Raw genomic sequence first — 72,089 nt, 5'->3', positions numbered from 1 at the left:
GCGTTTATGAGTAAATCCAGCTCGACCCCAGCCAGGGGCTCTGCCCCTTGGATCCTGCTAGGGGCAGCCGCCCCTAGAACCCCGCTGCCAGGGGCGCTGCCCCCGGATCCACGTTCGTTGTGGGTTATATAAAGATAGAAATGTGATAGGAGTAGTAATAGTTAATTGACACATGTAAATATTATACAGTTAGCCGAGCTCACTTAAGGAAAGATTATCGGAGGAAGACGCAGAGTTCAGGTGAGTTTCTAGCCCCACTTCCTTGTTATGTTTTTCGGGGCTGTGTGCATACTCGATGTGATTAGTTAATACACTTACCTTAACTGGTAAGTGTATGCTATATATGATATATGTGATAGATATGAATGATTGCTTGTCAATACGTGAACGATCTTCGGATATTGCGCGTACTGTCAGGTTATAAATAAGGATATAAATATTATAAATGGATGATGTATGATCGTTATGAATGAATGCTTGTCAGGGCGTGAACGATCTTCGGATATTGCATGTACCCACAAGGAGTATGATTGTTAAACGAAATATGTGAAGAACGCTTAGAGTGTTCTTATGCTATGATGTATTTATTGTATACGAAGTAAGAGTGTGCAGGTACAAGAATGGTATGTGAGTTTTACGTCTGACGTTGTAAGTTAGGATGGTAAATCCCTCTAACTTTCGTTGGACGTAGACTTGGCATGTGATGGCGTAGTTAAGGACTGCGGGCCTTATACGTGTTATAGATGATAGATGAGAACGTAGTTAAGGACTCTGAACCTTATACGTGCTGTAATTGCTTGGTGGTAGCATAGGGGAGGACTGTGGACCTCGTACGTTCTATGAATTAGGTTGAAACATAGGGAAGGACTGCGGACCTCGTACGTGTTGTAAATGTAGGATGGTACAGGGAAGGACTACGTAACAAGTAACAAGTAAACGATAAATCGGTTAATTCGTAGTGCTTAAACGAGTAACCGACCGATACTAATTATGACCCGTATATATACCGAGGGGTCATATACGAGTTATATATATATTATAGAGGCTAACATATTGATATTTAGGCCCCAGTACGTTTAAAACTCTTTAAACGAAAAAGGTTTCGTTTATCGATACGCTATAAGCTTAAACTAACTCGTTAATATCAAAACGAGCATTGTAGCATCCGTTAAGCCGAAAAAGATTTATAAAACACTTATATGACATGTTCTAAGCAATTCGTGAAAATATTTTGGAATTTTACAACGAGTCAGTACGTTTTTCTTATTTTACAAAACTAGGCTGAAAAACACTCGTTTTCGCGCTGGTTTTCGCACTCGAACTAGTTTTCTTGCGAAACACCGTACCCGACCTAAATTTTGGACTGACTTTTACGCGTGGCATGAAAACGGAGGCACCATTGGGCCAAAAAGAGGCCCAATGGGCCCTTATATCCTTGCGGCCGCAAAAGGGGACAGCCCACCCCCTTCTAGTATCTTTTATATAAAAAATATATTTGGAGATATTTTGTACCAAACTTTCCAGAGAATACACCTTTGCTGTTCTTCTTCATCAAGCTTCATCAAAACCCTAAGGTAAATGGTGATTTTCCTTGATTTTTAACCATGATTAACATAGTTTAACCATGAAAAATTAATCCTTGATTAGTTTTAAACATGTTTAACCATCCAAAAATCATAAAAATCAAGTAAAATCATGTTTTTATGTTAAACATGTTTACAAACCGGGAACATATACTTTTTTGGTCAAAAACGCGGATTAAAACATGAATACAACGTTTTTACAGTTTGAAAGTTCGGTTTGAACCCAAAACCGATACCCTAATTATCAAGGTTGTCACATGGATGATTTATGCTTGGTTTGATGTTATATGATATGTAGATACACTGAGTTTGCAACCCGAGACCCGGAGAGTCGTTTAAGCTAGCAAAACTCATCGAAAACCGACAAGGTAAACCCGTAACACTCGTTTAGGGGCTGTTTAGTATTAGGTTGTGACGTGCTTGTTGTTAGCTTATGAAAATTTTCAGGGACATTAGGGATCATATAAATGATTCCCTGTTAAAATTTGGTAATTTTTCGATAAACGGAGAATATTTGGTGAATTTATTTCCGTTTATGAGCGTTTATTTGGAAAAAATAGCTAAACATATTGAAAAATTCTGAAATTTGGTTTTGGAGATTAATATGTGATGGTAAGATCACTGGTAAAGTTTGGGGATCATTGGAAATGCCTAAGTATGGTTTGTGCAATTATGATTTAACCGAATCTTAACAGCCGAAAAACGCACAAAAAGGCATTTTTTCAAAAGAGTTAGGTTCTGGAGATTTTTCAGGGGATATGTAATAACATTTAGGCCATTTGTAAAAATTATCGGATTATTGGAGGTCGTTTGATATAAACAGGACATTTATTAAATGAATTTTTATAAATAAGTAATTAATCATAAAATTTCTGAAAATATTTTTATAAATTTTCTCCATATTTTAATGTATTTTTACAAAAATTTACATAATTTATATATAAGTACATATTTAGTTATGATTAATCAAAGATTTAAATTATAATTATTTTAACGAAACCGGCAGTTTTGTGTTTAATGGACTGACTGGTATGTCAAAATGTCAAAAGTGGTCAAATATCATATTTTTGAATGAAATTGATAAAAACGAAATTTTTACGAGAATTCCGGACAATTCGGGTTTGGTTGTACGCGTTTAATATAATCAAATCCGTGTGAAAACGGAAACGAACCCTGCGATCAATCCAGATACCTAAACCTTAAAATTCTTTTATAAATTAAATCATTTTATCAATCAATATGTTTACTTAAGTTTTTATGATCTTACCTATTCCCGAAACGCGTAAACGATCAACTTGGCTAGGCTCGGAAAACGGTGAAACAGAGCCAAATCTGATTTTAATCATTTCATAGTATACAACGTCACAATCTAAGACTATGGTCATGTTTTGGGCCTAAAAGCTATAACCAAACTAGTTATACAGCCCGATTTGGTTTAAACACTGTACTAGTATTAACAGTACGATACGGTTTTTAGGAATCAGGCTATAAGCGAGACACCTGACCTATTGATACATAATTTCTGTGCGAACTACGATAAGGTGAGTTTCACGACCCCCACTTTCTAAACTGTGTTACGAACTTTTGGGGTGGAAAGCATGTTTACATATACTTGAAAACGTGTGATGATATGGATTATCTAAGTACTAACACTTGAAAGTCCTCACTAACACAAGTGATTAACTTCGTGCCGGTGACGTGTGGATAGTACTATCGGTTTGACAAACCCAACTGACAGAGCCGGTGGGGTATGCCGGAACATGTTAACCCAGTTGCACATTGTCATTTAAACTTGTTACATACTGCTATGTGGTGTTAGACATAGTACATACTTGGGGCAAAGTGGCTGTTAAATGCCAAAGGGAGTGCATGGGCAGGGGTGGCCATGTGTTTTAGCTCGTTTCGGTTTCACTTGTGTCTTAGTATAATACATCATACACATACATGTATACATACACACTGTAAACTTTACAAACTCGTATACTGATTTCGTTGATACTCGTGAAACTTGAAACTCACCAACTAGACGTAGTTGACCCGTTTTAACATGCTTTTCAGGTAAAGCAAAGGTGGAATGATTTGCTTACGTTCTTGGTGTTAGGAATGAAGTTGAATAGCTGTGAATAGACGCAGATATATATAATATTGAATAAGAAGCTCGTAAACCGGTTATGTGATTCTCATCTAGTTTGTAAACATAGTACCTACCAATGTAATATGATGTAAATTAGTTGTTGAATTTCTTTATAAACAATGTGGTTGATACCAGTGTTATCTGTTACAATCCCGTTTTACGTGTTCACGACCTTGAGTACAGGTATAGACGGTGGACTATGAACATACTCTCGGTGTACTGAGGTAAGTGAAAGTATGTATGTATGTATGTATGATAGAAAGGTTACTGGTTAAGTATGGATGATATGTGTATGTATTGTATGTCGCCTGATTAACTAGAACTCACTCAGCGTAGCTGACTTTTAGTATGCTCGCATGTGAATATGTTTAATGAGATAGCAAGAGGAGGGCACGTGGCATGGATTGAACGGCTGACATTTGAAGATGGAAGAAATGATGCTTAAAATATAATGTCTTATGTTATGGTTTTACAGAAAAGATTAATGTTTCGTAACGAATGAATTAAAGTTAACATTTCCATGAATGTTTTAATTAACTCCGATATTTAGAAATTTGTTTATGAGTAAATCCAGCTCGACCCCAGCCAGGGGCTCTGCCCCTTGGACCCCGCTATGGGCTGCCACCCCTAGAACCCTGCTGCCAGGGGCGCTGCCCCCGGACCCCCGTTCGTTGTGGGTTATATAAAGATAGAAAAGTGATAGGAGTAGTAATAGTTAATTAACACATGTAAATATTATACAGTTAGCCGAGCTCACTTAAGGAAAGATTATCGGAGGAAGACGCAGAGTTCATGTGTTTTTCGGGGCTGTGTGCATACTCGATGTGATTAGTTAATACACTTGCCTTAAGTGGTAAGTGTATGTTATATATGATATATGTGATAGATATGAATGATTTCTTGTCAGTACGTGAACGATTTTTTGATATTGCGCGTACTGTCAGGTTCTAAATATTATAAATGGATGATGTATGATCGTTATGAATGAATGCTTGTCGGGGCGTGAACGATCTTCGGATATTGCATATACCGACAAGAAGTATGATTGTTAAACGAATGATGTGAAGAACGCTTAGAGTGTTCTTATGCTATGATGTATTTATTGTATACGAAGTAAGAGTATGCAGGTAAAAGAATGGTATGTGAGTTTTACGTCTGACGTTGTAAGTTAGTATGGAAAATCCCTCTAACTTTCGTTGGACATAGACTTGGCGTGTGATGGCGTAGTTAAGGACTGCGGGCCTTATACGTGTTATAGATGATAGATGAGAACGTAGTTAAGGACTCTGGACCTTATACGTGCTGTAATTGCTTGGTGGTAGCATAGGGGAGGACTGTGGACCTCGTACGTGCTATGAATTAGGTTGAAACATAGGGAAGGGCTGCGGACCTTGCACGTTCCATAAATGGTAAACATAGGCAAGGACTGCGAATCTTTTACGTGTTCACGAACTTGTGTATAGGTATATACGGTGGACTATGAACATACTCTCGGTGTACTGAGGTAAGTGATAGTATGTATGTATGTATGTATGTATGTATGATAGAAAGGTAACTGGTTAGGTATGGATAAGTATATTCAGATATGTACGTATGGATGATATGTGTATGTATTGTATGTCGTCTGATTAACTAGAACTCACTCAGCATAGTTACCTTTTAGTATGCACCCAGGTGAATATGTTTAATGAGCTAGCATCATGGGGGCATGTGGCGTGGATTGAACGGTTGACATTTGAAGATGGAAGAAATGATGCTTAAAATATAATGTCTTATGTTATGGTTTTACAGAAAAGATTAATATTTCGTAACGAATGAATTAAAGTTAACATTTCCGCCAATGTTTTAATTAACTCCGATATTTAGAACTACGTTTATGAGTAAATACAGCTCGACCCCAGACAGGGGCTCTGCCCCTTGGACCCTGCTAGTGGCTGCCGCCCCTAGAACCCTGCTGCCAGGGGCGCTGCCCCCGGACACCCGTTCGTTGTGGGTTATATAAAGATAGAAAAATGATAGGAGTAGTAATAGTTAATTAACACATGTAAATATTATACAGTTAGCCGAGCTCACTTACGGAAAGATTATCGGAGGAAGACGCAAAGTTCAGGTGAGTTTCTAGCCCAACTTCCTTGTTATGTTTTTCAGGGCAGTGTGCATACTCTATGTGATTAGTTAATACACTTGCATTAAGTGGTAAGTGTATGCTATATATGATATATGTGATAGATATGAATGATTGCTTGTCAGTACGTGAACGATCTTTTGATATTGCGCGTACTGTCAGGTTATAAATATTATAAATGGATGATGTATGATCGTTATGAATGAATGCTTGTGGGGGCGTGAACGATCTTCGGATATTGCACGTACCGACAAGGAGTATGGTTGTTAAACGAATGATGTGAAGAACGCTTAGAGTGTTCTTATGCTATGATGTATTTATTGTATATACGAAATAAGAGTATGCAGGTACAAGAATGGTATGTGAGTTTTACGTCTGACGTTGTAAGTTAGGTTGGCAAATCCCTCTAACTTTCGTTGGACATAGACATGGCATGTGATGGCGTAGTTAAGGACTGCGGGCCTTATACGTGTTATAGATAATAGATGAGAACGTAGTTAAGGACTCTGGACCTTATACGTGCTGTAATTGCTTGGTGGTAGCATAGGGGAGGACTGTGAACCTCGTACGTGCTATGAATTAGGTTGAAACATAGGGAAGGACTGCGGACGTCGTACGTGTTGTAAATGTAGGATGGTATAGGGAAGGACTGCGGACCTTGAACGTTCCATAAATGGTAAACATAGGCAAGGAATGCGGACCTTTTACGTGTTAACGACCTTGAGTATAGGTATATACGGTGGACTATGAACATACTCTCAGTGTACTGATGTAAGTGATAGTATGTATGTATGTATGATAGAAAGGTAACTGGTTAGGTATGGATAAGTATATTCAGATATGTACGTATGGATGATGTGTATGTATTGTATGTCGCCTGATTAACTAGAACTCACTCAGCATAGCTACCTTTTAGTATGCACCCAGGTGAATATGTTTAATGAGCTAGCATCATGGGGGCACGTGGCGGGGATTTAAAGGCTGGCATTTGAAGATGGAAGAAATGATACTTAAAATATAATGTCTTATGTTATGGTTTTAAAGATAAGATTAACGTTTCGTAACGAATGAATTAAAGTTAACATTTACGCGAATGTTTTAATTAACTATGATATTAAGAACTGTGTTTATGAGTAAATCCAGCTCGACCCCAGACAGGGGCTCTGCCCCTTGGACCCTGCTAGGTGCTGCCGCCCCTAGAACCGGCTGCCAGGGGCGCTGCCCCCGGACCCCCGTTCGTTGTGGGTTATATAAAGATAAAAAAGTGATAGGAGTAGTAATAGTTAATTAACACATGTAAATATTATACAGTTAGCCGAGCTCACTTAAGGAAAGATTATCGAAGTAAGACGCAGAGTTCAGGTGAGTTTCTAGCCCAACTTCCTTGTTATGTTTTTCGGGGCTGTGTGCATACTCGATGTGATTAGTTAATACACTTGCCTTAAGTGGTAAGTGTATGATATATATGATATATGTGATAGATATGAATGATTGCTTTTCTGTACGTGAACGATCTTTTGATATTGCGCGTACTGTCAGGTTATAAATATTATTAATGGATGATGTATGATCGTTATGAATGAATGCTTGTGGGGGCGTGAACGATCTTCGGATATTGCACGTACCAACAAGGAGTATGCTTGTTAAACGAATGATGTGAAGAACGCTTAGAGTGTTCTTATGCTATGATGTATTTATTGTATATACGAAATAAGAGTATGCAGGTACAAGAATGGTATGTGAGTTTTACGTCTGACGTTGTAAGTTAGGATGGCATATCCCTCTAACTTTCGTTGGACATAGACTTGGCATGTGATGGCGTAGTTAAGGACTGCGGGCCTTATGCGTGTTATAGATGATAGATGAGAACGTAGTTAAGGACTGTGGACCTTATACGTGCTGTAATCGCTTGGTTGTAGCATAGGGGTGGACTGTGGACCTCGTACGTGCTATGAATTTGGTTGCAACATAGGGAAGGACTGCGGACCTCGTACGTGCTGTTAATGTAGGATGGTATAGGGAAGGACTACGGACCTTGCACGTACCATAAATGGTGAACATAGGCAAGGAGTGCGGACCTTTTACGTGTTCTTGACCTTGATTATAGATATAGATGGTGGACTATGAACATACTCTTGGTGTACTGAGGTAAGTGATAGTATGTATGTATGTATGTATGTATGTATGTATGTATGTATGAAAGGTAACTGGTTAGGTATGGATAAGTATATTCAGATAGGTACGTATGGATGATATGTGTATGTATTGTATGTCGTCTGATTAACTAGAACTCACTCAGCATAGCTACCTTTTAGTATGCACCCATGTGAATATGTTTAATGAGCTAGCATCATGTGGGCACGTGGCGTGGATTTAATGGCTGGCATTTGAAGATGGAAGAAATGATGCTTAAAATATAATGTCTTATGTAATGGTTTTAAAGATAAGATTAATGTTTCGTAACGAATGAATTAAAGTTAACATTTCCGCAAATGTTTTAATTAACCATGATATTTAGAACTGCTCTTTATGAGTAAATCCAACTCGACCCCAGACAGGGGCTCTGCCCCTTGGACCCTGCTAGGGGCTGCCGCCCCTAGAACCCTGCTGCCAGGGGAGCTGCCCCCGGACCCCCGTTCGTTGTGGGTTATATAAAGATAGAAAAGTAATAGGAGTAGTAATAGTTAATTAACACATGTAAATATTATACAGTTAGCCGAGCTCACTTAAGGAAAGATTATCGGAGGAAGACGCAGAGTTCAATTGAGTTTCTAGCCCAACTTCCTTGTTATGTTTTTCGGGGCTGTGTGCATACTCGATGTGATTAGTTAATACACTTGCCTTAAGTGGTAAGTGTATGCTATATATTATATATGTGATGGATATGAATGATTGCATGTCAGTACGTGAACGATCTTTTGATATTGCTTGTACTGTCAGGTTATAAATATTATAAATGGATGATGTATGATCGTTATGAATGAATGCTTGTCGGGGCGTGAACGATCTTCGGATATTGCACGTACCGACAAGGAGTATGATTGTTAAACGAATGATGTGAAGAACGCTTAGAGTGTTCTTATGCTATGATGTATTTATTGTATATACGAAATAAGAGTATGCAGGTACAAGAATGGTATGTGAGTTTTACGTCTAACGTTGTAAGTTAGGATGGCATATCCCTCTAACTTTCGTTGGACATAGACTTGGCATGTGATGGCGTAGTTAAGGACTGCGGGCTTTATACGTGTTATAGATGATAGATGAGAACGTAGTTAAGGACTCTGGACCTTATACGTGCTGTAATTGCTTGGTGGTAGCATAGGGGAGGACTGTGAACCTCGTACGTGCTATGAATTAGGTTGCAACATAGGGAAGGACTGCGGACCTTTCATGTACCATAAATGGTGAACATAGGTAAGGTGTGCGGACCTTTTACGTGTTCACGACCTTGATTATAGGTATAGACGGTGGACTATGAACATACTCTCGGTGTACTGAGGTAAGTGATAGTATATATGTATGTAGGATAGAAAGGTAACTGGTTAAGTATGGATGATATGTGTATGTATTGTATGTTCCTGATTAACTAGAACTCACTCTGCGCAGATGACTTTTAGTATGCACGCAGGTGAATATGTTTAATGAGCTAGCATGAGGAGGGCACGTGGCATGGATTGAACGGCTTACATTTGAAGAAGGAAGAAATGATGCTTAAAATATAATGTCTTATGTTATGGTCATACAGAAAAGATTAATGTTTCGTAACGAATGAATTAAAGTTAACATTTCCGCGAATGTTTTAATTAACTCCGATATTTAGAACTTTGTTTATTAGTAAATTCCAGCTCGATCCCAGCCAGGGGCTCTGCCCCTTAGACCCCGCTATGGGCTGCCACCCCTAGAACCCGGCTGCCAGGGGCGCTGCCCCCGGACCCCTGTTCATTGTGGGTTATATAAAGATAGAAAAGTGATAGGAGTAGTAATAGTTAATTGACACATGTAAATATTATACAGTTAGCCGAGCTCACTTAAGGAAAGATTATCGGAGGAAGACGCAGAGTTCAGGTGAGTTTCTAGCCCAACTTCCTTGTTATGTTTTTCGGGGCTATGTGCATACTCGATGTGATTAGTTAATACACTTTCCTTAAGTGGTAAGTGTATGCTATATATTATATATGTGATAGATATGAATGATTGCATGTCAGTACGTGAACGATCTTTTGATATTGCTTGTACTGTCAGGTTATAAATATTATAAATGGATGATGTATGATCGCTATGAATGAATGCTTGTCGGGGCGTGAACGATCTTCGGATATTGCACGTACCGACAAGGAGTATGATTGTTAAACGAATGATGTGAAGAACGCTTAGATTTTTTTATGCTATGATGTATTTATTGTATATACGAAATAAGAGTATGCAGGTACAAGAATGGTATGTGAGTTTTACGTCTGACGTTGTAAGTTAGGATGGCATATCCCTCTAACTTTCGTTGGACATAGACTTGGCATGTGATGGCGTAGTTAAGGACTGCGGGCTTTATACGTGTTATAGATGATAGATGAGAACGTAGTTAAGGACTCTGGACCTTATACGTGCTGTAATTGCTTGGTGGTAGCATAGGGGAGGACTGTGAACCTCGTACGTGCTATGAATTAGGTTGCAACATAGGGAAGGACTGCGGACCTTTCACGTACCATAAATGGTGAACATAGGTAAGGAGTGCGGACCTTTTACGTGTTCACGACCTTGAGTATAGGTATAGACGGTGGACTATGAACATACTCTCGGTGTACTGAGGTAAGTGATAGTATGTATGTATGTAGGATAGAAAGGTAACTGGTTAAGTATGGATGATATGTGTATGTATTTTATGTTCCTGATTAACTAGAACTCACTCTGCGCAGATGACTTTTAGTATGCACGCAGGTGAATATGTTTAATGAGCTAACATGAGGAGGGCACGTGGCATGGATTGAACGGCTGACATTTGAAGACGGAAGAAATGATGCTTAAAATATAATGTCTTATGTTATGGTCATACAGAAAAGATTAATGTTTCGTAACGAATGAATTAAAGTTAACATTTCCGCGAATGTTTTAATTAACTCCGATATTTAGAACTTTGTTTATTAGTAAATTCCAGCTCGATCCCAGCCAGGGGCTCTGCCCCTTAGACCCCGCTATGGGCTGCCACCCCTAGAACCCGGCTGCCAGGGGCGCTGCCCCCGGACCCCCGTTCATTGTGGGTTATATAAAGATAGAAAAGTGATAGGAGTAGTAATAGTTAATTGACACATGTAAATATTATACAGTTAGCCGAGCTCACTTAAGGAAAGATTATCGGAGGAAGACGCAGAGTTCAGGTGAGTTTCTAGCACAACTTCTTTGTTATGTTTTTCGGGGCTGTATGCATACTCGATATAAGTTAATACACTTTTCTTAAGTGGTAAGTGTATGCCATATATGATACATGTGATAGATATGAATGATTTCTTGTCAGTACGTGAACGATCTTTTGATATTGCGCGTACTGTCAGGTTATAAATATTATAAATGGATGATGTATGATCGTTTTGAATGAATGCTTGACGGGGCGTGAACGAACTTCGGATATTGCACGTACCGACAAGGAGTATGATTGGTAAACGAATGATGTGAAGAACGCTTAGAGTGTTCTTATGCTATGATGTATTTATTGTATATACGAAGTAAAAGTATGCAGGTACAAGAATGGTATGTGAGTTTTACGTCTGACGTTGTAAGTTAGGTTGGCAAATCCCTCTAACTTTCGTTGGACATAGACTTGGCATGTGATGGCGTAGTTAAGGACTGCGGGCCTTATACGTGTTATAGATGATAGATGAGAACGTAGTTAAGGACTCTGGACCTTATACGTGCTGTAATTGCTTGGTGGTAGCATAGGGGAGGACTGTGGACTTCGTATGTGCTATGAATTAGGTTGCAACATAGGGAAGGACTGGGGACCTTGCACGTACCATAAATGGTGAACATAGGCAAGGAGTGCGAACGTTTTACGTGTTCACGACCTTGAGTATAGGTATAGACTGTGGACTATGAACATACTCTTGGTGTACTGAGGTAAGTGATAGTATGTATGTATGTATGTATGATAGAAAGGTAACTTGTTAAGTATGGATGATATGTGTATGTATTGTATGTCGCCTGATTAACTAGAACTCACTCAGCGTAGCTGACTTTTATTATGTACACAGGTGAATATGTTTAATGAGCTAGCATGAGGAGGGCACGTGGTATGGATTGAACGGCTAGCATTTGAAGATGGAAGAAATGATGCTTAAAATATAATGTCTTATGTTATGGTTTTAAAGAAAAGATTAATGTTTCGTAACGAAGGAATTAAAGTTAACATTTCCGCGAATGTTTTAATTAACTCTGATATTTAAAATTGCGTTTATGAGTAAATCCAGCTCGACCCCAGCCAGGGGCTCTGCTCCTTGGACCCCGCTAGGGGCTGCCGCCCCTAGAACCACGCTGCCAGGGGCGCTGCCCCCGGACCCCCGTTCATTTTGGGTTATATAAAGATAAAAAAGTGTTAGGAGTAGTAATAGTTAATTGACACATGTAAATTTATACAGTTAGCCGAGCTCACTTAAGGAAAGATTATCGGAGGAAGACGCAGAGTTCCGGTGAGTTTCTAGCCCTACTTCCTTGTTATGTTTTTCGGGGCTGTGTGCATACTTGATGTGATTAGTTAATACACTTACCTTAAGTGGTAAGTGTATGCTATATATGATATACGTGATAGATATGAATGATTTCTTGTCAGTACGTGAATAATCTTCGGATATTGCGCGTACTGTCAGGTTATAAATAAGGATATAAATATTATAATAGAATGATGTATGATCGTTATGAGTGAATGCTTGTCGGGGCGTCAACGATCTTCAGATATTGCACGTACCGACAAGGAGTATGATTGTTAAACGAATGATGTGAAGAACGCTTAGAGTGTTCTTATGCTATGATGTATTTATTGTATATACTAAGTAAGAGTATGCATGTACAAGAATGGTATGTGAGTTTTACGTCTGACATTGTAAGTTAGGATGGAAAATCCCTCTAACTTTCGTTGGACATAGACTTGGCATGTGATGTCATTGTTAAGGACTGCGGGCCTTATACGTGTTATAGATGATAGATGAGAACGTAGTTAAGGACTGTGGACCTTATACGTGCTGTAATTGCTTGGTGGTAGCATAGGGGAGGACTGTGGACTTCGTATGTGCTATGAATTAGGTTGCAACATTGGAAAGGACTGCGGACCTTGCACGTACCATAAATGGTGAACATAGGCAAGGACTGCGGACGTTTTACGTTTTCACGACCTTGAGTATAGGTATAGACGGTGGACTATGAACATACTCTAGGTGTTCTGAGGTAAGTGAGAGTATGTATGTATGTATGTATGTATGTATGTATGTATGTATGATAGAAAGGTAACTGTTAGGTATGGATAAGTATATTCAGATATGTACGTATGGATGATATGTGTATGTATTGTATGTCGCCTGATTAACTAGAACTCACTCAGCGTAGATGACTTTTAGTATGCACGAAGGTGAATATGTTTAATGAGCTAGCATGAGGAGGGCACGTGGCATGGATTGAACGGCTGGCATTTGAAGATGGAAGAAATGATGCTTAAAATATAATGTCTTATGCTATGGTTTTTAAGAAAGATTAATGTTTCGTAACAAATGAATTAAAGTTAACATTTCCGTGAATGTTTTAATTAACTATGATATTTAGAACTGCGTTTATGAGTAAATTCAGCTCGACCCCAGCCAGGGGTTCTGCCCCGGGACCCCGCTAGGGGCTGCCGCCCCTAGAACCCCGCTTCCAGGGGCACTGCCACCGGACTCCCGAAGGTTTTTGATATTCCGCCTTCACCCTTGCACATGTTGCACATTTACTTACATACACGGCTATATCCTTTTTCATGCCAGGCCACCAGTAAAATTCTTTAACATCTTTATACATCTTATCAGTACCTGGATGAAAAGAATATTTGGATTTGTGTGCTTCATCAAGAATAAGCTCGCGGAGTTTATGAAGTGTAGGAATCCACACCCGGTTTTATAATAGAATATTTCATCAATTTTCTTCTCAAAATTCTTTTCGTTCCCATGTAGTTCTTCCTTCTCTAACTGATCTGCTTTTAAGGCTTCGTCTTGTGCAACACGAACTTGTTCGGTTAGGCTACTTTGAACAATCATTCCGAGTGCTCGTACCCTTAATGGTTTGACTCTGTCTTTTCAGCTTAAAGCATCAGCTACTACGTTGGCCTTACCCGGATGGTATTTAATCTCACAATCATAATCATTTAACAGTTCTACCCATCTCCTTTGTCTCATGTTTAGCTCTTTCTGATCAAATATGTGTTGTAGGCTTTTGTGATCAGTATAGATGGTACATTTGGTGCCATACAAGTAATGTCTCCAAATCTTCAATGCAAAGATAACTGCTCCCAATTCCAAATCATGGGTCGTATAATTCTTTTCATGTACTTTTAATTGTCGGGAAGCATATGCTATTACTTTCTTTCTTTGCATCAGTACGCATCCTAAACCTTTACGAGATGCGTCACAATATACCACCAATTCATCAGTTCCATCTTTAAGGCTTAATATTGGAGCCTCACATAACTCCTGTTTTAACGTTTGGAAGGCCATTTCTTGTTCTTCTCCCCATTCATACGCTCGATCGTTTGGAGGGTTAGAGGTTGGGCAATACTTGAAAAGTTTTCAATGAATCTTCTATAATACCCGGCTAGTCGTAAGAATTGGCGAATTTCTCTTGGTGACTTAGGCACTTGCCAATTTTTAATGGCCTCAATTTTACCGGGGTCGACTTAGATTCCTTGTTGATTCACAATGTGTCCCAAAAACTGTACTTCTTGTAGCCAAAATTCACATTTGGACAACTTTGCGCATAACTTCTCTTGCCTCAATAATTCTAAGATTTCCCGCAAATGTTGTTCGTGTTCCTCCTTACTTCTCGAATATATCAAAATGTCATCGATAAACACTATCACAAACTTGTAAAGGTAAGGTTTGCAAACTTGGTTCATGAGGTCCATAAACACTGCAGGTGCATTTGTCAACCCAAACGGCATAACCAAAAATTCATAGTGACCATACCGAGTTCGGAAAGCTGTTTTTGGTACGTCTTCCGGAATTCTTACTTGATGATAACCAGATCTAAGATCAATTTTTGAAAAATACTTCGCACCCTGGAGCTGATCAAACAAGTCATCAATTCGAGGTAAGGGGTATCTATTCTTTATAGTAACTTTATTCAATTCCCGGTAATCAATACACATTCGAAAACTCCCATCTTTCTTCTTTACAAATAACACTGGTGCTCCCCAGGGTGAGTAACTAGGTCGGATAAAACCCCTGTCCAGTAATTCTTGTAACTGGTTGGACAGTTCTTGCATTTCAGAAGGTGCAAGTCGATAAGGTGCCTTAGCAATGGGTGCTGCTCCCGGTATCAAGTCAATACGGAATTCAACTTGTCGGGTCGGTGGTAAACCAGGCAACTCATCGGGGAATATATCTAAATACTCGTGTACCACTGGGATGTCTTCCATTCGTTTTTCCTCGGGTTCCTTAACTGTTACGCTCGCCAAGTATAATGTACAACCTTGGCGCAAATACTTTAATGCCCTAAGTTGGGATACAAGAGGCAGTACCGTACCAGATTTCTCACCTTGAACAGTCATCGCCTCATCATTCGGAAGAGGTATCCTAACGGTCTTATCCTTACAGACAATTTCAGCTTTATACGTAGATAGCCAGTCCATACCGACTATAACATCGAAACTTCCCAATTCCACTGGAAGTAAATCAATAAGGAATGGGTGGTCGTTTAGGATAAGGGAACAGTTTCGGACTATTCGGTTAACAAGTATAGACTTACCGTTAGCGAGTTCTATAGTATATGGTTTTGTTAGTTCACTAACCGGCATATTTTCTAAAGGTAAGAAGTTAACAGATACGAAACTTCTATCGGCGCCCGTATCAAACAAAACTGAAGCATACTGACCCGAAACTAAGAATGTACCTGTCACCACATTCGGATCATGACGCGCTTCACCCGGTCCTAATACAAACGCGCATCCCCTAGCTGCGTTGGAGGTTGATGCTTGTGCTTGGTTTTGCCTTCTCGCTACACCCTGGTTCAGATTGGGGCAGTATCTCCGAAAGTGTTCTGTACTGCCACATTCATATCAGGCACGGAGGTTCGTGGTAGGTGGGGTTTGTTGGTTGAGTTGTGGGCGGGTTGGTTGAGGTCTAGATAGTTGAGTTGATTGCGGTGAACGGTTAACAGTATTGGTGAGGGTTCTACAGTTGGGGGCATAGTGTCCCGTTCTTCCACACTTTTGACAAATGATCGGTTTGCAATCACCCACATGATGAAAGTTACATCTTCTGCTCTTCGGTAACATCCCTTTATAGGTCTCTTGTTTTACATTAGAACTGGTCATGGCATAACTTCGGGTATTCGGACGGGCCCGTTTGTTTTGAGGGTTTCCTTGCATTCTTGTCCCATAATCAGTTCGTTTTAAACTTGTTGTTTCACCTGGCATCCTTATCACTCCACTTTCATCAGATCAAAAGTAACGACACCCGTTTGAGATACAACACTTTCTAATGTTGGGTGGGATACTGAATTCACTATACTTCTAACAGCAGGGGTCAGTCCCCAAATATAACGTTCAATTCGCTTCGTTTCCGGTGTAACTATCCACGGAACTAAGCGGGACAGTTCGTTAAAATGATTCGTGTATCCCAGATGGTCCGCTCCTTTCATTTCCAGATTCCATAACTCGTGTTCCAACCTCAGAATCTCACTTTTAGGACAAAAATGCTCTTGCATGAGGGTTTTTAATTTAGTCCATGACATACGATTAATAGCATCTTGTCCCCTTATTTGGACTACCGTATTCCACCACATCAGCGCTTGGTCTAGAAACATACTGGTAGCAAATTTGACCACGGGGTTCGGTGGACACTCACTGATATTAATTACTGATTCGGTCTTTTCTATCCATTTGACCAGCCCACTAGGTCCTTCAATACCCTTAAACTCAATCGGTTTACATGATGTAAATTGTTTGTATGAGTACTCCTGACGTGGGGGTTCTCGGTTATTATTATTGTTATTATCGGTATTGGTCCGAGTATTATCATTATTAGTTGTGTTAACAACCGGTACAGGGTTTGGGTTCGGGATATTATCAGGGTGCACAACAGGTTCTGGGTTCCCAGTGACATTCATAGTTGGGCGAGTGTTATTATTATTTGTGACATTATCATTATTCACCGGGGTAGTAACACCCGGGGCTACATTAGTGTCCGACGGAGGTTTTTTAACAGTGGCCGTGGTGGTGCTCGTAGGTTGATTAACAGTATTATTAGCACGTATGCCTGCAGTGACTTGTGCTACAATTGTTGGTATCACTGCTTGTAGTTGACGAGCAATCATTGCGGCCACTTCCGCCTCAGACAAAGGGTTTGCCTTCTTCGGGGCCATTCTATAAAATAATCAATTATATAATAATCAATATCGTTTCACTATGACCAGCACAACTTTACAATATTACAATTTCACAACACACAACTTTGCCAAAAGAAAACACATTTGTATTAATTATAATCATTACAGTACATATGCATCCAAAATTAGCGCATAGGCTTAACCTGGTATAGGCCAGCGCTTGTATATGCGTATCAAAATTTGTCACTAAGTGACATGTAGACTTAACCCGACAAGGGCCAGTGCTTGAAATAGTACTAAACCACAAACAACTCCCAAGTCAGCCCAACACGCTGTAACAAAATGCTGCTTGGGATATCAAAAGACTATATACATAAGGCTGTACTACTATGTCCTATCCATTCTTTGTAACATGAAGCCACAACCAAACAACAGCAGCCACTAGGGCTGCATTAACCGCTAAACATACTCCTAGTAGTATCATTGCCCGATCTTGACGCCCGTGGCTGTGAGCACTGGATCTTTGCACAATTCTGATTTCTTGCTGCATGTACCACATGTGATCTTGCATATTATGTCTATGCTGGTTTAGGTTATTTATCGAATGTGATTGTTCTAAAAGCTGATCAGTCGCTAAACCCAACCATGCTGAATCAGAATGACGAGGTGGCTCGGGTACCGGGGCTGGTAAACCCCAAGTAGGAATAGGTATCTCAGTGACCTGGACACGTGATGTTTCTCCCTTTTGATACGTAGATCGAGGTGGGGGAGAGGTGTGCTCAGGTGGGCGCACTGAAATACGAGCGGTTTGACGGTTTCTAATAGTGGGTGGGGGTACTGGTGTATGCTGTACGGGTGGAGTAGGGGATCTGGGTGCTCTAATCGGTGAATGATAAGCACTAGTAGCTCCCTGTCCTACAACATTCCTAGGGGATTCCCAAGGGGGATAGGTATCACAACGGTAACCCGATAAGTCGGGTTGACCTGAGGGTACCTCATGAGGGATTAACGAATCTGAACCTTCTTCCATTTCCTCTGATTCCTCCCCAGTTCCCTCTTCTGGATCCTCCTCTTCCTCCTCAGACCATGTTGATAGTTTATTAGATGAACGATCAGTAGATCTTGACATATTCCTGCACAATGGTTAGTAATAAGTATAATATCCTTCTATATTAATCATAGTAAAATACATGCAGGTATTTATACACATAAGCACAAATAATCGTTTATATACACAGATATTTATTTATTATTATATTTTATACACATATGTTGCTGTTTTTTACCTATTCGATTGTTTATCGACTTCTTCTCGAATTTCCTCGTACAAACAAGTCCATTATTACGTTCCGGACCATAATAACCCACTTGTCCATTCGCGTTCATCACGAGAATCATCAGTGTATATTATTTAATAATATTTTATTCCCAGAGTTAATCGAGCCTACGGTTATCTTAGGATATCCTAAGGGACATCCTAATTCTTTATAACCAATGGCTCTGATACCAACTTCTGTCACACCCCGACTAGGTAGTTGCGGAAGCGTAATACGGGAATGTAACAGATAACACTGGTATCAACAACATTGTTTATAAAGAAATTTACTAACTAATTTACATCATATTACATGGGTTGGTACTATGTTTACAAACTAGATGAGAATCACATAACCGGTTTACGAGCTTTTTATTTAATATTATATATCTGCGTCTATTCACAGCTATTCATCTCTTCTTCTAACACCAAGCACGTAAGCAAATCATTCCACTTTTGCTTTACCTGAAAAGCATGTTAAAACGGGTCAACTACGTCTAGTTGGCGAGTTTCAAGTTTCACGAGTATCAACGAAATCAGTATACGAGTTCGAAAAGTTTACGGTGTGTATGTATATATGTATGTGTATGATGTATTATACTAAGCCACAAGTGAAACCGAAACGAGCTAAAACACATGGCCACCCCTGCCCATGCACTCCCGTTGGCATTTAACAGCCACTTTGCCCCAAGTATGTACTATGTCTAACACCACATAGCAGTATGTAATAAGTTTAAATGACAATGTGCAACTGGGTTAACATGTTCCGGCATACCCCACCGGCTCTGTCAATTGGGTTTGTCAAACCGATAGTACTATCCACACGTCACCGGCACGAAGTTAATCACTTGTGTTTGTGGGGACTTGTCAAGGGTTAGTACTTAGATAATCCACATCATCACACGTTTTCAAGTATATGTAAACATGCTTTCCACCCCAAAAGTTCGTAACACAGTTTAGAAAGTGGGGGTCGTGAAACTCACCTTATCGTAGTTCGCACAGAAATTATGTATCAATAGGTCAGGTGTCTCGCTTATAGCCTGATTCCTAAAAACCGTATCGTACTGTTAATACTAGTACAGTGTTTAAACCAAATCGGGCTGTATAACTAGTTTGGTTATAGCTTTTAGGCCCAAAACATGACCATAGTCTTAGATTGTGACGTTGTATACTATGAAATGATTAAAATCAGATTTGGCTCTGTTTCACCGTTTCCCGAGCCTAACCAAGTTGATCATTTATGCGTTTCGGGATTAGGTAAGATCACATAAATTTAAGTAAATATATTGATTGATAAAATGATTTGATTTATGAAAGAATTTTAAGGTTTCGGTATCTGGTTTGATCGCAGGGTTCGTTTCCGTTTTCACACGGGTTTGATTATACAAAACGCGTACAATCCACCCGAATTGTCCGGAATTCTCGTAAAAAGTTCGTTTTTATCAATTTCATTCAAAAATATGATATTTGACCACTTTTGACATTTTGACATACCAGTCAGTCCATTAAACACAAAACTGCCGGTTTCGTTAAAATAATTATAATTTAAATCTTTGATTAATCATAACTAAATATGTACTTATATATAAATTATGTAAATTTTTGTAAAAATACATTAAAATATGGAGAAAATTTATAAAAATATTTTCAGAAATTTTATGATTAATTACTTATTTATAAAAATTCATTTAATAAATGTCCTGTTTATATCAAACGACCTCCAATAATCCGATAATTTTTACAAATGGCCTAAATGTTATTACATATCCCCTGCAAAATCTCCAGAACCTAACTCTTTTGAAAAAATGCCTTTTTGTGCGTTTTTCGGCTGTTAAGATTCGGTTAAATCATAATTGCACAAACCATACTTAGGCATTTCCAATGATCCCCAAACTTTACCAGTGATCTTACCATCACATATTAATCTCCAAAACCAAATTTCAGAATTTTTCAATATGTTTAGCTATTTTTTCCAAATAAACGCTCATAAACGGAAATAAATTCACCAAATATTCTCCGTTTATCGAAAAATTACCACATTTTAACAGGGAATCATTTATATGATCCCTAATGTCCCTGAAAATTTTCATAAGCTAACAACAAGCACGTCACAACTTAATACTAAACAGCCCCTAAATGAGTGTTACGGGTTTACCTTGTCGGTTTTCGATGAGTTTTGCTAGCTTAAACGACTCTCCGGGTCTCGGGTTGCAAACTCAGTGTATCTACATATCATATAACATCAAACCAAGCATAAATCATCCATGTGACAACCTTGATAATTAGGGTTTCGATTTTGGGTTCAAACCGAACTTTCAAACTGTAAAAACGTTGTATTCATGTTTTAATCCGCGTTTTTGACCAAAAAAGTATATGTTCCTGGTTTATAAACATGTTTAACATAAAAACATGATTTTACTTGATTTTTATGATTTTTGGATGGTTAAACATGTTTAAAACTAATCAAGGATTAATTTTTCATGGTTAAACTATGTTAATCATGGTTAAAAATCAAGGAAAATCACCATTTACCTTAGGGTTTTGATGAAGCTTGATGAAGAAGAACAGCAAAGGTGTATTCTCTGGAAAGTTTGGTACAAAATATCTCCAAATATATTTTTTATATAAAAGATACTAGAAGGGGGTGGGCTGTCCCCTTTTGCGGCCGCAAGGATATAAGGGCCCATTGGGCCTCTTTTTGGCCCAATGGTGCCTCGGTTTTCATGCCACGCGTAAAAGTCGGTCCAAAATTTAGGTCGGGTTCGGTGTTTCGCAAGAAAACTAGTTCGAGTGCGAAAACCAGCGCGAAAACGAGTGTTTTTCAGCCTAGTTTTGTAAAATAAGAAAAACGTACTGACTCGTTGTAAAATTCCAAAATATTTTCACGGATTGCTTAGAACATGTCATATAAGTGTTTTATAAATCTTTTTCGGCTTAACGGATGCTACAATGCTCGTTTTGATATTAATGATTGCGTTTAAGCTTATAGCGTATCGATAAACGAAACCTTTTTCGTTTAAAGAGTTTTAAACGTACTGGGACCTAAATATCAATATGTTAGCCTCTATAACATATATATAACTCGTATATGACCCCTCAGTATGTATACAGGTCATAATTAGTATCGGTCGGTTACTCGTTTAAGCACTACGAATTAACCGATTTATCGTTTACTTGTTACGTAATGAATATAGTATACCTCGTTTTGTCACGAATGTCACAACGACATCGAAACTACCAAGTGTGAAAGGTATGAGGTCGATATCAAAAGTATGACCCGACAGTTTCAACTTACATCCAGCAAGTACATGAGTTGTTTCTATAGACTTACCGTCAGCTAATTCAACAGGAAACTTAGCATCTAACGGGGTTGGAGTTAAGTCTAAGAGTTTACTAAAGGCTTTCGACACAAAACTCCTATCAGCTCCAGTGTCAAACAAAACAGAAGCAAAACAGTCGTTCACAGGAAACTTACCAGTCACCACATACGGATTGTTGCGGGCTTGACCCGACCCAATGACGAAAGCTCTTCCTTTACCATTGCTTCCGCCACCGCTGCTGCCTCCATTACCCTCGTTCTGCTTTAGTTTGAGGCAATCCTTCCAGAAATGACCCTCTTGACCGCACTCGAAACACCCTTTAGTCGTCATAGGTGGTTTAGGAGCACCTTTTGCCGCTAGGTCTCCCCTACATTCCTTGGCCTGATGACCCATTTTCCCGTATCTCATACACTTGACGCGATCACACGGGATGGTGATAGTTGCACCTGTTGCATTTCGGGTGTTTCCCCGCATAGCCGCTCGAACCCTGCCCGCTACCGTTGTTGTTATTGTTGTGGCCCTGATTATTGAAGCTCCGAGTGAGTTCGGGCTTACGGTAGTGTTGTTGCTGTGGGGGGTTCGAGGATGAGGACCTGGCGTTGTCGAACTTTCTCTTTCCATTACTCGGGTTGTTGTTGCTGTTGTTGTCAGTGCTCGGGTTGTCACGGGCTTTAGTGGTTGAACCTCTAGGTGGTAACACACCTTGGGTCACTGCTTGATCCGTCAGTTTGTGAGCTAACCGGATCGCTTGTTGAATCGTAGCCGGTCTGGAAGATGTCACCATGCCCTGAATTTGCGGCGCTAACCCATCAATATACATCTCGATCCTCTTACTCGGCGGGTCTACCATCCGTGGACACATCACAGCTAACTCGTGAAAACGGGTGGTGTAGGCTTCAATTTCGGAACCCACCATCTTCAACGACCAAAACTCAGATTCCAACTTTGCAATATCCTCTCTAGGACAATACTCTTCCCGCATCATATTCTTGAACTCCTCCCAGTTCATAGCGTTCGCCAATTCTAACCCAAGAATTTGAACGTTTGAGTTCCACCAAGTAAGAGCAGAATCTTCCAGTGTTCCAGCAGCAAATTTGACTCTACTGGCAGGTGGACAGTTACACATCTCAAACGCTGATTCGGCCTTCTCAGCCCAACGCAGGAAACCTATAGCTCCTTCCGTGCCCTTAAATGTATTGGGCTTGCAATCCAGGTAGTTCTTGAAAGTACACGTTCCAGTTGGACCTCCAGCTTGATTCTGAACATGTGCGGCTAGAGCGGCCGCCGCGTGGTCGTTCAGCAGAGTTTGGAGTTCTGCTGCAGTCAAGTTGATGTTACCGCGACTGTGTCCAGGGTTTCTTCCTGCCATTTCCTAGAATCACAGCATAAAATGTCAGACATGAATTCTCAGTTTCATATGCAACACATCATACATGTAATAAAAAGATAGGTAAGAAAGAAATAAAAGAAACAAACATCACATCACAACCATATATTAATCCAAATAATAATTCATGATTAAAACCATTGTATTCGCTACAAAGAATTTAAAACCAATCCTTAAAATCATAGAAAATAATAGTTTGGAAGGAGACAACCCCTCCATCTAGGTGTTATCATCCTTAGATGTCATTGTCTGAGGACACCTCTGAGTGTGCCTCTAGCTCAGCCGGTTCTTTTTCCGGTTTCTCTTCCTCGGGATCTTCCTCGGGATCCTCCTCAGGCTCCTCTTCGGGATCTTCTTCGGGTTCCTCTTCAGGCACTGCCTCAGGTTCCGCTGCGTTCTGAGCAATTTGCATTTGTAAGACATCGCAACGCTCTAAAGCTATCTCGGTTCGGGTCCTTGCCACTTGGAGTTGCTGTTGCAAGTCTATCATCTCGGCTTGCATTTTTCTCATAATCTTCATCTTTTGATCGCTAGCATCTTGCATTTCCTTCATAGCAACTGTCAGGCGGGAAATTTCCTCCTTAGTTTCGGTTCCATCTCTTAACAGTCCGGAAACGTTCGCTCTCGTATAGCGCATAAAACCCACGTCACGCTCTAAGCAAGAAACAACAGCTGCGAGAACACGCTCTACAGGTTCGGTTATGGGTGGTAGGGTGTTGGGGTAAGCAGGATGACTCGGGTGAGGTAGTGGGGGAACTTGTTCGCGATAGACCATACGCCTGATCATATTCGGGTACCAATCCCAGCTAACTTCGTCTTCGTACATGCCTCCGGATAAGCGATACCTCTTCGGTGCAGGGGCTTCTAGTTCTGGGACTACTCGGGGTGGCGAGGAGGTAGGTAACTGCGGTTCCTTCCCATGAGCATGAGTCATCTGATCGGATGATGATGATGGTAGCGTCGACATCCCTACAGGTAAGTCGTGTTTGCGCGCGTGTGAGTGAATGAGGTAAAGAGATAAGATAACAAAGACTACACAAAACATATGCAGTGCGTATAATTATAACTAATGGGTCGTTGCGGTTATAGTCTAGTATGCATGCAGTTTCTAGTTCGCTATAACCAATGGCTCTGATACCAATCTGTCACACCCTCAAAATCCACTAGCGGAGTTTTACCGTCAGAGGGTGTGAACTAACAGGATTGGAATCATTAGTTACAATCAAACCATAAATAAAGTTTTCAAAACACGAAAACATTTAAGTGTAAATAAGTGCGGAAGCGTAAAACCATAAGTCAAGCGTTGTGTCACGCAGGACGACTTAAAACCCAATAACAATAGTTTAAAACAAGTTTGCATAAATAGTAACGTTCAAATTAATGCATGATCCTATACCGCGCGCCCGCCTCGGCTACCTGAGAATAACATACTAAAAGTGTCAACACGAGGTTGGTGAGTTCACAAGTTTATATAAAATAAAGCGTTTAGCGTTTTGCGTTTAGCGTTTTGCGTTTACCAGATAGTGTTAAATCAATTATATATCTATAGGTAGCTAGCCTATAAAACAAGTATTACTAAGTGTTCGACACCGAAGCTGACTGTTTATCATGTGCCTTGCCACCAGGTCTATCTCGACCATGGTAATGTGTTTAGCCAAGATTACACCCACTCGACCTCCAGTCGAGCTTAGCGTTGGGTGGGGTTTGTCAAACCCAGTAGTACTACTCAACAATGTTAAACGGTTCGAGGTGTGAAGGACTTCAATTATTTCGTTTGCCACTTAGCCTTTACAAGTGATATATAATTTCATAACAAAATCTAAAAGCGTTTCGGAGTATGTTATCTCCCCCAAGTGGAAAGCGTTTAAAAAGTTTAAAGGGGAAAGTGAAACTCACTGTTTGCGAAAAATTCCAAAAACAAGTCACCCACGTGATGCGCGTCATAGAAAAACTCTTGCTAGCGTTCTTAAACAACAAGGAGATTTTCTAAGTGTCGGAACTACTATCGAGTCTCTAGACTCGACACATAATACCTATGCACAAGATACGTTTCGTGTTTCGTTTGTGAATCGTGTGTGTCTCAACAAGCACATTAGTGATACGTTACGTGTGTGAACAACTATTTACGTGTCAAGTGTTAATGGTGTACATTACTAGCAATTATTCCCCGCAAGGGCAATTTGGTCAAAACATAACAATTATCTAGCAACAAGCACGTTTCATGTTTTTCACAAAGTTCAGCAGCTAGTTTCATCACGACAGAATTCTACTTGAAAGACTACTCTATTCAACAGATCATAGTATCTCAATTAATTCACCAAAAATCGTCACAAAAGCACACATGTTTTAGGTTTCCAGAACATATTTTATTGTATTTTTATTCCACATAGATTTCTCACAATGATCATAACATTACAGCAAACTCACAATCGTCAAATTCATGCGCAACAGAATGTTATTTGTTATTCCCGTTAAATGAAAAATCAAATTAATGCAAGACCAATTGAGTTAGGTTCTTAACTCAACAAGTTAACTTCCAGAAGTGGAACCAACCGATTTGGTCTTGTAGTTCATGAGATATGCTAATTACAAAACAACTTAACAGCAGGTCTCACAACTCAGATTTGTACTTCAGTTTTGTAAAATCATAAAGATTAACTTTTGCTCGTCCAAAAATTACAAACTTAGACTTTATAGAAACTAGACTCATTATAGTACCCTGTAGTGTTAACAACCGCAGCCAATTTCCAAATTAACAATTAGTTACAGTTGTCTAAACATAACTTACAATCTGTCTAGTACCAGTTTTGACCTTTAATCTTATTTAAATCGTTTGAGTAACCAAAACACCTTCAAATTAGGCGTGGTTGGACTTTCTGAAAACTAGACTCAGAGTACTACCTTGTAGACTCATAATTAGCTCAGTTTGCTTTTATATTCAATAAGTTACACATCGTTCAAGTTTAACAATCACTGCTGTCAAAACTCAGCAATCATAAACAAACATCTAACATGCATCCTAAGCATACGACATAACTCAAAACATGTAATACACATAATTAATCATAGAAATCAGTAGTAACCCTCTAGGGTTTACAAACAATCAATGATTCATCAATCTTTCACTGTTCAAAACCACATATGATCATCAATATCAATCACTAACACATAATCAATCATAAAACACTTAATACATGATATTCAATAGTTAGGGTTTCATGTTTATACCTTAAAAACGCAGAAACAACCAAGAGAAACGTGAGAGATGCTTAGAAACGAGTGTAGGATGCTCCGATTATGAAAGATACGATCAAACGAAGGTGATATGTGTGTGTGTGTTGGCTGCCGATCGCAAGAGAGGGGGGGGGGGCTGGCCGATCGGATGTGTGGGAGAGAAAGAGATTAGGGTTTATTATTATTATTAAATAATAACATGTTACACATAGGTCCCTCAACTTTTAAATATCACTTTTCTAGCTTAAATTAACTCGTTTGCCTTTTGAGTTAGCGTTTTATACCATGTTATCACATAACACATAAGTCTAACACATAATTATCACATAATTATTGTTTTGATGTTTTTCGTTTATTCACCAATGGTTTGCGTCAACTCGTTTGCGTTTCGGTGCAATTCCCGAAAGACTACACATGTAGTAATTGTCAAGCGTCATTTAAACCCTTAGTTTAAATGTAATGAGATGTGCGTTATAGATCAAGTGATCTTAAGTTTGAATTGACGGAGTTTGAGTTAACGGAGTTAACCTGAAATTGACGAGTGTCACAGATATGTATATTCGGATATGTACATATGGATGATATGTGTATGTATTGTATGTCGCCTGATTAACTAGAACTCACTCAGCGTAGATGACTTTTAGTATGCACGAAGGTGAATATGTTTAATGAGCTAGCATGAGGAAGGCACGTGGCATTGATTGAACGGCTGGCATTTGAAGATGGAAGAAAAGGATGCTTAAAATATAATGTCTTATGCTATGGTTTTTAAGAAAAGATTAATGTTTCGTAACAAATGAATTAAATTTAACATTTCCGCGAATGTTTTAATTAACTCTGATATTTAAAACTGCGTTTATGAGTAAATTCAGCTCGACCCCAGCCAGGGGTTCTGCCCCGGGACCCCGCTAGGGGCTGCCGCACCTAGAACCACGCTGCTAGGGGCACTGCCACCGGACCCCCATTCGTTGTGGGTTATATAAAGAATGAAAAGTGATAGGAGTAGTAATAGTTAATTGACACATGTAAATATTATACAGTTAGCCGAGCTCACTTAAGGAAAGATTATCAGAGGAAGACGCAGAGTTCAGGTGAGTTTCTAGCCCCACTTCCTTGTTATGTTTTTCGGGGCTGTGTGCATACTTGATGTGATTAGTTAATACACTTACCTTAAGTGGTAAGTGTATGCTATATATGATATATGTAATAGATATGAATGATTGCTTGTCAGTACGTGAACGATCTTCGGATATTGCGCGTACTGTTAGGTTATAAATAAGGATACAAATATTATAAATGGATGATGTATGATCGTTATGAATGAATGCTTGTCGGGGTGTGAACAATCTTCGGATATTGCACGTACCGACAAGGAGTATGATTGTTAAACGAATGATGTGAAGAACGCTTAGAGTGTTCTTATGCTATGATGTATTTATTGTATATACGAAGTAAGAGTATGCAGGTACAAGAATGGTATGTGAGTTTTACGTCTGACGTTGTAAGTTAGGATGGCAAATCCCTCTAACTTGTTGGACATAGACTTGGCATGTGATGGCGTAGTTAAGGACTACGGGCCTTATACGTGTTATAGATGATAGATGAGAACGTAGTTAAGGACTGTGGACCCTATACGTGCTGTAATTGCTTGGTGGTAGCATAGGGGAGGACTGTGGACCTCGTACGTGCTATGAATTAGGTTGCAACATACGGAAGGACTGCGGACCTTGCACGTACCATAAATGGTGAACATAGGCAAGGACTGCGGACGTTTTACGTGTTCACGGCCTTGAGTATAGGTATAGATGGTGGACTATGAACATACTCTCGGTGTACTGAGGTAAGTGATAATATCTATGTATGTATGTAGGTTCCCAGCCGGATCTACATAGGAGTATCTCGTAACACGAGGGTGCGGAATCCCCACGTAATACGATACGAGCGTAATGTATGAAATACGTTAAAACCAAAACACAAACACACGTTACAATACTAATAAGCACGTTGTATTGCAACACTTCAACACGTGATCTCTAATCACAAATACACGTTCTGGAAAAAAACTGTCCAAAAACCAAGCCGAAGTGAGGATATATACTCCTCGACAACTTCGCCTAACATGTTAGGCGAAGTTGTCCTAACTTCGCTTGTCCTCAAGTTCGCCTACATCCCAGGCAAACTTGTGTGACACAATATCTAACACCAAATCAAACAATCTAACTCGATTACAGACTCATACAAAACACTAGATACTGAACTACTGACATCATGCACCAACAGACTCCCCCTTGGCAGTAGCTTCATATCTCAATCTTCATTCACATGTCTTGTAATCCCAAAAATCTCGTGTCACCAGTCTTCAAGCATGAACGCCCTCTCTGACACAAACAGACACCACTCTCTGATATTTCTTGGCTTCATCTTTCCATGCAGGAATATAGAATATCTTTTTCTCGTTTAGCACCTGCAAGTCAGCTTGAGACAAATTTACCAAGTGCATGGGATCATACACTCTCAGAATTTCTTGTTCATCTTCATCTTCCGTAACCACTTCAGCTGTTTGGCTATCGACATACCACCACTTTAGATTCTTTAAAACGTCCTTGGGCATTGTCTTCATCGGCACTTCTTTCAAACACCGAATCGGCTTATATTTCATTACCATCCAAGGTTTGCCATCAGCTCTCACTACTCTTTCCTTATCTTCAACTAGCTTCCCTTTCTGTGGCTTTAACAACTCAAACTTTTTCTCGTTGATACTTTCTTTCCACACAATCTTCCCAATAATTCTGGCCATATTATCATCACTTCTATTAATCAACCCCAACTTAGCCAAATCCTTCACCTCATACTCAGGCAAGGTATTCAAAGATCTCAACATCCTCTTAAAGTATTGAATCCCATCAAAACGTTTAATCACAAATAACCTCAACTGCTCATCATACAACCAGCATATAATACCCTTCTTTGATTCAGCATACCCTTTGATATTGTAACTCTTCTTGAACATGGTTGGAACCGCTGGCTTCTTTGTCTTCACAAACCACTGAGCGTAGCCTTCTTTCCATCTCGGCTGCTCTTCCCATTCAAACTCATCACATTCCATATCTTGACCCACATTTGCCTTATCAACGTCTGGGATATCATGTTCTACGCTGTCATCCACAATCTCTCCCTCTTCAATCTCACTATCAATCACAATCTGTTCGCCTATCCTTTCAATCTCCTCAATAGGTAACATATCGTCATCACCCACAACATCATCATCCACCATTTCCTCATCATCCACTACCACAACTTCTTCACCCCCTGATCCTCCTGCCATACCAGTTGACTCCCCCTGAGATGTGGAAGTCCCAAGAGTTTGTTCAGTTCTTGGCAACTCACCAGCTGCACCTTCCGATGCATTGGGATCATCGTCTCTATCATGTCTCTTTTTTATTCTCAACTCATCGCCATTGCAGCTCGTCTCCCCCTGAGATGCTAAGAACTGCTTTAAAGCATCAAAAAGTTTACCGTGCTCAACCAGGAGGGATGATTGGATCTGATTTTCTGCTACAAGAGGCTGGATAGCCTGAGTCTGGATCAGATTGATTCTAGACTGTTCAGCCACTACCCGTTCAAGTGCAGCTATCCTTTCAGAGTCAGACAAGGTAGCATCAAAATCGAAACGCATATGAGAAACGTCTTGAGCATACGGTGGAGGTATTCCCAGACTAGCAGAAGTATCAGAAGCAGGCTGAAAAGTATCCACGGGTGGTATTGTGACAGATAACCCCGCAGTAGCAACTAATGTCGACTCAACAAATCTTGCCACAACCTCCGATGGAGTAAGAGTAGGAGGTGGCAAAGAAACTATCACATGAGTCGAAAACTGAAACGTGGTAGGTGGAGTGCCAAATGATGATGATGTAGTTATCACGGGAGCACTTGAGATGATCGGTCCTGTCACAGTCATCGAAGCAGGAACCATAGTTATACCAGATAGCGTGGGTGGAGAGAAACGAACCACCCTTGAGCTTTCACCAGCTCCTGAACCCTCACCAGTTCTGACCCTTTTCGATCGACGTAACAACTGGTCTAACTCCTCCTCAAAGTCAGATTCACTGTCATCCGAGTCTTTCTTTCTTTTTCCATGTATTCTTTCCTGTGTGACCAGAATCTGTCGTGCTTCAGCAACATCATCAGCGGAGGAGTCAGAGTCGGTTCTCTCAGAATCAGCTACAGACGTAGCTACCATCGATACATTTACACCAACACCTCTGCTACTGAGACTTGAATCTCTGCAGCAGGATCAACTCGCTCCATATCAAAGAACCCTTGGCCACCAAAAGCAGCTTCAAGATCTACCTGTTCCTCTGGTGCCACAACAGGATCAGCAGGCAATGCTTGCTGTACCACAGGTGGTGGTTGAGGAACATCAGCCTGTTGCGGTGCCGCGTCCCGAAATTCGTCTCCACGAGGAGCAACATAAGCAGGGTTTATCAAGTAACCAAATAATGGAGTATGTCGTGGACGAAGCTCCGGTTTACTGCGAGCACTCGACGACCAGCATTGCGCAAAGATCCTCTTGCTTACACTCTCTACATATCGAATGGGACGGCGTTGAGGTAGCATAGGGGCTACATGATTCAAGATCATCTGTAAGAATCTGGGATACATCAAAAATCTTTCACGAGCGACCGCGCGTCTCTGACGATCGATTTCATAAAACACCATCTGACTGAAGCTGTAGGGCTTGTTGTAAGTAGTGCTGTCATTGCTGATTGCATCGTTACACCCATACCGTCAGTACCAGCTTTACGACCCGACATGCACACAATCATCACGTGCATCAGAAAACGCCATTGATCCAATAAAAATCCCTTTCGCCTTTGAGTGTCACCCAATGGACCCGAATAGCCCATTCGTAAAAATGCACCATCTCTGAATGGAGCAGGAAAGTCGGTTGGATCATTTGTAGATTCAGCCCCGAACTGCAAGGCAACCCTGATCTGATCTGCTGAGAACTGCACCACCTGATTGTTCACTGTGGCGCGCATAACCGGAAGCTCAACTCTACAGTCATATTCTACTGATCGCAGAAATCTTCAATGTTCGGTAGAGAAATGGGTAGAGTTGTAGTAATAGCGTGGAAAATACGTGAGCGAACTAAGAAGGAGATGATCTCGCGATAATCATCGACACCACTAGCATCCGGATCCAACGTGATATACATGTTGTGACCTGGAAAGAACTGTCTGTTGTTGTCACCACCTTCGTCACCACCAGCACCACCAGCTCCTGCTACAGCAGCCATATCTGCACAACAAACGGTCTAAGTTAGAACATTGACAAAGCAGATCATAACTTCGCCTGTTACCATGAGAGAAGTTATGATAACTTCTTAAATGCAGGCGAAGTTAGACAAATGGCGAAGTTGAGTACAACTTCGCCTTAACCAACTTCGACTGACAACAAATTAGAATGTTAAATAACATTAAGCAGCAGGCGAAGTTAAACCTTAGGTGAAGTTGAGTATAACTTCGCCTAACCTTAACTTCGCTTGAGAATAACCAGACAATTTAATTAATTTAAAATTGATCAGGCGAAGTTATGCCTAAGGCGAAGTTGAGAACAACTTCGCCTAAAGATAACTTCGCCTGAATATGAAACGGCATATAAACAAAGGTCCGATGATGGTTTGATCGGAGTATTGGTGATTGATAACATAAAAGGATGTTACTATGGCGATCTAGACTATCAAATTAGGTACGAACACGATAGAAAGAGATTGGTTAGCGGGTGTTTAAGGGTTGCATGAACGAGGTCACAAATCGGACCAAAACGACATCTGATTAACATCATTGACAAGAATTATAAGTCATATCGAGCCTACACACCTTTAACACGGATTGAAATCAACTAATAACAAGGTTCGATTCGTGTTTTAAGTTCGCCGAGGGTTATAGGATGATAAGTTCGCTGGGTTTTGAAAAGTTGTAAAATGGTTGACCAGATTGACACCTTATATAGTGTTGAAAATACATAGGCGAAGTTAAGGTTAACTTCGCCTTACCCTTAACTTCGCCCCTTAACAACTTCGCCTTTGCACAACTTCGCTTAGTATTAAACTTAGAAAACAGGCCCTTATACATTTGATCAAAACACAACTGTCTTTTAAATACCTCTGTTAAAGATTTAAACTTTATAATCAAAGAACCAAGTACCAAGCTTTGAGCCATAAAATGAAAGATGCAATGAAAATTTTAGAAATTAAGTAAACGGGATCAAATTTCGGTCTTGACGGGGACCAGCATGTTTTAGAAAATATCCGAACAGAAATCATACTAATTAAATGGCTGTCACATAGTCCATGTTCAGCAGTATTATGACATAAAGAAACAGGTTGTAAGCAGGTACACAACTTAGTATGGTTTTCATCGTTTCTGTGATACGGATTAGGTTCAATTAAGCTTAAAATTTAGATGGACATCACATCAGAGATTGTGATGCCTCCTATCTATTCTCAAAGCGTATTTAGCTTTCCCCAAGTCACCCTGAGTTGACCTCGACCCGTAGTGTCTGATTAAACAGTAAATACATATCGATCTTTAGAGTCTTCTACCCATTCTCTTTCTTGCCTCTTGATTGATATTTGTAATAACATTAGCTTCAGAAGGCTTAACAACGTATTTTTTTTTAAATATTTTAATATAGCTTCAAATAATAGTCGACAACAAGTCCCGAATCTGGATCACTGCAGGTACTTGACACACCATCTTCTCGGGAATCAGAACACTCACGGGCTCGTGTATGCCTGGGTAATCACTTTTCTGCCTATCATTCGGAAAGATGTATATGAAGACATGCACAACTCAGAATGATTCTCCACATTAAATCGAGAAGATTTAGTTTGTATCACTTCTACTTTTACGCACCATAACATACAATGGCTGTTCTAGAGTCTTTTAGGCCTAATAACTTCACTAATTAAGCACACATAATTGTCTATCACTTTCCAAGGCTGGATCAATTTTCTTTTAAACATTGTATTGAAACTTCTTACGAAGTTATAGACTTGAAAAATTATATCATCTCCCTTAAAAATTTTAAATTCTATCTCCCCGATCAAGTCAGAGTCTTCAGGTAAACGGCTATCCTGAAGATCCAATGGATCAGCTGGACCGACCACATACAAGTATGTGTCCTTCTAACTAAGTATGAACGACTATTTTTCAGCGAAAGAATAAAAACACATCTTAAACCGCCCCGGTCACTTTCAGTCATCTGGTTAATGGCTATCCTCATAATCTACTAGTAGAAGTAAGGACCAAACGTATCCGAAGATATATCCTTCAAACTGAAGCAACCGACATAATTCTAAGCGATAAAGATGTTTTTTTTTAAAACAAAAAACCAGGTTACTCGGGATTGATCATCCCACTAAGTTCAACAAGATTTTGAAAACGGGATCGGTCAAACGCTTTAGTAAAAAGATCGGTGAAATTATCCAACGAATCAACCTTTTCAAGCACAATTAATTTCTTCTCAGCACAATCACGTATAAAATGGTGACGAATGTCAATATGTTTCGTTTTGCTGTGTTTAACGGGATTATTAGTTACTGAGATTGCAGCAGTGTTATCAACGCAAATAGGAGTTTGAGTGAAATTCAGACCATAATCGCGCAATTGCTGTTGTATCCAAATAACCTGGGAGCAGCAGTTTGATGCTGCCATGTACTCTGCTTCACATGTGGAAATGGCTACAGAGGTCTGCTTCTTGCAGTGCCACGACACCAATCTTCCTCCCAGAAACTGACATCCACCGGTTGTTGACTTCCTGTTCTGATTGCAACCTCCATAGTCAGAATCTGTGTAAGCGACCAAATCCAGTTCTCCCCCTTTCGTGTACCACAATCCCAACTTAGGCTTGCCTTTGAGATAACGCAAGATCCTCTTCACTCCCTTCATGTGAGATTCCTTCGGGCTTGCCTGAAAACGAGCACAAAGACAAACTGCAAACATAATATCAGGTCTAGATGCAGTTAAATACATTAAGGAACCTATTATTGCCCGATATTGGGTTGGATCCACATCTTCATCACTGTCAGAATCTGCACCCAGTTTCTGATTGACGCAGACTGGAGTATCAAATGAAGTGCTGTCCTCCATCTTGAAGCGTTTGAGTACGTCATGGACATATTTTGTTTGATGAATGAACATCCCATCTTTCTTCTGATCAACCTGCAGTCCCAAAAAAAAGTTAATTCACCCATGGCGCTCATTTCAAACCTCTTTTTCATGACTGCTTCAAATTCCTGACACATGACGATTCTTGATGCAGCAAAAATGATATCGTCCACATATACTTGAACTAGTAGAAGATCTCCCCCTTTTCTCTTGACAAACAGTGTGCTATCGATCTTTCCTCTTTCGAACCCATTCTCAAGCAAATAATCGGACAGAGTTGCACACCAGGCACGAGGTGCCCGATGTAGCCCATATAAGGCTTTACTCAGTTTGTACACATGATCAGGAAAATCTGGGTCAAGGAAACCTGGAGGTTGTTCAACGTACACCACCTCATCGAATTTTTCATTAAGAAAGGCACTCTTCACATCTAACTAGAATACTTTCATCTCTTTGTGTGCAGCAAATGCCAAAAATAGACGAATTGCCTCCAATCTTGCCACAGGAGCAAACACTTCGTTGTAGTCAATTCCTTCTTGCTGATTAAACCCTTTTACTACTAACCTTGCCTTGTTCCGAATGATTATTCCCTTCTCATCTCTCTTACATTTAAAAACCCACTTTGTACCAATAGCATTTACATCCTTTGGTTTGTCAACTAATTTCCAGACTTTCATCTTCTCGAACTGTGCTAACTCTTCTTGCATGGCTTCGACCCACGAGCTATCCTTTAGAGCCATTTGATAATTATTTGGTTCAATCTGGCTGATGAAGCAGGTGTACAAGCATTCATTTATGATACCCGTTTCTTTAATGCTTGCGTAAACACATGTGTGTTCATTCAAACTTCTTCTTGTTTGAACACCGTCCGACAGGTTACCTATCACATTCTCCAATGGGTGATTTTTGTGAATTACGGTAGTCTGAACCGGACCGACTTCCAGATTGTTTTCTAAATTCGAAGAGAGTTCTTCAATGGGTGATTGATGTTGAGAGTGAAATGGGTTGTAGAATTCTTCTTCAGTAGAGGCAGCAGGAGTATTAACGGCACTTGGCGTGGAAGGTTGACTTTCATCGTATCGTGGACGTTGCACAATATCTTCCTCCTCGTCATACAAAATCTGTGAAGCTATTTTCTCATCAACTTCTGCAAAATCCAAGTAAGGCATATTAAAAGATTTGAATAGTTTATCATAGTCGAAAGCTTCATCAGGTCCCGTGCTAGGCTTTGGTGACTTGTAACTCGTAATGTCAGTGTTACATATCACCTCAAACTTGCTGTTCGATAAATTAAAGACTCTTCTGTTGGGTGTCCCAACAACATATCCGACTAAAATACCTTCGTCGGCTTTTTCACCAAATTTTTAATTTGTCTTTAATATCGTACATGGGGACCCGAAAGGTTCAAGACCATTCAGGTTTGGCTTTATACCATGCATGAGTTCATAACAAGTTTTATTTAATCTTTTAACAGTTAAAACACGATTAAGGATATAACAGGCAGTGGCAACAGCTTCAGCCCAGTACATCACGGGAAGTTTAGCATCTGCCAGCATGGTTCTGGCTCCTTCAATTAGCGTTATATTCTTCCTCTCAGCTACCCCATTTTGTCGCGGAGTATACGGGGCGCTGTACTGATGGTCTATCCCTTTATGTAAGCAGAACATCTCCATCTAGTAGTTCTTGAACTCTGTCCCATTATCACTCCTGATGTACTTTACCTTTCTCCCAACAATATTTTCAACCTTGGTAATCAAGTTAATTACCAACTGAACCGTCTCATCTTTTGCCTTCAGAAAGTATACCCAAGAGTATCGAGAGTAATCATCGGTTACTACCAGGCAGTATGACGTTCCACCCAGACTTTTTACATTCACGGGACCAAAGAGATCCATGTGAAGTAGATCTAGGGTACTGACAATTGAGTTAACCTTCTTGGAGTGATGAGATTTTTTGTGTTGCTTTCCCTTCTTGCACAATAAGCATTGATCTTCAAAGTTAAAATTCTTCAAGGGAACTCCAAGCACTAGCCCGTTTTTGACAATGTAATTCATTTTACGAAGATGTATATGTCCCATTCTTCGATGCCATAACTCGGACTCGGACTCAGTTTCCTTTGACAGAAGACATGACTCTTCTGTTGTCATCTCAGTGGACCTCATATCCATTACATACGTGTTCTTTTCTCTTGGAGCTTTCATCACCACCCATGCCTCTGGTATCTTGAATCCCGGATAAAGAACGATTGCCTCATTTTTAGTAAAATGTACCGTGTATTCTTTGTCACAAATCTGAGACACACTTAACAAGTTATGCTTCAACTCTTCAACGAAATTCACCTTCTCTAACTTCATTTTTCCATTTGCCACAGTTCCCATACCAGTGATTCTACCTCCACTCTCTCTAGTGAAACTAACCCTTCCTCCTTGAACAGGTTTCCATTCACGTAACAAATTCTTGTTACCAGTCATGTGCCAGGAACAGCCACTGTCTACAACCCACATATTGTTTACTACCCTGATCAACTGTTCCTGCACAGTTAAAGAAAAAGATTAAAATCTGGGGACCCAAGACTACTGGTCTTGGGTCGATTAAATCTGTTAAACGGCATCCCGTACTTTGGTTGCCCAAAGTCAGTTTGAGGATCATTTCTGTAAGTTCTGAAAGGAAACCTTCTTGAGGATTGACTATGAGGCCATCCAAACCTTAGTGTATTAACAGAATTATAATTGTTAACTGCAAAAAACTGAGATCGATTTCTTTGAAATCTTGGATTATTCCAATGTCTGAATTTTGGTGTGTTCACATTCTTACCAGTATCATAATTAATATTCGTTTTATTCTGATTTTTCGGAGGTCTCATACCTCTAAATTTTCTCTGATTTAGAGGACAATCAGCAATAAGGTGTCCTACTTGATTGCATCTGAAACAACTTCTGTGTTCAACTTTCGTCTCAACAGTTGTTGCAGATGTCGAGGTTGCATTACTACCCGTTTGTCTAACATATGGTGGAACGAGCGGGTTTAGGGAAGAATTATTTTCATTTGGATTTATTCCTCCCCACGTTTTAGTAACACTACCTCTTCTTTTATCTCACCCGATTTGGATGTCTTGTCCGAATTTAATGAGACAGAGCTAGGAACAGAAATCTCAACATTCGAAATTGGCTTACTCGTTTCGCTTTTACTAACTTCAGGTTCTTTAATCGAAATTTTGACTCGAACTGTCTGACTAATCTCAACATCAGCAGATTTCTGATGACTAGGATTATAAGTATAGTTATTGTTATACGGTGGTGGAACTTCAGAAAATCCAATTCCCCCTTTGTTAACTGGGGAACGTTGAACACTTATTATGTGATCAAGCATTGCTGAAGAATTTCTAAATTTTTCAATTTTTCTGTTTAGTTCCACCACTTTTACCTGGTAATCAGCTATCTGTTTATCTCTTTCAGCAATTAGTTTGGTTTTTTCTTCTAACACTTCATAACTAAGATCAATTACTTGAATTTTATCAGCTAGACTAGCTTTAAGACTTCTGATATCTTTTCCACTAGCTTTTATTTTTACCGAGTAACTGTTTTCTCTAGTTTTAGTGTAGTGATGATCTTCTTTTAACGTTATAAATTGTGCGTCCAAACTAACAAACTGATCAGTTACTGTTTTCAATTGTTCAGACAGATTCTCACATTGCATACAATGAAGTTCAGAACTTACCTCAGAGAGCTGATCGTTCACTTCTGCCATATATGCTTGATTTTCTCCCGTCTCTCTCTCGCTCCCTCCAGTTTCGATGTTTACCAAATTAGCCTGTTCGAACACTTCCTCAACTTGCAGATTCCAGTTGTATCCACCATTCTGTCTAGATACCATAGCCCTATTATCACTACCTCCCCCATTCTGTTGTGCAGGCCTGTTCTGACTACGTTCGACTCTCTCATTTGTACATTCCTTGGCAAAGTGACCAATTTGTTGACAGTTGTAACATCTAACCTTTGATTTGTCAAACCCTGGTCTTTCTCCAACGAACTTTCTACCCGTTTTCTTCATGAATCTCTTAACCCTTCTTACTATCATAGCCATTTGCCACTGCAGATCCATCTCTTCTAGATCATCAGCATCGATCTGATCATAGTCTTCATCCAAAGTTGCAGGGTCGACTATTTTTCCTTTGATGTAGTTCTCGTAAGATGCAATGAAGGATGCATAGAGAGCAAACTGTTGTTCAGCTGATTTAACACTCATGGGCATCTGTGAGTAGTTGTTGGTTGGAACATTTGACGAGAAATATCCAGTTGTGGCTTGAGGTTTTGAAGAGTTACTTCCTCCAGCTACAAAACATACATCTCCATCCATGTTGAGAATCACATGACCATCTCGAGTTGAGTTTGAGTTTGAGTCTCCCTTTGAGTAGTAGGCAGAGGATTCTGATTTTGAACTTGAGCTTGGAGTGACTTTCGCACCATGCATTCCCGGATCCTGAAACTGATCAGTTGGTGTCTCCTTCTGAACCATGTTAAGTTCAAAATTTCGTAATTTATTGACTGCTGTTTCCAAATCAATGTTGGCAAACTCTTTATCTTCTCTCATCAAAACCGTGTACATTTCCCATTTCGGTAGAAGAGCATCAAGAAGTTTCTCTACTATCTCTTCTTCTTTGTAGTCAATTGAGTAATTGCTAAGTTCGGTCATCAAGTGATAATATCTTGTGATGATATCATCAAGTGATTCATTTTTCAAATATTTGAACACCGAGAATTGGGTTTTTAGTAGCTTAGTCTTGGAAGCACGTATCCCCACATTACCTTCATATCGATTTTCTAGTGCTTCCCATAGCTCTCTAGCGGTTTTGTATTTCTTGAAGGTATGAAGAATCTCTTGTGGAAGAGCCATGGTTATTGCTGCATGAGCTTTACTCTCTGCCTCATACATTTTCTTTTCCTCTTCTTCCATTTTACTGTACTTCTTAATTTGATCACGACCTTCAAACAGGGATGTTGGTGGAATGTACCCGTCTTGTATGCACACCCACATCTTAGCATCTTGATATTTAACATACTGTTCAAACCGATCTTTCCAAGCAATGAAATCGGTACACTTAAGCATTTTTGGAGCTTTAGTTGCTGAACCGGCTTCAACCTCCATTTTTACCAGTTCCGTAATGTTTATTGAAGTCATCGTTAAACGAAACACGACTCGAAATACGAAGAAAAAGTATTTAATTTAAAACAGTAATCAGATGGCGAAGTTGAGCTTAACTTCGCTTGAGCTTAACTTCGCTTGTTTCCTAACTTCGCCTTGGTCTGTAACTTCGCTTGATCTATAACTTCACTTGATCTATAACTTCGCTTGATCTATAACTTCGCTTAACCTTATAACTTCGCTTAAACCCTACGAACAGTGATGGCAACTTCGCCTGAGGAACACAAGGTTTTTGCAGGTTTTAATTGGACGTATTGCGAGGTATGCGAAGGTGTAATGGGTTATATTTGATGGTGGGAGATGGGCAAGACACAAAAACTAGGTATTTCAACGTAAACTCGTTCCGCGAATAGTCGAACGGAACGATCTTTACACTCGTGTGATGTTGGTGCATGATGTCAGTAGTTCAGTATCTATTGTTTTGTATGAGTCTGTAATTGAGTTAGATTATTTGATTTGGTGTTAGATATTGTGTCACACAAGTTCGCCTGGGATGTAGGCGAACTTGTGGACAAGCGAAGTTAGGACAACTTCGCCTAACATGTTAGGTGAAGTTGTCGAGGAGTATATATCCTCTTGCAAGATCCTCCGGGGCGTCGCTGATCGATACGAGATCCGCACGAGGTCTAGGAGTGCGGAATCCTCCTAGACTCGTTTATGGTGTAGAAGACGAAGAACACGATTACACACAAACAAATACACGAACAAACACACGAATGGGATAAACGAATCTGTAGATCCTTTATATAATAACCGAACACGTTACATACCGAACATAAATAGAAACACGGCCGACCCGAGGTGAGCTCTACCTCGGGTCGTCCCAAACGATTCTCCCTCTCTGTTTCTCTCTAGACAATTGAACTGAACACACAAAATTCTAACTTTCTGGATCTTAAACCCTAAACAAGACACACATATATATAGATAAACAACTTCGCGGGCTTGGGCTTGGGCCTGTAGGCGAAGTTGTTCTAACTTCGCCTATGGCGAAGTTGTTCTAACTTCGCCTATGGCGTCTCCGCTTGTCAGAATTGCATAGCGACGGTCACAAAATGCACCAACAGACTCCCCTTTGACCGTTGCTCTCAATTCTAACAAACACAAAAGATCATCTATTACAAAGCATGCACCAACAGACTCCCTCTTAACTGATGATCTTCTGTTTGCTCCTTCTTGTAGGACTCGATTGCACTGTGATCTTCAGACTTGAACTTCACATATACATGCAACATCCATCCTGTCTTCAACCAGCCGTGTCTGAAACTGTCTTGTAGCTCCATAAATCTACCAATCACCCGGCGTCTTCCAAATCAGATCTCCCATTCAGTGTAAGCTCCTTCGACTATATCGTTCGAGGTCTTTGATATGCATGCATCCCCGTGCCTAATTGATCATCTCAACCAATCATGTGAAGTTCTTCTAACTTCACCAACACGTGAAGTTCTTCTAACTTCACCAATACGTGAAGTTGGGTTCCCTCCACAACTTCACCAACACGTCGGAATTGTATAGTAAGATAAGGTTCAATCTTCAACTACTCAACATCAAGTGATCAATTTCATCACAAAACCACCTTGACAGAATCTAACACACATGACCATTAATTAATCTGAAGCATCTTCAATCACCATGGATAACGATCAAAACATAAACAAATTAATTCCCGATTAAATCCAACTTGTTCCAAAATCGTAACAGGGTCCAATTCTCGAACGCCTTGAAAATAACATAAATAATATGCTCTGACCGCAATCCAGTAATGACGAAAACCTTCAGTTCGATTTGACTTTCTTTAGTTGGTCAACCTCGAACAACAACAATTTCTTTGCCCACAAACACCCAAATATGTGTCAATATCCAGTTTCAATCAATATCCCATTCACAACTTCAACTCCATATCCAGAGTTGACCCGTATTTGTTCTCACGTAAGACCAAGAGATACCAAGTTCCACTCGTTGTCGGAACAACACTTTCGGTCTCACAATAATCGTGAACACCTGGCCATACAGACGAAAACTCCAAACAATTTTTTATTTTATTTTTTTTTTTTACTTCGCCAAAAGTCAACTTCGCCCAAAAGTCAACTTCGCCCCTCATTAACTTCGCCTGGCTATAACTTCGCCCAAAAGTCAACTTCGCCTAAAAGTCAACTTCGCCCCTCATTAACTTCGCATGGCTTTAACTTCGCTTGGCTACTAACTTCGCCAAAACCTTAAAATTTTAGCGACAACTTCGCCTGAACCCAATAACTTTGCCTACGGCGGCTGTTCAGCCAGAAACACATCAGAAACGTGCGAGAAACACCAAAACGCATATCTCGAACCATAGCATAAGAGCCTAAGGCTCTGATACCACTTGCAAGATCCTCCGGGGCGTCGCTGATCGATACGAGATCCGCACGAGGTCAAGGAGTGCGGAATCCTCCTAGACTCGTTTATGGTGTAGAAGACGAAGAACACGATTACACTCAAACAAATACACGAACAAACACACGAATGAGATAAACGAATCTGTAGATCCTTTATATAATAACCAAACACGTTACATACCGAACATAAACAGAAACACGGCCGACCCGAGGTGAGCTCTACCTCGGGTCGTCCCACACGATTCTCCCTCTCTGTTTCTCTCTAGACAATTGAACTGAACACACAAAATTCTAACTTTCTGGATACTAAACCCTAAACAAGACACACATATATATAGATAAACAACTTCGCGGGCTTGGGCTTGGGCCTGTAGGCGAAGTTGTTCTAACTTCGCCTATGGCGTCTCCGCTGGTCAGAATTGCATAGCGACGGTCACAAAATGCACCAACAGACTTCCCTTTGACCGTTGCTCTCAATTCTAACAAACACAAAAGATCATCTGTTACAAAGCATGCACCAACAATGTATGTATGTATATATGTATGTATGTATGTATGTATGTATGTATGTATGTATGTATGTATGTATGTATGATAGAAAGGTAACTGGTTAAGTATGGATATGTATATTCGGATATGTACATATGGTTGATATGTTTATGTATTGTATGTCGCCTGATTAACTAGAACTCACTCAGCGTAGATGACTTTTAGTATGCACGAAGGTGAATATGTTTAATGAGCTAGCATGAGGAGGGCACGTGGCATGGATTGAACGGATGGCATTTGAAGATGAAAGAAATGATGCTTAAAATATAATGTAACGATTCCGACTAAACCAGGTATACCCTAACCAGTAGACAGTAGTTACGTTATATTTAAGGTCGGGTACATGAATTACCATAGTAATTATACGAGAATACATGGTTCACTGTATTGATTGTACGTGAATATATAATTCATCGCATTGAATATGCGATTAATCGATCGATAGTTATTGAAACCCGAACGAATCGAGGGTTCAATTATAGACGAGATATATGATATTTAGTGATTTTACGGGGCATTAATGCTTCGGGATAAGTAAGTACGGCACAGAAAAAGAATTTCGATTTAATGGTACGACGGTACGTTAAACGAAACTTTTAATACCAAACCGAGCAAGAGACGATCGATCAAGCCGAAAAAGATGCGCAATTATTAATAATATGATGTTTTAAGTTAATAAATGTCATGGTTTAAGTTTTTAAAGTTTTTAAATCGGTTTTATATAAATTTCATTTTTTAAGCCGAAAACGACCGTTTTAGCCTCGTTTTAAGCCAAATTAAACATTTAACCGAAAAACGAACTGAACCAGATTATCCAAAACATTATCCGGATTGCGGATATCCAAACATGTGGCTAAGATTGGAGAGGTGGGTCCCACCCCACCCCCCTAAGAGTTCCGATCGGATGGGGAATACCCCTTATCCTTATTATTTTCTTTTTCTCAACACAAACATTCAACATTCCATCTTCCTCTCCACTTGATCATCTAAAACCGAGAGTTTGTAGCAAGAAAACAAGGTAAAGAATCGAGTTAATCAAGTTTCCATCTTCGTTTCTTGAGTTTATTTGCAAGAAAATGAGGTTTCAAAGATGAAAACCGATTCTTGCATGATCAAGTGATGTATACGGGTTATACAAGGGATCTTGGTCCAAGAAAGGAGTTAAACGAGCCAAAAACGAATTTTTACGGTTTAAACTTTAGTTTTGAAACAATAACCGAAACTAGAGTGTAAGAGGCTTGATTGTGAGTGTAACTTGATTGGTATTGTGGTATGTTGGTTGTAGGTTCTGTGTTTAGTGGTAGATAAGGCGGAAAGACGAGTTTGTAGCTTGTAGTGGCGGAAAACAAAAGGTATATTCGGTTATGTTCGGTTTTGGAGTTTTTGGACAGATTGTGGTAGGTTTAGAGTTAGGTCATGAAGTTTTACAGGGATGATCTACACATGAAAATATGAGTTTTATGAATTTTTGGTAATTTTTGGATAAAGGATGAATATTTGGTGAATTTAATGCTCGGTTTTGGCCAAAAATGGTGAAAAATAGTTAAATATCATGAAAAATTCTGGAAAGTTTCAGATAAGCTTTTTATAACATGTAAAAGTCACACACAAAATTTTAGGTCAGTTGGAGAAGTCTAAGTAGGCTTTCCGGTTAAACGAGTTCTAGGGTTTTCTAGCTCGGTTTTAGTGAAAATGGCATGTAAAAGAAGATTTTGGTTCTGGAAAAATTATAGGGGACTATGTGGATGGCAGGGGTCATCCAGGAAAAATTTGGGATTTTTCTAAGGTCGTTTGGTATTTACGACATATTTAGTGTTTAAATGGTGTATAAAAATAGATAAATAAATTTAAGTATAATAATTAATTCTGGAAATATTTTTATAAATTTCCCCACTGTCAAAATATTATTTGTGCAAAATCTCAAGATCCGAGGATGAACGGATATTTATTTGGAATAAAAGTGAACTTTTATAATATAAAACGCGTAAACCGGTAAAGTTCGCCTAAACGAACTGACTGGTGTATAAAAACCCTAAAAATGAACTATTTTCATATAATTGAGTTAAAAAAGTAAAAATGAATCATCCGAAAATAATTCGGATGATTTGAGTAATTTTACCCGATTTAACAGTTTCCGGTGCGCTAAAGACGGAAACGGGTCCCACGGCCAAACGGGGCGTCTAAACCGAGCTCTAATTTCACAACTTTAATTAAATTATCAGTAAACGACTATTTTCGGGTCGTGTGTGACCAAACTCAATTTTGGAACGTAAAAACGGATAACCGTGCTAGGCACGCAAAACGGGGAAAACAAACTAATAGTAATTGTGACCATGGAACTCTAAACGATATCACAATCTGAGTCCGGAGAAGTGTTTCTGGGTTAACATTGCCCCCGGAACGAGTACAGTACTTGGTTAACAGTGTCCCCAGATGTACCGGTTGTTACGTTTAAAGATTATATAAACAATAATTGTATAGTAACGATCGTAAGGATCATATTACAGATTTGGACATGTTAACTGATAATGACTGTTGTTACCTGCTTGCATGTGCTAATGTGAGTTTCACGAGCCCCTTTTTCTGAATTGTTTTTAAATATTTTCCCGGAGCGGAAGCATGTTGCTACTGAAATGTTCAAGTACATACTGAACGCATGGATTTGCGTGTATTTATAAATAAGTGATAGTATGTATGTATGTATGATAGAAAGATAACTGGTTAAGTATGGATATGTATATTCAGATATGTACCTATGGATGATATGTGTATCTATTGTATGTCGCCTGATTAACTAGAACTCACTCAGCGTAGATGACTCTTAGTATGCACGAGGTGAATATGTTTAATGAGCTAGCATGAGGAGGGCACGTGCATGGATTGAATGGCTGCCATTTGAAGATGGAAGAAATGATGCTTAAAATATAATGTCTTATGTTTTGGTTTTTAAGAAAAGATTAATGTTTCGTAACGAATGAATTAAAGTTAACATTTCCGCGAATGTTTTAATTAACCCTGATATTTAGAACTGTGTTTATAAGTAAATTCAGCTAGATCCCCTGGGACCCCTCTTGGGGCTGCCGCCCCTAGAACCACGTTGCCAGGGGAACTGCCCCAGGACCCCCGTTCGTTGTGGGTTATATAAAGATTGAAAAGTGATAGGAGTAGTAATAGTTAATTGACACATGTAAATATTATACAGTTAGCCGAGCTCACTTAAGGAAAGATTATCAGAGGAAGACGCAGAGTTCAGGTGAGTTTCTAGCTCCACTTCCTTGTTATGTTTTTCGGGGCTGTGTGCATACTCGATGTGATTAGTTAATACACTTACCTTAAGTGGTAAGTGTATGCTATATATGATATATGTGATAGATATGAATTATGGCTTGTCAGTACGTGAACGATCTTCGGATATTGCGCGTACTGTCAGGTTATAAATAAGGATATAAATATTATAAATGGATGATGTATGATCGTTATGAATGAATGCTTGTCGGGCGTGAACGATCTTCGGATATTGCACGTACCCACAAGGAGTATGATTGTTAAACGAATGATGTGAAGAATGCTTAGAGTGTTCTTATGCTATGATGTATTTATTGTATATACGAAGTAAGAGTATGGAGGTACAAGAATGGTATGTGAGTTTTACGTTTGGCGTTGTAAGTTAGGATGGTAAATCCCTCTAACTTTCGTTGGACATAGACTTGGCATGTGATGGCGTAGTTAAGGACTGCGGGCCTTATACATGCTAAGATGATAGATGAGAACGTAGTTAAGGACTGTGGACCTTATACATGCTGTAATTGCTTGGTGGTAGCATAGGGGTGGACTGTGGACGTCGTACGTGCTATGAATTAGGTTGCAACATAGGGAAGGACTACGGACCTCGTACATGTTGTAAACGTAGGATGGTATAGGGAAGTAATGCGGACCTTGCACGTACCATAAATGGTGAACATAGGCAAGGACTGCGGACCTTTTACGTGTTCACGACCTTGAGTATAGGTATAGACGGTGGACTATGAACATAATCTCGGTGTACTGAGGTAAGGGATAGTATGTATGTATGTATGATAGAAAGGTAACTGGTAAAGTATGGATATGTATATTCGGATATGTACATATGGATAATATGTGTATGTATTGTATGTCGCCTGATTAACTAGAACTCACTCAGCGTAGATGAATTTTAGTATGCACGAAGGTGAATATGTTTAATGATCTAGCATGAGGAGGGCACGTGGCATGGATTGAACGGCTGGCATTTGAAGATAGAAGAAATGATGCTTAAAATATAATGTCTTATGTTATGGTTTTTAAGAAAAGATTAATGTTTCGTAACGAATGAATTAAAGTTAACATTTCCGCGAATGTTTTAATTAACTCTGATATTTAGAACTGCGTTTATGAGTAAATCCAGCTCGACCCTAGCTAGGGGCTCTTCCCCTTGGACCCCGCTAGGGGCTGCCGCCCCTAGAACCCCGCTGCAAGGGGCGCTGCCCCCGGACCCCCGTTTGTTGTGGGTTATATAAAGATAGAAAAGTGATAGGAGAAGTAATAGTTAATTGACACATGTAAATATTATACAGTTAGCCGAGCTCACTTAAGGAAAGATTATCGGAGGAAGACGCAGAGTTCAGGTGAGTTTCTAGCCCCACTACCTTGTTATATTTATCGGGTTGTGTGCATACTCGATGTGATTAGTTAATACACTTACCTTAAGTGGTAAGTGTATGCTATATATGATATACGTGATAGATATGAATGATTGCTTGTCAGTACGTTAACGATCTTCGGATATTGCGCGTACTGTCAGGTTATAAATAAGGATATAAATATTATAAATGGATGATGTATGATCGTTATGAATGAATGCTTGTCGGGCGTGAACGATCTTCGGATATTGCACGTACCCACAAGGAGAATGATTGTTAAACGAATGATGTGAAAAACGCTTAGAGTGTTCTTATGCTATGATGTATTTATTGTATATACGAAGTAAGAGTATGTAGGCACAAGAATGGTATGTGAGTTTTACGTCTGGCGTTGTAAGTTAGGATGGCAAATCCCTCTAACTTTCTTTGGACATAGACTTGGCGTGTGATGGCGTAGTTAAGGACTGCGGTCCTTATACGTGCAATAGATGATAGATGAGAACGTAGTTAAGGACTGTGGACCATATACGTGCTGTAATTGCTTGGTGGTAGCATAGGGGAGGACTGTGTACGTCGTACGTGTTATGAATTAGGTTGCAACATAGGGAAGGACTTCGGACCTCGTACGTGTTGTAAATGTAGGATGGTATAGGGAAGGAATGCGGACATTGCACGTACCAGAAATTGTGAACATAGGCAAGGACTGCGGACCTTTTACGTGTTCATGACCTTGAGTATAGGTATAGACGGTGGACTATGAACATACTCTCGGTGTACTGAGGTAAGTGATAGTATATATGTATGTATGATAGAAAGGTAACTGGTTAAGTATGGATATGTATATTCGGATATGTACGTATGGATGATATGTGTATGTATTGTATGTCGCCTGATTAACTAGAACTCACTCAGCGTAGCTGACTTTTAGTATGCACGCAGGTGAATATGTTTAATGAGCTAGCATGAGGAGGGCAAGTGGCATGGATTGAACGGCTGGCATTTGAAGATGGAAGAAATGATGCTTAAAATATAATTTCTTATGTTATGGTTTTAAAGAAAAGATTAATGTTTCATAACGAATGAATTAAAGTTAACATTTCCGCGAATGTTTTAATTAACTATTATATTTAGAACTGCGTTTATGAGTAAATCCAGCTCGACCCCAACCAGGCGCTCTGCCCCTTGGACCCCGCTTGGGGCTACCGCCCTAGAACCCGCGCTCCCCGGGGCGCTGCCCCCGGACCCCCATTCGTTTTGGGTTATATAAAGATAGAAAAGTGATAGGAGTAGTAAGAGTTAATTAACACCTGTAAATATTATACAGTTAGCCGAGCTCACTTAAAAAAAGATGCAGAGTTCAGGTGAGTTTCTAGCCCCACTTCGAGGAAGATGCAGAGTTCAGGTGAGTTTCTAGCCCCACTTCCTTGTTATGTTTTTCGGGGCTGTGTGCATACTCGATGTGATTAGTTAATACACTTACCTTAAGTGGTAAGTGTATGCTATATATGATATATGTGATAGATATGAATGATTGCTTGTTAGTACGTGAACGATCTTTGGATATTGCACGTACTGTCAGGTTATAAATAAGGATATAAATATTATAAATGGATGATATATTATCGTTATGAATGAATGCTTGTCGGGGCGAGAACGATCTTCGGATATTGCACGTACCGACAAGGTGTATGATTGTTAACGAATGATGTGAATAACGCTTAGAGTGTTCATATGCTATGATGTATTTATTGTATATACGAAGTAAGAGTATGCAGGTACAAGAATCGTATGTGAGTTTTACGTCTGACGTTGTAAGTTAGGATGGCAAATCCCTCTAAGTTTCGTTGGACATAGACTTGGCATGTGATGACGTAGTTAAGGACTGCGGGCCTTATACGTGTTATAGATGATAGATGAGAACGTAGTTAAGGACTGTGGACCTTATACGAGCTGTAATTGCTTGGTGGTAGCATAGGGGAGGACTGTGGACCTCGTACGTGCTATGAATTAGGTTGCAACATAGGGAAGGATTGCAGACCTCGTACGTGTTGTAAATGTAGGATGGTATAGGGAAGGACTGCGGACCTTTTACGTGTTCACGACCTTGAGTATCGGTATAGACGGTGGACTATGAACATACTCTCGGTGTATTAAGGTAAGTGATAGTATGTATGTATGTGTGTATGATAGAAAGGTAACTGGTTAAGTATGGATATGTATATTCGGATATGTACCTATGGATGATATGTGTATCTATTGTATGTCGCCTGATTAACTAGCACTCACTCAGCGTAGCTGACTTTTAGTATGCACGCAGGTGAATATGTTTAATGAGCTAGCATGAGGAGGGAACGTGGCATGGATTGAACGGCTGGCATTTGAAGATGGAAGAAATGATGCTTAAAATATAATGTCTTATGTTATGGTTTTAAAGAAAAGATTAATGTTTCGTAACGAATGAATTGAAGTTAACATTTCCGCGAATGTTTTAATTAACTCTGATATTTAGAACTGCGTTTATGAGTAAATCCAACACCAAATGTAAGGCACCGATAACGGAGCCTTACATGTGTGCTTGTGTAATTGAAATAATTGAATCATCAGTATAATAGTATTTGCGTACATGAGGCATAAACAAATCAATAATAACCAAATAATGTGCATTGAACAATCAAATTGGGATCACATAATTTCTAATCATGCAACCTAAACAATTAAGCAAGTAAACTATAACCAACTAGAACACTACGTATAATGTCCTATCTTATAGTCACGGCTCTAATACCAATCTGTAACACCCCGGCTAAAGCGGAAACGCCTGAGTGTGACGTACAGATTGCCCAAGACACATGTGACACTATTAAGTGACATTATTATCATTAATTCATTCCAAAGCATCAAGTACACAAGTTATTTCAAATGAACAAACACAAAGGAAAAAGAAACAAAACAAACATCTTCTTGTTTATTATCTAGATAACCTAACTTCTAGTGTCCTCTATATTTCATCCACTAATGAAAGTCTCTGTAGCATATATATATATATATATATATATATATATATATATATATATATATATATATATATATATATATATATATATATATATATATATATATGTATATATATATATATAAAATAAAGTCAACTAATTGAATAGTTGGTGAGTTCACACAGTTTAAATACTACATAAAAACCATACAATTCAATGAAAACTTGTGAAAAACACATAAGGGTTCTTTACACTAGAAACATTAGTCCATGAGTGTAAAGAATAAATGAAGGTCTTTTCTAGTTGGGATTGTGCACCAACGTACTCAGACCGGAGTCCCTTTTCCACTAGAAACAATGGTCCTGAGTGCAAAGGGGGGCGTATGATCATACTTATCGAAGAAATCCATGCACGTAATATTTGAGCAAGCAACAAGTAAACACACAATTCCATGATGCAAATTGTAGTTTGTAAATAATAAATAAACGAAATTGAATTTTGATAGGATATATATGCTACCCCCAAAATAGTAAAAAGGTAAAAAGGGGGTGTGAGAAATCACCTTTGATATTGGAGACAACTTGAAATAATAACCGAAAGCGAGTTAACAAACGAAGCAATTCAATCTCACGAAACTATAAATAATAACGAAGATACAAAAATCAAGGACTAGCTACCGGAATTATAAAGTTAATTAACTTATGGTAAATGGGGACTTGGGGATTTGTAATGAGTTTAACAAAAATGAACAAAGTTAATTAACTTATGGCTCACCGACGATTGTAATTATGTTAAATCGATCAAATGTGATACGTATTGCTCATTATACTAAACCGTCTTAACTTGTTGATCAATCTATAATATAACAAACATCATATTACAATTAAACCTAGATATACAACCCTTAAACCATCGCCGACATAACCCTTCTATTCAATTAAATTAACATCCCTGTTTAGTTCGTGTTCTTGAGCTCATTAGCGACGACCATTGTCTCGCAATTAACACCTCATATAATCATCATATAAAGTAATTAATTGTTGTTTTCAGTTCGTATTGATCAGTAAACATATACACCAACTTTAATTGAATGAATATTAACTGGTTAAATCAATTGGTCAATTAGGGTTTATGTGACTTGGGGGTTTTTAAATTGTTAGTATTTAAATTTCCGTTTCCGGATTATAAACGAGTTAGCCACCAGCCCCGATGGCTGGTGCACCTTCGTTTAAACATTTGGAGACAGCTGGGGCGCGGTTTCGAGTCCCCCAGACCGTCTTTATAGTGTATGTTTCTTGTTTTTTGGTTTTTAATTGTTAATTAATTTATATTAATAATAGTAAATGTTAAACAAACTTTATTTCATCAAACCAACAAGTTTAACGTGTTGTTTTTCCGAAGCTATATTAAAAGCCTATGTATGTATATATATGTATATGTATGTGTATATATATATATATACTTTTTTTTTGGAGTCACCATATTTGCTTTGGTTTTTAAATAGAGGATTCTCATGCATTTGACCCGAATTCACGGGTATTGGTCTCATCAAACCTAGATATTTCTTAAACGGTTTATAACATCTCATTAAATTAAAAACTAATCTCACCAAATATTTGATATAAAAATCATATAAAGTATGGATATACTAAAAATTAATATCTGATTCATTTGAAAAATATATATATATATATATATATATATTATTTATAATTAAAAAACAAATTTTATAGTAAAAACGGGTTATATTTTATAGTAAAAATATATATACCTTATAATCAAACCGAGTTATAACATCTCATTTATTTGTGAAAAAATTTATCATCAAACCATAAATATATTATTAACTTTCATACAATAAAAGAAATAAAAATTCAAAAAATAAATAAATATTAAATACAAATAATATATAACAACCCCCGTAATACGGGAAATAATAACTAGTAATTATATAAAACTTAGTTATTATCTATCAATAATATATATAAACAAACTCTTAAGATCCTAGGTGTCGCGCTCTGGTCTATCCTCACCCCCTCTCAAGCCACTAGATTGCTTCATTTGGAAATAAATGTTTTTCATGCGTTTGATTAGTATAGGTCTCACTAAACCCGGATAACCCAAACGGGTTATAACATCTCATTAAGATAAAAATTAATCTCATTAAACCCAGATAACTCTTAAACGGGTTATAACATCTCATTATGTTAAATAAAATTAAGCGGATCATGGGTCTCACCAAATCCTTATAGCTCTTAAACGAGTTATAACATATCATTTATTTGTTATTAGCAAACTCTAATTTAATTTTTAAGATTAAATTAAAGAAAAGTTTTCACAAAATAATATCCAAATTATAACAAATTAACATAAACGAACAAATGTAAACATTAAGTAGATGATTCATTCAATGTTAACGACAAATGTAAAACAACCCCCGTAATACGGGGGATAAAAGCTACTGTGTGTGTGTGTGTGTATATATATACACACATAAATAGTATCAATTGAGTTTAAATCTAAATAATAAAGACTTTTAAATAAATAAAAAAATAATTATAAATACACTAAACATATTTAAACTAAATGGTAAAACAATCTTTTTATATAAATATTATAAATATAGATTTATATAAATATTTTATTTATAATTACGAATATGTGTAATTAAAAATATATTATATGTTAAAAGATTAAGAAATAAAGAAAAATAATAAATTGATAATAAATCTTAGTAATATTTAATTCTCACAAAAATATACTCCATCATCAAAATTCTCGAATCTCTATCTAGTCATAAATCCGCTATTCATTTATATTTATTTCCGCAACTATTTATTATTAGGATATCTCGTCGATACTTCCCAAAGAGTTTGATCTACCTTTATTTCTTATCAAATCATTATCTCCTTGCTTATTTGAGAATGTGAGTATTTCACTCCCCTTTTTACTTATTTAAATTCTTTTGGGGACATATGCGTATCTTATTTATTTACCTACTAGGTTATTAACCCGTGTATGAAACGGGTGGAAATATTCAAATTTTTGAACAAACACATGCCATTTGAAAGGACAATATAAGTTGTTATATGTTATTCGAGACGACAACATACTTTAAGTTGTAAATAATATTGGTACGAAAACCAATGATTGTGAAATACAAAGATAAATTCAAACAACATTCAAATTACAATCTTTGAAAACATAATCAAAAGTTAAAAATGTAAGATTCATAAGCTACTAAAAAGACTTCCTTGGAAATCATATTTACTTTTTTGTAACTTTGTTTTCCTTGTTTAATATAAGAATTTTAAAACCACTCTTCGCTCTTGATAAAGCTACATAGAGTTGTCGATGTGTAACACCGGGTCTATGAGATATATGTCAACTCTCGCTAGAGATTGACCTTGACTTTTGTTAATGGTCATTCCAAAACATAATACAACTGGAAAAAACTACATTCTTTTCAATTTAAACGAAAGTTTCTTATCTGAAGGTGTTAGACCATAACGAATTATATAAGTGCGAGAAGCAGTATTAGTACCTGAAATAACTTTTACTACAACAAAACGCTTACCCAAATTAATTACTCGCAATCTAGTTCCATCACACAAACTGTTCTTCTGATCCATATTCCTTAGTAACATTATTGGCACACCGACTTTTAGAACCAATCTTTGAGTCAAAATAATTTTGGTCTTTTTGATTTTATTTAGCATAATGTTTTTATGAAAATTTTAGTTCAAATTAAAATATAAAAAAAATAATTGGTATGGCCTTGCTTAAAAACCAAAAACGTGATTCTTTATATGGAGCACAATTAAATTTGTGTACTTTCTTGCAAAGTATGGAAACAATATAAATTGAGTTAACCAAATAAAAGTAAAAAATAATAATGAAAAAATATCCTTGCGCCTCTAATTAACATAAATTGATTTGTATACACATCTTAATTGAAAATAAAATAGTATTGGTTATTTAAAAATTATGGTTTGTATCATTTTAAAAAAGAAAATAGAAAAAAGAAAAGTGTAAGCATATATTCAATGTTATTTAAAATTTGTTTATCACAAAGGTATAATGTAGTTAATAATAAATATATTAAAAGTCGTTTATAATTTTCTGTTACAAGTGTCTAAATTTTAGTTAATAACATATTAATTTTTATTTACTATATTTAGTTAATAAAAAATTATATTAAAATACAATATAGTGTATTAACGCGTTTAAAATAAAATTTTACCATTCAAAATGCTAGTAAGTAGTTCAAAATACTACAAAAGAGTTCTCAAATTCGATTCTTAAAAACAGAAATAAATAAATGTATAAATGATTGGAATGCATCATTAAAATTAAAGATGATGATTATTTAGCACAAATAATCAATTATAGTAAATATCTAAGATTATATGTGTAAATACAATGACGATTACAAGTAAAGTAATAACCCACACATTTGTCTCATTTATCCAAACAGTATAAACTTTGAAACGAATGATAAAGTTTGTATTGCGAATCTCTTGGACTTGGCTACTGCAAATTCGAATTACTTCTAACAAATGTCAAACTTGAAAAAATATATAGTTAGTAACTTACCATCAAGAAAAAATCATTTTTTAATTAAAATGTCTAACTTTTAACTTTAAAAGGTCATATTTGTTTCGGTAAATTATACATATTCCATACACTTTCTTTTGAGCTAGTTTTTCGTTAAATATTGTTCATGACTGGTTCGTATTTGAATTTTGTTGGTTTCAAGAGACAATGAGCTATGCTTATAAAATGGTTATCGAAAATATGTGTGGTTTATTTTAGGCATGCATTTTGATATTTAAACATAATTATAAATTGGTCAAATAAAAAAAATAAAAATTTTTCTGTTATTGGAAATCATCAAAATCTTATAGATGTCATTGAGAATAGGTCAAATAATGTTTGTTGATATTGGGATACTACTACAATTAGATTATATTGTTAGAATTTGACAAATCATAATTATAGTATTTGTTAATAAACTTTTGAATGAAGTTAAAACATACACACATGCTTTGTATATGAACAAAAACATATAATTATATAAAACTGTAATCAATAAATATACAAATCATTATAAAAGAATTTTTATTTTAAATTTTGTATAAGAGACATTCAATGACTTTGTAGTTAGATCTATTAAATCCAAAGCTATGGTTCATTTTTATAAATAAAAAAAATTAGTAAATTTCCAAAAAAAAAAATGTTTAGTATAGTTGTATTTTAATAGATAATTTCGACATAATTATAAAAATTTTAAAATAAAATTAGTTAATTAGTCAACTTCCAAAATATATGAAAAGTTTTATTATTTTTGAAATAATAAAATGGGGTGTTTATTTTAAACATTAATTTTGACATTTAGACATAATTAAAAAAATTGTCAAATATAAGAAAATGAAAATGTTTGTTGAGGTTGAAGAGTATAGAAAGATTTAAAAGTTTGTTGCTAATTGGTCAAATTATGTATTTAATCAGGTTTAAATGTGTTATGAATATTAAGAAAAAATTAAGATACAAACGTCAAAAAGTGTTAAACTAAAACTAAAAAACCAACATTTAAAATAACCTCTTAGTGAATAAGAATTAAAGTGTCTGGCTTTAGGATCATTGATACTATGTGTCTTTGCCCATTCTTTAATCTACAGACAATCATTAAAATTTTAAAAGACAAAATGTTATTTGCTTCACTTATAGCTAGCTACATATCCTTTCTTAACCTCATAAACTTTTAGAACATACTTCTTGTTTAATAACTTTAAAAATGTTTTGTAACCTTAATTAAAAGTTTAAAATATGGATTTATAGGATTGTATAAAAAAAGAAAATACATTAACTAATAATTAATTTTTGTATACCTTAATAAAAACATGAAAGTTATAGAAATTTCAATAGAAACAATAATACATTAATTAATAATTAATTTTGGTTAACGTAATTAAAACACGTATTATAAGAATCTTTATAAAAACGTAAATACATTGATTAATTAATAATAATTTATTTGTTAACTTAAATGCGCGTTTGAACTAAAATCATTTTACTCGGAACTCACATTTTCCCGAACATGTTTTTGATATGTAACCCGAGTCTGTTTTGACAAACATTTTTAAACAATACTACAATATAATCATTCAAAGTTTCCATATACTTTAAAATTGCTTACTTTGTTAATGCCAATATAAATTGTGAATTACATATGACATTAATGCATTTGAAAACCTCATGTTCTTCAAAATTGTTGGTTGCAACCTGATAAATTATATCTCACATTACATGAATACTAATATTAGATCGTATTAAAAATTAAAGAAATAATATTAGACATTAACATAATTAATAATGTATGATTAAATGTGACTTTTATTATTCCATAGTTCAAATAACCTGGGTGTTGTAGAAAAAATTAATAGTCAAATCATTTTAATTTAAAACGGTTTTTGAATTCGAATTTGAAAATCATGTATATTTTAAAAACTGTTTTGAATTCGAACTCGAATTTAAAACTGCTTTGATAATTCCTACAACAGTCAATGATATAAATTTAAGTAAACATAATAAATAAATCAATATGAAAAGATGTTATTAAGCTTAATCTCATGAAAATAAAAAAAGTCAACACATTTTCCTGTTTATATATGTAATAATTAAAGGTTTTAATTACAATTAATTCATAAACAGGTGATTTTGCATAATTATGGTAAATTTAATTATATTTAATTTTGGTAATTGAATGTGATTTTAATCCGGTCATTCAAATGATTTTAAATTTTGAGATATTTGATGAAATTAGAAAAGTTAATCTCACCAATTTTATTATAGGAAGTAATTAATTTTGAAGAATGACTATCATAATGTAAATTAAGAAAAGTTAGAAAACTATTAAATGATTTAATTATATTCGGAAAGAGCCTTTGAATATAATTTAAATTTGGAAAAAAGTAAACTCTAAACTGAAAAGTTATTATCTAGTCATCAAAACATTAATTATTAAGTTAAAATTTGAATTTGAAATGAAAATATTTTCGAAAATAGTGAATCAATTTCTAATTTGCCATTATATTTAATGCAGATAAATAATAAACTTTATATTCATTTTGTTTTGATAATAATAATTAGCAATAACAAAACATATAAAGAATAATCAACTAAATTTCATTTTTGAATTATATAATAATCAATTCAATTAAATAAATTATGAAAAATAAATAAATACATGAATACTAACAGAAATATACATCAATATTAAACAAAATAAAAGGCATCTTATCAAACAATCTTCAATCCATGAAATTAGCTATATCAAGTTGGGGACAATAACCTAAAATGATAAAATTAAATATTAATATTAATATCACATAATAAATAAATAACAAATTATAGAAGATTTGAATCATGTGAAAAAAGGTAAAATTGATGTTAAAATTTGCAACCGAAAAATTTGAATCACGTTACCGGAAAAACGAAATAGTGAATATCTCCATTGAATATTTGATTTTGATATATAACCTAAAGAGATTATAAAAAAATCATATAATTATTAATATAATTACAAACAAAAACGGAAAACAAAATAATTGTAACTTATATAAAACCTTACCGGAATAATATGATAAGAGTATTAAATAGAGTATAAAATATAAGTCTTTTAACCAATTGATTCAAAATAAGTCAAAGGTACAAAAACTTACAGTCAAAGAAGTTATAGCGACTTAAGTGTTAAGTGTTAGGTTTGGAGTTTTCAGCCGGTGTCATTGGCATAATAAGAAGAGCACCAAAATAGCTTGAACACCAGTTTGAATAAACAACCAAAATATTAAAGAATATATTTATTAGAGACATATAAATGTGGAATATGAATTAATTTAGAGTGCTTACCAAATCCAAAGACAAAATCATTGATGCTCCTTCTCGAGTCATGGGTACTTTTGCAAGATTGGCTACATAACAAAATGATATCATGTTAAATATTCATAATAATTCTAATAATATATTTTACATAAATCTAAAACTAATTTTAATAATATCATCTCACAGTAAGACACCAAAATTCCATATTATTATAACCTAAATAGAGTTGAAATGTTCCATTTAAATTATCATAACTAACCTTATTGTCCGTTTCCTTAATACAATTCAACCTACATGACTTAGAAATAATCTTTTTTTTTTCTCTTTTCTAGAAAACCATATGAGAACAATAACACTTATAACCCAAAAAACTAAATAACAAAATGAACGATATAATCACAAGAAAAAATATAAACCTTAGAAACAAAGATAATCGTTTTTGCTTGGTGGTGGTGTGATAGTGTAAGAATTCTTGTATGAATGTGAAGTATTTATACATAAATAGTAAAGTATTTGAATTTTGGGAGACTTGAATAAATAAGGAATGTATATACGGAATTAATTAAGAACAAAAAATTAGGGAATTTTAATTGTCTTAAAGTATGGACAAAAATTAGGGGATGAGGATTAACTGTTTTTCAAATTTTGAATTACTAAAATGTAATGTTGTAAAATTATATTATAAATACAAATTAATTAAATTCATATATCTAAATCTAGACTATATATATTTAAAAAAATATCAACCTCATATACATCAATTACATCAATTACATTTTATAATAATCCAATGGCAAAATTTAAATTTAAAATCAACCTCATATATTTAAATCATTAATTGCTAAATTTAAAATAAGTCAATCGGTCAACATACGTATTTATAGTAAGCCTTATGGATGCTTAGTCAAATAGTTAATTAAATAATAATTAATAATTAATTAGAATGTAGAAATTCCGTAATTAAATATTTCCTTTTGTTATGTTCTTAAAAGGTTTTTAATTTAAATTTTCAGAACGGTATATATGATGAAATTGACATTTGTGGATGGTTCTTATTATTTTATACCTAAAGGTTTGCTTAATAATTATGCATAGTATAGTTGTTGATATAAGTAAAATTTTATATTTGTGTGAGTCAATCGGTGAATTTCATAAATTTTCAGAAATATAATATTAGAACCAATTATACTAAACTTAAATCTGTAATATATATATACTGAATCCTATTGATGAAATATAAATTAATATCAAAATTATCTATTATCTAAAATACATTAAAATTGAATTGTTAATGTGACATGACTATAATTTTTCTAGTAATACACTATTTTAAGAGAAATGTTAATTAGTAATTACCTCACCAAAATGAATAAGTATTTGACCTGTTATTTTTAATATGATATAATTTAATGGTGATAATTTCACAAATATCATTAATTGCCTAGAAATTCCCCAAAATGAATATAATTAGTCGGAGTCAAAAGTATGAATTATACTTGACTTGAAAGATAATTATAAACGATTCAAGATTAAAATTAACTTAAATATGAAAGAAAATAATTAAAGAGAATTAATTGTAACTTATTTATATATATTATTGATTTATTTTATTATGATGGAAATTAGAGAAGTGATTGATATACATGGAAGGTTTAATCAACAACCAATAAGAAGAGGGAAAATGGACTTAAAGCCTATTGCTTTAATAGTATAGTTAGTTTATATAGTATTCACATTTGTAACTGTTTTATCCTTGTGTGCATATCAGTTTAATACCTGACTTGCTGTATGTTTATTTGCTTAATTGTTCGCATTTGGAGAGGTCCATCATAATCACAGTAAAAGTATGATCATACGCCTGTTATAGTGGCCGGAGTCCAATCGCAAGACAATGGTTTCACCAACAACTCACTCTTGGTAACCAACGCCCGATTCGCATGACAATGGTTTAGCCCATATTTTATTATCTGTTTGAATTGTTTACATGCAATGACTTAAATTTTATCTCACATGAACAGTTTGCGTTTTCTTTTATATATTATATTGTATCTTAAATTAACTGTTGTTTTACTCACCGAACCTTGTGTCGACAAAATTATTTCTATTTTATACGCATTTGCAGGTCATCGTGTGAATTGATATCTAGAATTGTTGAAGGATTTAGGATTGCTATGTTAGAAAAGATATTCTCAAAAATAAATCAAGATTTAGTTAAATTTGAATTATTTATTTTGTTGCTTTATTTTTGGATTATCTATTTTATTTTATTTGGAATTGTTTGAATATTAAAATGAATAAATAAATATTGTCACTTTAAATTATTGTATGATAGTCCCTTGTGAGTTGTGAGCAATCAACTCACGCCCCGACATTTTCGTCTTAGGTTGGGGTGTGATAGATTGGTATCAGAGCTGAAGGTTTAAGATAGGTTGTTAGTGGTGTCTTAGTAACATGCTTAGGATCCCCATACGTGCTTATATGCTTGCCTTATGTGTTCGAATTATTTGTTTACAACTATCTTAGATAATTATTTAATTATTGTTTATTATTATATTGTCATGCACACACACACAACTCTGAATCCATGTCTCAATCTCAAAGAAATTTTTTCTTAATTAATTTAAATCAAATAGATTGCTTTTTATTTTTGGAAATTTCTTAAGAATTCTCTACTTTTGTTTATATTCCTTCACCTTAAGGCTAGGTAGTATGACATGTTCCTATAGTAACTGGAAGGGGGAGCGTACTATGAGTTGGGCCTTGGCAAACTGATTCCGACAACCCAAGGTAAGACGCTATTCCTTACCTAGAGAATAACCTGACCACAATTGTAACATCCTACTTTCGGTTACATTAACAAAATAAAGTTCGTTTATTTTATAGCGGGTCGTTATCGGTTTAGTTGAATAGAATACGAGATGGACTTGTGTTGGGTAAATGGATATGGGTTATGGAGGAATGAAGGAAAGAACATGGGCTTAAGCCCATGATCAAAAATATATATACCCTTAATCCTCCATTTAATTCATTTACACATATTCCATACACCACCAAAACACACACTTAAGCTACTCTCTCTCTCTAGTCTCTCTCTAGCCGAAATATCGAGGAGGAAACGGATCCTGACCCAAGGTATGATAGTATTTTGTCGTATAAGCTTAAATCCGTTAAATATAATCATGAAACGACGAGCTGACACCGTTAAACCATTTAAGTCATGAGATCCGGGTGGAATCGGGTATAAACCGAACCTAATATGAGCTTAGGGGTCACCCTAGCTCAGATCTGGATTGAACGAGACCAAAAACGATGAAAAATGGTGAAGATACGTTTTTCCGGTGAGTTTTCCGGCAATGGCGGCGCCGGAAAGGCGGCGCCGGAAAAACGTGTACGAGGTTGTCAGGGAATGTTCTGACAAATCTGACCTAACCCTAGTTCGCTAAGGAATAACTAGCGAATTAGAGGTAATTCGCCAGCTGATTCGCTAAGGAAAGATTAACGAACTAGCTGTAGTTCGTATCCAATTCGTTAAGGGAAAAGGGTAACAAATTACCCTTGATTCGTTATGACCAGTTCGTTAAAGGAGATAACGAATTAGAAAGTCTAATTCGCTACTTGGACTGGTTCGCAACATGGACTGATTCGTTAAGAGTCCAGTTCGTTAAAAGTCCAATTTGTATGAGCTTAGGGGTCACCCTAGCTCAGATCTGGATCGAACGGGACGAAAAACGATGAAAAACGGTGTAAAACGGTGAAGATACGTTTTTCCGGTGAGTTTTCCGGCAATGGCGGCGCCGGAAAAACGTGTACGAGGTTGTCAGGGAATGTTTTGACAAATCTGACCTATTCCTAGTTCGCTAAGGAATAACTAGCAAATTAAAGGTAATTCACCAGCTGATTCGCTAAGGAAAGATTAACGAACTAGCTGTAGTTCGTATCCAATTCGTTAAGGGAAAAGGGTAACAAATTACCCTTGATTCGTTATGACCAGTTCGTTAAAGGAGATAACGAATTAGAAAGTCTAATTCGCTACTTGGACTGGTTCGCTACATGGACTGATTCGTTAAGAGTCCAGTTCGTTAAAAGTCCAATTCGTGTAAGTAACCAGTTCGTTAAAGGTTCCAATTCGTTACAAGAACCAGTTCGTCATGGCAAGTCAGTTCGTTAAGGATAAGTAATGAATTAGAAGTTTAACAGAATGACAGAATGGTCCCTGGACTTAGAAAAGAATGATTTAATTACAAATAGGCCCTTGAACTTTTAAGTAGCATATTATTCAATGATTCAAAATGCTAGTGGAAAATGTGTTAAGACAGCTTAACCCCAGCCAGGGGCTGCCGCCCCTATAACCCCGCTGCCAGGGTCGCTGCCCCCGGACCCCCGTTCGTTGAGGGTAATGATTAAACTAGAAAGACGATACGTGTAGTGATAGTTTATTGATACATATAATTATTATACAGTTAGTCGTGCACATCTCAAGAAGGGGATAACCGTAAACGGTGAACGCAACCGCATTGAGGTGAGTTTCTAGCCCCACTTCCTTGTTATGTTTTCGAGGCTGTGTGCATACTCGATGTGATAGTTAATACACTTATCTTAAGTGGTAAGTGTATGCCTTGTATAATTTATGTATGATGATTGTTTGACGGTGCGTGAATGATCTTCGGATATTGCATGTACCGTCAAGTGGTAGTTAAGATATGATTGATAAGTATGATGAAAGATATGATGTATGTATGAATATATGATGTATGCATAATGTATGTATGTTATGATGATGGTACGTGAACGCTCTTCGGAGATTGCACGTATTGTCAAGGAAAGTATGTATGAACAGGTACGGTACAGTTACACGAAACCAAGGGACCAGACCCTAATAATATCTGTGATGGTAGGGACCAGACCCTAATAATATCTGTGATGGTAGGGACCAGACCCTAATAATATCTGTGATGGTAGGGACCAGACCCTAATAATATCTGTGATGTTGGGGACCAGACCCTTTATAATATCTGTGATGTTAGGGACCAGACCCTTATAATATCTGTGAGGTTTAGAGCGAAAGGCTCTTTAAATAGAACGGATAGTTATGTATGAAAAGTAAGTATGAATAATGTACACCCCTTCGGGCACGTGTGCAAGTATGAGAACAGATTGTATGTTGTATGATTAACTATAACTCACTCAGCGTAGCTGACTTTTAGTATGCACGCAGGTGAGTAGATTGAGGCAGCTTGCATAAGAGGAAGCACATGGCATGGACTTGAAGAAGCTGGCATCTCAAGAAATGTTATGTTATTCTAAAGACAATGTTTTATATTTTAAATGATTTGAATGCCCGTTAAGACAACAAAGTATGGTTCTGTAATATGATGGTTTGGATGTTTTAAGATTCCGCGAATGTTTTTATTAACTCTGATATTATGAACTGTGTTTATGAGTAAATCCAACGTCCAAATGTGAGGCACCGGTAACGGGGCCTCACAACAATACTCGAGCTTATAGGCCAAAGCGGAACACAACATGTCATACAACAGAAACCTTAGTATGTCAAATATAACCGCATTAGTGGTTGCATTCCTAAATTTTCTAACCAAATTCACAGTGATTCGTGTCTAAATTCGGTCATTTCCGATTATTTTGGTTGGTTATTTTTAATGGTTAGTTGGGTGATAATCCATGGAACCCATGGCACTCCTACTATCCATTTCTCAATTTGTATTTGTGTTTTTATTGGAGTTCATCATACATGGTGGTTCACAGGATGCTCTAACTACTCATATTTTATTTCGTTATTTCGCTATTTTGTTGGGACATATATAATGCCATGTAACGCTCATGGGCGGTCCAAACTCTCTTGCATTGATAATTCGTTAATTTGTTGGGCCATTTAAAATGCCGTGTAACGCTCATGGGCGGTCCAACTCAGTTGTTTTTGTTCGTTAGTTCGTTGGGCCATTCAAACTGCCATGGAAAATTCATGGGAGGCCAACACACAAACTATGTTTCGTGAGTAGTTTGTTAAGTTTTAAATTAGCCTCATCTCCTCATCTAATTATCACGCATTAATTGTATTGACTACATCATCTAATAAGTATTTACGCAATGTACCCCTTATCTTACAATCTTTTACCTTTGTTCCTTATAGAATGTCTTCACAAGGAAACTATCGTCGTCACCAATATTCATCTGGTTCTCACGATCGTCGCCTGGCTGCTAGTATCACCAAAGAGTTTGCTGCTGCTGTTCCCACAATCATAACCCAAATCCAGAGCCTCAACTCTAATTGGTCTGCTACTTCGGCGACACTGTGAATTCAAGGACCGAGCTATCACTTGTTGGAATGCATTGGAAGCCGACCATGAGATGATTTGGTTTTTGCCATGCCTTGGGAGGATCTCAAACAGGATATGAAGAAATAGTTTTGCCCCGAACATTAACTGCAAAGGCTTGAAACCGAATTTTGGGAGCTCAAGCAAATCGGTGGGGATAACTCCACCTATTCCAACCGCTTCCGTGAACTTAGTTGTATCGTAACCCACTTTGTAACCCCCGAGAACCGCGACATTCAGAAATACATTCGCGGTTTACCAACCATTTTCCGTGATGTCGTGGTGAGTCGTGACCCCTTAACCTTCCGTGAGGCTACGGACCTAGTTGCTTCCCTCACCGACATTAATATTAGGGATGGAACCTTGTCCCGAAAGGATTCCAAGCCTAATCCTGACAAGACCGAAACTGACTCATCCTCTGATGCTAAATCCAAACCTAAACCTGCTTCAAACAACAACAATCACCGCAACAACAACCACAACAACATGCGTAAAGGCAACCATCAAAACTATGCCATTAACCAACCTAATAACCAACCTTCTCCTAACCAAAACCAAAATCCCCCGAACAAATGAGCTTACGCCAGACCTCATCCTCTATGTGCCAAGTGTAACCATCATCATCCTGCTCAATCCCCTTGCCCACTATGCATTCTATGCAATCGTTATGGACACCTTGCTAACACTTGTCGTGTCCCGCCTAATGCACAAGCCCCCCCACATGCTCAACCCGGTGTTCCTAATACCCGTGCTTTCTACCATTGTGGAGACCCAAATAATCTTCGTAATCTGTGCCCTCAACTTATCCATGCCCATCAAGCTCAAGCTAAGCCTGCACCCTACTACTTCACCCATGCTCACCAAGTTCAAACCCGTCAACCCCATGTCCTTCAAGCTCCTCCCATCAATCGAGGTCAACCTTACCTAATCCAACTCTATCAAACCCCCGCACCCGCAAGGTCAAGTGTACAAACATACCCTACTCAAGCCCCTGCTATACTAGTTCAACCTATTCCAGCTATCCCAAGTCAATCTACCTGGACTGCTCAAGCTCTTATGAATTCAACCCCTCACCGTGCTTCAAGTCAAATCAATTAAGCTACTCAAGGACTCTAAAGACTTTTGGTAATTTCCTTATTTTGTCTTAATTTATTTTTGTCTTTTTCCCAATTATGAATTGTAACGCCTCTTTATGTCATTGGATTACTTCAATTCGAACTACTTATTTTTTGCATATTATACCTCATGAATACAGTTTCTTTTATTTATGTAGATTTTTTATTAAAGCCTACTTCTATATCATTTTCCTATTCATCACAACCCATTTTATTAACCTCAACGATTAGTGAGTTATCTCTATACAACTTTAAAGACTTATACTTTTACGTTAAAAGATATCCTAGAAATTTCTTTGTATTACTAAAATCCACTGCAATTTAATGTCTTATACATTGGTGATTTTCTAGTTTTATAATTAAAAATCCTTAAAAATTTTGTTTTCTCAAAATCATGCCCTTCAATTTTTTTGTAACCCACACAATGGAACGAGTTATGTGGACCATCCGACGATCTAAGTAATTACGGGTCGACACGTAATTACCCAAGTCCTCGCATGAAAATCATGATACGAACAACTGTATGTCATAATAGGGAACCGAAAGTAGTTGATATAACGGTACAAATGTAAAGAGGATAAGGACATGGTGGATACACCGCTGGTACATCCTATATATAAGTGTCCTTATCGGATTTTCATTTGGAGCGTTGCTTCAACTATTCAAAGTTCTCTATTATGATTAGTTTTAAGTTATTTTTAATTTTTTCCTTCCCTCAATATATAACGGTTTTGTTATAGCATTCTCTAATTTCGGGATGAAATTCCCAAAATTATGGAATACTGTCACAACTCGGGTTTTTTCAAATTAATATTTATATCGTTACACGACCCATTTCTATCTTGTAAGGCCCCGTTACCGGTTCCTCACATTCGGACGTTGGATTTACTCATAAACACAGTTCTAAATATCAGAGTTAATTAATTAGTTTTAAGTTATTTTTAATTTTTTCCTTCCCTCAATATATAATGGTTTTGTTAGAGTATTCTCTAATTTCGTGATGAAATTCCCAAAAGTATGGAATACTGTCACAACTCGGGTTTTTTCAAATTAATATTTATATCGTTACACGACCCATTTCTATCTTATAAGGCCCCTTTACCGGTGCCTCACATTTGGACGTTGGATTTACTCATAAACACAGTTCTAAATATCAGAGTAAATTAAAACATTCGCGGAATATAAAAACTTTCATAAAAACATTTCATAACCAACCATAACTTGTCTTAAAACAACATCTCGTCTTTCAAATAAACAAAACATTAAACTTAAACGTCTTGAGTCTTCCGATGCCAGCCTCATATTCAATTCCACGTGTCCCCTCAAGCGATCTGCCTCATTCTACTCACCTGCGTGCATACTAAAAGTCATCTACGCTGAGTGAGTTCTAGTTAATACATAACATACATTACATTCATAACTACATACTTTCATACTTTCGTTTATAATATACTTATTTACCTTCGTACTTTCTTTCTTTCATTTTCATACCTTACGTTTTAAAGAGCATTACGCCCTATAACCTTCGCATATATTATTAGGGTATGCAACCCTTTATCCTTCGCATATATTATTAGGGTATGCAACCCTTTAACCTTCGCATATATTATAAGGGTATGCAACCCTTTAACCTTCGTATATATTATTAGGATATGCAACCCTTTAACCTTCGCATATATTATTAGGGTATGCAACCCTTTAACCTTCGCATATATTATTAGGGTATGCAACCCTTTAACCTTACCTTACCTTTCATTATCCTCTCCGTTATCACATTCATACATATCTTACATAATATCATACATATCATAGTCATACATACTTCATTATTCACATACTCATATCATACATATTACACTATACTTCCCTTAACAATACGTGCAATACCCGAAGGTCGTTCACGTACTGTCAAGCATACATTTATAATTTAAACATAACTATCACATTCATCATTAATACATACACTTACCATTTAAGGTAAGTGTATTAACATTCACATTGAGTATGCACACAGCCCCGAAACATAACAAGGAAATGGGGCTAGAAACTCACCTGGATCCTGTTTCTTTCTCTGTTAATCGTTACTCCCTTCTTTAGTTGATCTCTGCTAACTATATATAAGTTATACGTATCAAAACTCGTCCTATCGTATCAGGTTACTTTTACTTAGTATTAAGCGAACTTAGTGTTAAGGGAACTTAACATTAAGCGAACTTAGTGTTAAGCGAACTTAACATTAAACGAACTTAACATTAAGCGAACTTATTATCTAAGCGAACTTATCATTTAAGCGAACTTATATTTTAAGCAAACTTATCTACAGTAGCGAACTTATACGGCGAAGTTGATCAGTAGGCGAACTTGCTTGCAAGCGAACTTGCTTGCAGGCGAAGTTGTACAGTAGCAGTTTCGGGTTTGATTTTGATCCCATAAACATCTCAGTTTTAATGTAAAATCCTTTGATACGATGTTAATAATTCACGTGAACATTCCCATGGTCATTTTCGGATAAGACTCGCCCCGAAAACGCATAAAGTTAGGATCTTTAAGCTTAAAACGTTTAAAACTAGATCTAGGGTCTATTTTAAACGAACTGTTCATAACCATGAGTTCATTAAGTCCACTTTAATATTCAAGTTTGCAACTTTACGATTTATCTAGACCCGATCTATCATCCTACGAATTTTCATATGAATTCGTTCATGAAAAGTAAGTATTTTTAACAAAAACATACCTTTGAGGTTTTTGTATGAAATCTTTCGAGATGCTCAAAACCATATCAACCGAACTCCGATTTGAGTGATTCAAGCGGCCACGGAACCATCTCGTTCCGATCTACAAATCCATCAGCTCACCTTCGCCGGAAACTGCCGCTACAGTCGCCGGAACAGCTAAACAGTCGCCGGAATCTTCACTTTTGAGCTGCTGTGGTTTTACTGATAAAACCGAACTTCCCGACCTCTGATCGAAATATTTTCGGTGGAAAACTTCATTTATATGTCAGGAATACTCGGTTAAAATTTGAGACCGATCCGACGGCTAGATCTTCGGGAATATTGGTGTCTTTGTGGGTGTTTTTCTAAAAAACTGGAATTGGTTTAAGTGTGTGTTTTGATGGTGTAGGCTATGGTGTGAAGATGTATGAAAATGGAAAGGATTAAGGTTTTAAGGGGTATTTATACTCCCTTAAGCCCATGGACTTTAGGCCCATCTTTTCTTTTTGGTCCATAATTAATTCCATCTAATTAGCCTACTTATCCTTCCATCTTTATTATTTTATTTTCCTACTAACTTAAGTAAACTTTTTCATCTTAAATAAATAATGTATTAATTATTTATTCTTAGAAATTTCGGGATGTTACATATATTCAGGTTATCCTATCAATAAAATACCACAATTGAGTTAATTAGCTATTTTAATATTATTGTTTAATTATTTATTTATTACATATAAAACAACTTTCAAGTTAATATGATTTTAACCCTACACTAAACTTGAAGCCTTTATTGTTTCCATCTCCATACTACAGGGACTAAACTGAAAATTATGTTAAAATATATCACCCAACTCGTTAACCCATCAATATACCCATACACGTAACCTTGATCGCAAACCCAGACCCCATTTGATTAGGTTGGACCTTAACTCTCGTTATAAACTTGGAAATTGAATCAAAAGTTTTGTTAATCTGCTATAAGAGGCTCACCAACGATTGTACTTATGTTACATCGATCACATGTGATACGTATTGCTCATTATACTAAACCGTTTTAACTCGTTGATCAATCTATAATATAACGAACATCGCATTACAATTAAACCTAGATATACAACCCTTATATCATCGCCGGCATAACCCCTCTATTCAATTAAATTAACATCCCTATTCAGTTAGTTTTCTTAAATTCGTTAGTGCCAGCCACTATCTAGCAACTAACCCCTCATATAATCATAATATAAGGCAATTAATTGTTGTTTCCAATTTGTAATTGATCAGTAAACATAAAACCCAACTTTAATTGAATGCATATTAACTGGTTAAATCAATTGGTTAATTAGGGTTTAGTGAATTGGGGTTTTTAAACTGTTAGTATTTAAATTTCTGTTTTGGGATTATAAACGAGTTAGCTACCAGCCCAGATTGCTGGTGCACCTTCTTTTAAACATTTGGAGACGGCTGGGGCGCCGGTTCGAGTCCCTCAGACAGTCTTTTTAGCATATGTTTCTTGTTTTTTTGGGTTTAATTGTTAATTAATTAGTATTAATAATAGTAAATGTTAAACAAACTTTATTTTATAAAAACCGACAAGTTTAACGTGTTGTTTTTCCGAACCTATATTAAAAGCCTACGTATGTATATATATTAATATGTATGTGTGTGTGTATATATATATATATATATGTATATAAAAATAGTATAACTTGATTTTAAATCTGAATAATAAAGACATATAAATAAATAAAAATATTTATAAATACACTAAACATATTTAAACTAAATGGTAAAACAATCTTATAATATAAATACTATAAATATTTTATTTATACCTATGAATGTGTGCAATTAAAAAAATAGTATATGTTAAAGATTAATAAATAAAGAAAAATAATAAATTGATAATATATCTTAGTAATATTTAATTCTCGCAATAATATACCACATCATCAAAATTCCCGTATCTCTATCTTGTCATAAATCCGCTATTCATTTATATATATTTCCGCAACTATTCTTTATTAGGATATCTACGTTGGTACTTCCCGAAGAGTTTGATCTACATTTATTTCTTATCAAATCATTATCTCCTAGTTTATTTGATAAGGTGAGTATTTCACTCCCCTTTTTACTTATTTTAGTTCTTTTGGGGAGATATTCGTATCTTATTTATTTACCTATTATATAGTATTCACGATTGTAACTGTTTTATCCTTGTGTGCATATCAGTCTAATATCTAACATGTTATATGTTTATTTTCTTAATTGTTCACATTCGGAGAGGTCCATCATAATCACAGTAAAAGTATGATCATACGACTGTCGTAGTGGCCGGCGTCCAATCGCAACACAATGGTTTCACCGACAATTCACTCTTGGTAACCAACGCCCGATTCGCATGGAAATGGTTTAGCCCATATTTTATTATTGTCACACCCTCAAAATCCACTAACGGAGTTTTACCGTCAGAGGGTGTGAACTAACAGGATCGGAATCATTAGTTATAATCAAACCATAAAAACAAAGTTTCAAAACCATGAAAACGTTTACGAGTAATTAAATGCGGAAGCGTAAAACCATAGAAAACAATGTTACGTCACGCAGGACGACTTAAAACCCAACGATCACAGTTTAAAATAAGTTTGCATAATTAAAAATGTTTCAAGCAATGCATGTTCCTAAACCGCGCGCCCGCCCGCCTCGGCTACCTGAGAATAACATACTAAAAGTGTCAACACAAGGTTGGTGAGTTCACAAGTTTATATAAAAATAAATGTTTAGCGTTTGCGTTCAGCGTTTCGCGTTAAGCGTTTTGCGTTACAGCGTTTTGCGTTACCAGATAGTGTTATGTCAATTATATATCTATAGGTAGCTAGCCTATAAAACAAGTATCACTAAGTGTTCGACACCGAAGCTGACTGTTTATCATTTGCCTTGCCACCAGGTCATCCAGACCATGGTATGTGTTTAGCCAAGATTACACCCACTCGACCTCCAGTCGAGTTTAGCGTTGGGTGGGGTTTGTCAAACCCAGTAGTACTACTCAACAGTGACTCGCTATTATCCAAATATTAACCGGTTCGATGTTATGAAGGACTTTAGTTAACGCGTTTGCCACTTAGTCTTTACAAGTGATATATAATCTATATTAACAAAATCTTAAATGCGTTTTCGGAGTATGTTATCTCCCCCAAGAGAAAAGCGTTTAAAAAGTTTAAAAGGGGAAAGTGAAACTCACTGTTTGCGAAGAAATTCCCAAATTAAATCACCAAGATGCGCGTCACAGAAAAACTCTCTCTAGCGTTCTAAAACAACAAAGAGATTTTTCTAAGTGTCGGAATATTATCGAGTCTCTAGACCCGGCACATAATACCTATGCACATAACATGTTTCGTGTTTCGTTTGTGGATCGTGTGTGACTTTAACAAGTGTAGTTGTGATA

Source organism: Bidens hawaiensis, unplaced genomic scaffold (assembly GCF_021521415.1).
Source record: "Bidens hawaiensis isolate Kalapana, Puna unplaced genomic scaffold, B.hawaiensis_p1.1 tig00000142_1, whole genome shotgun sequence".
Lineage (NCBI taxonomy): Eukaryota > Viridiplantae > Streptophyta > Magnoliopsida > Asterales > Asteraceae > Bidens > Bidens hawaiensis.
The sequence above is the reverse complement of the archived record's forward strand: the minus strand, read 5'-3'. Positions refer to the sequence as shown.